This window comes from Zingiber officinale, chromosome 1A (genome assembly GCF_018446385.1).
Source record: "Zingiber officinale cultivar Zhangliang chromosome 1A, Zo_v1.1, whole genome shotgun sequence".
In the NCBI taxonomy this organism is placed as follows: Eukaryota; Viridiplantae; Streptophyta; class Magnoliopsida; order Zingiberales; family Zingiberaceae; genus Zingiber; species Zingiber officinale.
The window spans coordinates 160,035,977-160,108,065 of NC_055987.1; positions in this window are offsets into that span (position 1 = coordinate 160,035,977).

The window sequence follows — 72,089 nt, forward strand, 5'->3', positions numbered from 1 at the left end:
ATGGTCGGCCACCTCATTACTCCAAGCAAGGAAAGTTTTAACACAAAATTAAAACTTCCTAATTTGTTTCCAGAAATTTTAAAATAAAAATTTCTCTAATAATTTTTCCTTCATGGTTAGCTATAAAATGAATTTTATAAATTAAAATCTCTCTATTAAAACATGTGGATGATTTCCAAAAAGGAAAGTTATCTTTTAAAATTAAAATCTCCCTCTCAATCTACAAATAAGGAAAGATATCAAATCTTTTCTTAATCTTTTGTAGAAACTTATAAAAGGAAAAATTTATAATTTTAAAACTCTCTTTTAAATCATGAACATGGTTACAAAAAAGGAAAGTTTTCTCAAAATTAAAATCTTCCTTTCAATCTACAAATAAGGAAAGATATCAAATCTTTTCTTAATCTTTTGTAGAAAACTATAAAAGGAAAGATTTATAATTTTAAACTCTCTTTTAAAACCATGGAATCCACATAAGAAAGTTTTTAAAAAATTAAAATTCTTTTAATTTGATGTGGCAAGCCACACCAAGCTTGGGTTTAAGCTAGGGCCGGCCACACAACTTGGCTCATCCTATTTACTTGGCCGGCCCAAGCTTGGGTTCCAAGCTTGCTTGGCCGGCCACCTTAGGATGGGTATAAAGGTGGGTATAGGTGGGTATAATTCTTTATAAATAAGAGGCTACGATAGGGACCGAGAGGAGGAATTAGTTTTGGTCTCCCGATGAAATTAAGCTTCCCGTGTTCGCCCCGAACACTCAACTTAATTTCATCAATAATAATGCATACCACTAAAGAATTATTATTGAACTACCGCACCAATCCCAAATTACATTTTGGGCTCCTTCTTATTATGAGTGTGTTAATCTCCCCGTGTTTAAGATGTCGAATGCCCACTAATTAAATGAGTTACTGACAACTCACTTCAATTAATATCTTAGTACAAGAGTAGTACCACTCAACCTTATCGTCATGTCGGACTAAGTCCACCTGCAAGGTTTAACATGACAATCCTTATGAGCTCTTCTTGGGGACATTATCAACCAAGATTATTAGGACACAATTTTCTTCTATAATCAACAACACACACTATAAGTAATATCATTTCCCAACTTATCGGGTCTGTTGATTTATCGAGCTAAATATCACCCTTTGATAAGTCAAAGAAATTAATACTAAATATATGTTCTTGTAATTATATTAGGATTAAGAGCACATACTTCCATAATAATTAAGGTCTTATTCTTTTATTAAGTTAGTATTAAAAGAACTTACCTTAAATGGTCCTACTCAATACACTTAGAGTGTACTAGTGTAATTTATTAGTCAAGATAAACTAATACCTAATTACACTATGATTATTCCAATGGTTTGTTCCTTTCCATCTTAGTTACGAGCTACTGTTTATAATTTATAAAGAATCGATAACATGATCTTCTGTGTGTGACACCACACACCATGTTATCTATAATAAAAATTAATTGAACAACTACAGTTAACATATAAATGTAGACATTTTTGACCAATGTGATTGTTTATTTCAAAATAAATGTTTACAAAAGCTAGGATTTTAGTATACACTCTAACAATATCCCACTTATAATAAAAGACTAAGCTGCCATATCTGCTTCCATACATCTGATTCCCATCCCCTCCACATGTCGATCAAAAGCTTACGCCGGAAGGACCTTAGTGAAAGAATCTACCAGGTTATCTGCTAATGCAATCTTGGCGACGACAACTTCTCCTCGCTTGACGATGTCTCGTATCAGGTGGTACTTGCACTTTATATGTTTACTCGCCTTATGGGCTCGTGGTTCATTCGAGTTTGCAATTGCACCGCTATTATCACAATAAATTGTGATAATTTTGGGCAAACCAGGAATCACATCTAAGTCCATTAGGAAGTTCCTAAGCCATGCAACTTCTTTGGCTGCCTCAGAGGCTGCTACATACTCAGCTTCCATGGTTGAGTCTAAAACGCGTTTCTGCTTAACACTCCTCTATGCAATGGCTCCACCTCCTAAAGTAAACACATAGTTGTAGGACCGTTGGGCCGACTGGAAGGGGGATTGAATAGCCCTGAAAGAAATAAAATCGACCCTTCCCAACTTTTCAAACCAACACTTGAAAATAATAAAATAAACAGAAAAAAATGAGGCACCGAATTTAACATTGTTACAACCAGGGAGGTTGTTAATCCAAGGAAGATGATCGCACTACTATCTCCTTCAGGCGGAGAAGCTTCTTTTACAGCAGTGTAGGCACAGAAAGAGAGAAGCTAATTTAAACAGTGAAAGCGCACGAGTGTTGTTACAATTTCTGAACTGATTAAAAAGCTTTATAGCCTTGGTCGGGGCGCTTGGAGGGTTCCGAGCGCCCTGGGGGGATAAATTTTATCCCCCAACGTTCAGATTGAGTCAAAGCTCGATCTGGTCAAACTTCACGGTCCGAGCACCCGGAAGGGTTCCGGCGCCTTGGGCTGGTCTGGGCGCCCCAGACTATTCCGGGCGCCCCAGACTATTCCGGGCACCCCGGACTGTTCCGAGCGCCCCGAACCCCCAAGTCAACAGATGTTGACTTTTCTCCGTCGGTACCTTTGCTCTGGTTCGGTCCGCCTCGGTCCGGGTCTTCTACTTCGGATCCGCTCACTTGGGTGATTTCTGCCATCCGGAAAAGGGCTCACCCGAACCCAACTTCCGGTCTTCTCGAGTGGGCTTCCGGTCCTGCTTCTCGTCTCTCGGAATTGCCGTGTGTTTCCTTCTCGTCTGGTACTCATCCGTAGTCTTCGTCCCTCGCACGCACTGCATGCCGTCCTTCTCGCTAGCTGCGTCTCTGTTAACCATGATTTTATTGTATTATTTTGATTCATTTATGCATGGTTTGATGTTATGTTCATAGATAAAACCTAGATTTACATCACATTTCATGCATTGTCTTTATTTTGGGCTTAATTATAAATTATCTTATTTTTGGTGTTATTTGATGTAAATATTTGATTCTTATTTTGTAGGCATCAAAGGATTTTGGATTTGGATCTATTCGAATCAAAATTGGGCTCGAATCAGAGTTTAACCGAGACGATCAAACCTTGGAGTTATTTGGACCATTCATCTACAATCAAGCAGATCTGAGTCATCCATTGAAGATTTGCCCATCCAACCTGATGAGGAGGAGATCTCAACCATAGATAAAGATCCAGAGGTTTTGATTCAGATCTGAGTTCATACAGCCATTGATCAAGCCCGAATTAATCTGGACCATTCATCAAAGATTGGGCAGATCTGAATTATCCCATGAAGATCTGGTCATTCCGACCTAAGGGAGAGTATATCCAGACCCTAGATCAAGATCAGTACCTTCGGATCGGATTTTAGGTGACTTTCCAGTATTGATCAAGCTCCAAATCAATTTCAGCCATCCGTTCAGATCTGGATCAGATTTAAACCTAGAAGCTACAGTGTTTTCCAGTGTCGACTCCTCCACAGCGCAGCTTTGTCCCGCGGTGAGTTCTTTAGGATTCCTGCCCCTTTCTCTTCTCCAATCAATTTCCCGAGCTTCAACCTTGGTGGAGAGCTTCTCGGCGGCGTCATCCCGATCATCTGGAGCCTCCGGAGGGTGTTCCCTCCGGCGAATTCTGCACTTTTGCGATACCTCTATTCACCTCAGATTTGGAGGTGTTCTTCTAAATCTGAGCTCCGATTTCCATCAGCAACATTTGGAGGTGGTCTTCCGGTGTTCCTGAGCTCCATCCGCGTTCCACAGCGTCCAATCAGATCCAGAGTTGCAGATTTCTAGCATTTTCGGCACTTGAGTGGGGTTAGGGTTGTTCTAGCTCACCGGAGGTGGTCCGCCGGTGTTGTTGAGCATACCTCGAGCTGATACGCCACTGAGAGTCTTCATTGAGGTCCAAGTTGGGTGTTCTCGATTTTGGCACTCTTGTGTGACGATAAGAGTGTGAAACTTGTGGAATTGGTTGTGAGAATGGATCGGTTAGGGTTAATTTCATTTTATTCCTGTTTTTTAGCTTGATACAGATTTATTTTTATGTTTGTTATGTTTTTATGCAAGTAATTTAGCATTTCATTACCTTGTTGAAGTTTAATTGTGTTTAATTTGTGCTTGATTAATTGTTTAGTTGGGTAGTTTTAAGTTAGGGTTTTAATTGATGCTGTAGATTAGATTTAATTGCATTTCATTATTTCATAATTCGTTTAAGTGTGTTGATGGTTTAATTATAATGTAGGGTGACAATGCATTATGGTTTGATCATTGGCACATAGTTAGGTTTCATTTATGCATTAGATTAGTTCTTATTGTTTGCTTTTCATTAGAATTAGCTTCAAAGTTTAAACTCCCCATTTTCATGTTAAAAACCCCAAAAATAGAAATAAATGAAAATCCTAGATTACATCCTACCGTTGGTTCCTCGAGGTTCAATCCTGGGCTCGTTATTACAACGTAATTGTATAGTTAAGGGGTTCATGGAATATTAATTGTTAATTTGATTTATGAGTGTGACAGACATCGTTATCAGTCTCTTGCTCCTCGAGCAGTCTTCCACTCAAACTTTCGTCCCTTGGAACCACCACACGCTTCCTTCTTGTCCGCCGGTGTACTCTTACGCAGTGCCTCATCCCTCTGACGCACCGTGTGCCATCCTTCTCACTAGCTACGTCTTCCACTCGACTACCTGTGCTCCTAAGCTCCTGCACACTTAGACACAAGGTTAGAAACACACAAGACCTAACTTAACTTGTTGATCACACCAAAACAACCTTGGGGTTCCAACAATCTCCCCCTTTTTGGTGTGAGCAACCCAAGTTAAGATAGGGTAAAAATAGACAAAAAAAAACTTCACTAAAATTGCAATTAAGTGAAAAAATAAAATAAGTGAAATTTTGGTCTACCTCCCCCTAGACTTATACTTTTCCTTCTCCCCCTTTGATCACATAAAAAAGTGGGGTTCTAAGAATAAATCTAAGGGAAAAAACTTAGAAAATTTTGAGATTCTTAAGAATTTTGCAATAAATTTAAATAAACAGTTTCTGAAAAAAAATTTAAGTAAAATTTTAAGAAAAGTTTCTTAGTGAAATTATAAAAAAAATTCTAACTTAGACAGCTTTGCAAAAACATTTTTAATTTTTTTTTTAAAAAAAATTTAAGTAGAAATTTTCAATTTCAAAACTACTTTTAACTTAGGCAAAAAATATCTTCTGAAAATTTTACTAAGTATAAAACTATTTTGAAAAAAATGTTTGAAAAACATTAAAAGCACTAATTAATTCTAATTTTAATACTTTGACAGAAAGTTAATTAAACATTTATTTCAATATTTTGGCTTCCAAGTCGTGGCGAGGCACTAGACCTTCTTGGTTATTGGAGCAACAACCATTTCCTTAGACAAAGCCTCATAAAGAATTTCAATATTTAATTTTCTCACTGAAAAGCTCTAAGTCTAATCAATAGTTTAATTTAAACATGACTTAGGAATCCAATATAGGTTCCAGCCTACTGGATTAACTAAATATTTCTTAGGTACATATTTTCTTGAAATATTCCTAATTTATCCTTGGTGATATCTATAATACTAATTTAAATTTTTAAATTTTCTAAAATTAGATGTGCATGCATGGTTTTTCAAATTATCTACTTGATTTTTCAGATCTTTATTTTCTGATTTCAATTTCTCATTTTCTAATTTTGATTTGTCTAATTCTTCTAAGAGATAAGATTTAGCCAAAATTACTTTTAAAATTTTATTTTCATTTTCTAATTTGCAACAATCTTTTGTTAAAAGTTTAACGAACTAAACATTTTGTCGGGAGGAAGAGATGGTACCTGACTTACCTTGTCGATCTCGTTGTCTGTTTCTCCCCTTGAACTGCTGCTTTCTTCCGACGTGGCTCCCCCTTCATCGATGCTTTCGATGCTCATTTGGGAAGAGCTTGACTCACAGTCATCGTCTTGATGACTTGCCATTAAAGCAAGTCCGGAGAATGCCTCAACCTCCGACTCCGACGACGTATCGTCCCACGTCGCCTTTAGGGCCTTTCGCTTTTGGATGAGTTTCTTACCCTTCTCCTTATCCTTGTTCTTCAGCTTGGGGCAGTTGTCCTTGACGTTCCCTTCTTCGTCGCTGTGGTAGCAACGGATCATCCTTTTCTTTTTCCCCTGCGGATGGTTAGTAGATCTAGATTTACAAAGTTTCTTAAATCTTCTTACCATCATTACCATTTCCTCGTCATCGAGAGAAGATTCCGACTCGTGTTCGTCTCTCGAAGCTTTGAGGGCGACGTTGTTCTTGGGCTCCTTTGAACCTGCACATCTTGATTCGTGCACTTCAAAAGTCGAGAAAAATTCTTCTAATGAAATTTTTTCTAAATCTTTTGAAATGTAAAAGGCATCTACTAGTAATGCCCATTTTAAATTTCTCAGAAACGAATTAAACGCGTACCTTAGCGAATCTTGGTTACTTACCTTTTCTCTGAGATTCGACAGTCCGGTGATGATCTCTTTGATTCTTGAGTGCAGACGCGTGACTGTCTCGTCTTCCCCAAGTCGCAGGCTGGTGAGCTGATTGCGAAGAAAATCTCGTCTGGCGAGCTTGGCTTCGGAAGTTCCTTCATGCAGCTTGAGGAATTTCTCCCAAAGTTCCTTCTCGGAGTTGTAGTTGCCAATTCGATTGACTTCTTGTGGTGGAAGAACGCTTAATAGATGGTATTATGCTTTGTCGTTCGTTACGTAGTCGGCCTGCTCCTTTTTTGTCCATTGATGTATTTCCTTGTCCTCTGGAGCTACAAATCCAAGTTTCATTGTTAAAACTAATTTAAACTCTGTTGTGAAAAATACCTGCATCAATTTTTTCCAGGTGGTGAAATCCCCTTCGTATTTCGGCAGGTGAATGCTTGGTCCGGCCATTTTGTTGCTTCGTTCGGCGGTTAGACCTCCTGAAGCGTCTCAGCTCTGATACGACTTGTAGGACCATTGGGCCGGCTAGAAGGGGGGGTTGAATAGCCCTGAAAGAAATAAAATCGACCCTTCCCGACTTTTCAAACCAACACTTGAAGAATAATAAAATAAACAGAAAAAAACGAGGCACCGAATTTGACTTGGTTACAACCGAGGAGGTTGTTAATCCAAGGAAGATGATCGCACTACTATCTCCTTCGGGCGGAGAAGCCTCTTTTACAGCAGTGTAGGCACAGAAAGAGAGAAGCTAATCTAAATTGTGAAAGCGCACAAGTGTTGTTACAATTTCTGAACTGATTAAAAAACTTCTGGACCAAGGCTATATTTATAGCCTTGGTCGGGGCGCCTGGAGGGTTCCGGGCGCCCTGGGGGGGATAAATTTTATCCCCCAACGTTCAGATCGAGTCAAACATTGATCTGGTCAAACTTCACGGTCCGGGCTGTTCCGTGCGCCCCGGACCCCCAAGTCAACAGATGTTGACTTTTCTTCGTTGTGACCTTTGCTCCTATTCGGTCCGCCTCGGTCTGGGTCTTCTACTCCAGATCCGCTCACTTGGATGATTTCTGCCATCCGAGAAAGGGCTCACCCGAACCAAATTTCCGGTCTTCTCGAGTGGGCTTCCGCTCCGGCTTTTATAATCTTTTGTAGAAACTTATAAAAGGAAAAATTTATAATTTTAAAACTCTCTTTTAAATCATGAACATGGTTACAAAAAAGGAAAGTTTTCTCAAAATTAAAATCTTCCTTTCAATCTACAAATAAGGAAAGATATCAAATCTTTTCTTAATCTTTTGTAGAAAGCTATAAAAGGAATGATTTATAATTTTAAACTCTCTTTTAAAACCATGGAATCCACATAAGAAAACTTTTAAAAAAATAAAATCCTTTTAATTTGATCTGGTCGGCCACAACAAGCTTGGGTTCAAGCTAGGGCCGACCACACAACTTGGCTCATCCTATTTGCTTGGCTGGCCCAAGCTTGGGTTCTAAGCATTCTTGGCCGACCACCTTAGGATGGGTGTAAAGGTGGGTATAGGTGGGCATAATTCTTTATAAATAAGAGGCTATGATAGGGACCGAGAGGAGGAATTAGTTTGGTCTCCCGATGAAATTAAGCTTCCCGTGTTCGCCCCGAACACTCAACTTAATTTCATCAATAATAATTCATACCACTAAAGAATTATTATTGAACTACCGCACCAATCCCAAATTACATTTTGGGCTCCTTCTTATTATGAGTGTGTTAATTTCCCTGTGTTTAAGATGTCGAATGTCCACTAATTAAATGAGTTAATGACAACTTACTTCAATTAATATCTTAGTCCAAGAGTAGTACTACTCAACCTTATCGTCATGTCGGACTATGTCCACCTGCAAGGTTTAACATGACAATTCTTATGAACTCCTCTCGGGGACATTATCTACCTAGATTATTAGGACACAGTTTCCTTCTATAATCAACAACGCACACTATAAGTAATATCATTTCCCAACTTATCGGGCATGTTGATTTATCGAGCTAAATCTCATCCTTTGATAAGTTAAAGAAATAAATACTAAATATATGTGTTTGTTATTATATTATGATTAAGAGCACATACTTCAATAATAATTAAGGTCTTGTTCTTTTATTAAGTCAGTATAAAAGGAACTTACCTTAAATGGTCCTGCTCAATACACTTAGAGTGTACTAGTGTAATTTATTAGTCAAGATAAACTAATACCTAATTACACTACGACTATTCCAATGGTTTGTTCCTTTCCATCTTAGTTGCGAGTTATTGTTTATAATTTATAAAGAACCGATAACATGATCTTCTGTATGTGACACCACACACCATGTTATCTACAATATAAATTAATTAAACAACTACACTTATCACATAAATGTAGACATTTTTGACCAATGTGATTCTTTATTTCAAAATAAATATTTACAAGAGCTAGGATTTTAGTATACACTCTAACAAAGGGCGCCCTCTATAGGAATGGAGGGCGCTTCCCTTACTTATGGAGGGCGCCATCCACCTGAACATGGCCGAGGCACATGGGATGCCTCGGAGACGCCTTCAACATCTGTTGAGGGTGCCTCCAGCAGGTTTACTCAGCTCCTTTCACTCTCTTGCTGTTCCGATTGTCTGGGTGATTGCGACCACCGGAATAGAGCTCACCAGAATCCAATTTCTAATCTTGTCCTCGAGCAGGCTTCCGCTCTGACTTTTCATCCCTTGAAACTTGCATACGTTCTTCTTGTCCACAGGTGAATTCTTCCGCAACATCTAATCCCTCGTTCACCGGGTGGAATCGTCATCGCCCTCGCTCTGGCATCTACCCAAGTCTGGGCCAAAGGACCTTGTATCCTTATCTTGTGCTCAGGTGTGCATGGATGGTCGGGATCCGGGTACCTCCACTCGTCAGTAGGTAGTCTGAGAACCACTGTTACAGACCTTTGAGAGTTGGCACCTATCGGCTCTAAGCTAGCCTTCCCCTTCAATTTGGATGACGGGGTGGAGCAGATAGTAGAGATTTGAGCTAAAGGATAGGCTGGCGCGGGTCGCAGATAAGCCAAGGGTCGAACAATCATCACGTCAGAGGGAAGTACGGTTAAAGACGACATCTGATTGGGAGATAGAGGAGTTGGCAGGTTGGCTACTCTCTTAGGAATTGCAGAAGAAGAACTTTCTCCCTGCTCTGACGGGGGTCACATCGCCAGCATGGTGGTAGAAGTTTGTGGAACGGAGGTCACCGAGCTGGAAGAAGCCTTCGTCCAGGGCCTTTTTCAGTGTTAGCGTTGAATCAGTGGCTCGCTAGAAGTAGCAGATTCCGAGGGAATTGCTATGGGTGCCTTGGAGGAATGCTCTGATGGTAGTTCAATAGTATTAGCCACGGTGTCACTGCCTGCCACTTGCTCACTTCTGCCTCACCAGTCTGCTCTTCTAAAGGCTCGACTGGCAAAGCACCTGTGGCTCTCTAGCTTAGTAGTCCCCCGGGAGTTGATCTCTGCATCAGTTAATTTGCTGGTGCCACTCAGCAATTATTTAAGCATGATTTGAGCTATAAAAGAGAAAAAAATCAATTATATTAAAAAATAACAGAAGGAGGAATGACTTATAGAGGGAGTCGAGCAGTTGTGTTTGGAGAGGACTCAACCCAAACTTATATAGGACACCCTCTTGCAGTAAATTGTGGATTGATATTTCTGACCGACCAGATGCAAGGTTGCTTGGAGGTAGGTCCGCTCCCATCGGTATTTTCTCAGAGTGGGAGCTTTTGGCAGTTCCATTTATCACCCGGTCGGGAAAGCAGGCCAACTGGAAAGACTGACGAAGAAATAGTGATCCTTCTAGCCCTTATTAGACATGGACATCTTTTTGAAGTAGACAGTGCCCACTCGGGCTTGAAAAAGGAAGATTCCTGGTTTCGACAGTTTCAGGTAGTAAAAATAATGGAAAATACGGAGCAAAAGAGGAATTCTGTACACACAGAATAAGATCACAACTCCACACATTAAGCTAAATGAATTAGGCACCAACTGTCGCAAAGGAATGTAAAAATACCTATAGATAGGATTGTAAATAAGCCAAGCTGAGCTGAGCTTTGGGGTGTTCAAGCTTATTTGATAAGGTAACCAAATCGAGCTTAAAATGAACCAAGCATTTGAAATGATTGTTCAAGCTTGGCTAGTTTATTTTTTATGAGCTTGAGTTTGGTTGAAGCTTGACTTGAGCTTGGTTCATTTTAGATGTTATCGAAGTCTCAATTTAAACTTGGCTTTAGTTTGGTTCAAGTTTAGCTTGAGCTTGGTTCGTTTAGATATTATCAAGCTCTCAATTCAAGGTTGTTTGATTCTTTGAAACTTTTAGTTGTTTGATTCTTTGAAAATTTTAGTTGTTTGATTGGTTATTGATCGTGATAATTTAAATTTATTTATTTATTTTATTTTATTATTTATTTAACATATTGAAAAAAGTTTTATTAATGAATATGATTTGTGAACATTATTCATGAATGTTGTTCATGAACATTGTTCATGAATGTTGTTCATGAATGTTAATGAGCTAAACGGTATGTATTCAAGCTTGATTGTTTAATTAATCCTGTGTATATTGAATGAACATAAATAAACTCTTAGAAGTTGAACACCAAGCTTGTTCAATGCTTGGTTTATTTACAACCCTACCTACATACTTCAGAAAAGAAGGGATGAATGGAAAATCACAGACCGACAAAAAATTGGTCTTTGAAGAAGGGAAGGAAGTCGTCTGGAGGCATATGGGGGCGAGCGTAGGTGGAAGGGATGGTGATTTAATAGTTGTTGGGAATGTGTTAGGTTATCTCCATTTGATCTACTTCATCACCATTAAAATCAGACTCAGTGGTGGTGTACCATAGTACGGGGACGACCGGGGGTGCGGAAGGAGAGTGCACCATGAAAAGGGGGAAGGTGAAAAGCCAGGATTAAAAGGAAAAGGAGCGAGGAACTTACTGAGGAAAAAGGATCACCAGAGATGAATAGAGAGGAGAAAGTAAGAAAGTGAACGCGAAGAAGCGAAGACGCAGATACAAAGAAGAAAGAAATGAAGGGTTTAAAAATCCTATGGATAATCACCCCTAGCTGTCTGATCGAGAGTTTTAGAAAACGAGGCTTAATCTTGGCTATTGAGTTCGAAAAGGTAGCCGTCACATTAGATCCTAATAGTCGTCTGTCACATCACACATGTGGTTGTTGAGGATTGTAACACGTGGCGATCAACCATCGGTGGCATTAATGAGGAAGGAGAGTGCATGATTAAAAGGCATGGCTAAGCATGCTTTGCATTAATGGTTAGGGATTTGAATAATTTTCAAGAAATTATTGTGATGTCAGCGACAATTAAAAGACACTAAGTGAGGGTGGTCGCTCGAAGAAGAGATCAAGAGAGAGTTAAAAAAATAGCTAAGTGTTGTCCATGTTAGATCTGAGTAGCATCAACCTCGGAATATGAATGGCCGATCGGAGAAAAGATCAGAAGGGAGTTAAAAACGGCCAAATGTTGTCCATGTTAGATTCGAGCGACATCAACCTTAGAATATAAATAGCTGAGTGGTGGCTCTAAACCCTAACACGGCCGTTCGGGGAAAATGTAGCTCCTTGACAAATGGCAGGAGTAGTGAATGTCATAGCCGAGCGGTAGCAATAAACCTTGGAACACTCGATCGGGAAGAAGAGTTGCAGAACATACTAATCATCCAGTCAGTTGGACTTGCAACTTCTCTCGACTAGACTTGAAGGGAAGGCTTATGATACGGTGACGAAGAGGGGCCTCACCGAAGATAAGTCAAAGCAAGGAAGAATGGCTGGCGTGGAGGACAAAGTCAAGACAGCCAAAGCCTAGGTCCATCCACCGGGCATAGTGGTTCGAACGGGTATGGCTGTCCGGATGGCCGTCCGGGGAGAACATGTGACTGTGGTTAAGAGACAAGCCATAAATCCCCCAGACCACTGTCCCGGCCAGACGCCATGGCCGGTCGGATGAAAGGCAACCTGCGACAATGAAAAAGCTGGGTGAAGGAAGATCGCTCTGTTTAGTATGACTGAGCGAGGACATCCTTGTCGAGCGACTTTTGGTCGACCTATAGTGGGGCCCACCTACATATCCCATCATATCCTTTTGGATGTTTGTAGCACTGACACTAGAGTATGTCCAGTAGGTAAATCGTACTTTAGAAACTTTCAGTCTGTCACATTAGAGATTTATATGCTCGCTTAAGGAAGGGTGTCAAAGATACTTTTTGACTTATCTTTTCCTAGGATACTTTAGAAAATGTGCATATACTTTGAGATACATGCACAGACATTACAGTGATATTATAAAAGGGGGGGGGGTTCCATCCACATACGGAGGTATGCAATATTTTATTATTCTACATGCTCTAACTACAATTTTACTATTGTTCGCCACTAAATCAAAGATTGACTTGAGCATCGGAGGGCCAATGCTAGGAACCCCTTCATGGCCCAGCACTAACGCCCATTGTTTTGCAAGATAGGGAGGAGTCTACTTCCAATCCACCGTAGAGCCACATTCCCAGCTCACCATCTTCTTCGCTTTCGGACAAGATCAAATAGGATTATCATATTAAGAGATAAATATTTGGTTGGACCATATATAAGACAAATATGGAAATATTTGTAGGAACAAAAGCATGGATAAACCACATCTCTAATGAAAGAGTTGGACCCTATTTGGTTTAGTCATGAACCAACTTGATTTAGTTGTGAACCAAACCAAGAGGTTAATGGACTAATTTTTGTTAAGATATAATGGGTTGTGATACTGTTTGAAATTTGCGAGAAGGTGTGCTGGCTCCGATGAATGGTGGCTCCCACGAAGATGAACTTTTGGAGATCCGGAGAAGCTTCTCAACAATCCGTAATGAAAGTATGAAGCAGTAGAGTTTTAGATGCCAGAGTTTGTGAGCATCATCATACCTTGCCAGTAGACAGGACTCCCTTTTTATACTACCTCATATAACCTCCATAATCATAAGGCCGTCCTCGGTTTGTTAGAGTTTGTTAGAAGATGGAGAAAGTACAACCTAGACCTTTCTCAATAATTCTTCAAGGAATCTTTTTCATACCCCAGATGTACCTCTTTTGTCATTTATGACATCTCATTTTGATGAAATATGCCGAAGAATGTACCCCTACAACTGAAGAAGCTTCGAGAGAATATTTTCCGCCAAACTTGCCAGGCTATCATAAAATAATCTACTACATGTATTTTGACCGATCATTTAATCCGGTGACATATTAAGAATACCTTTTGTGAATCATATCTCGACTAGTCATTTACATACTAAAAGCTTTATAGGGCCGAGCGTCTTTAACCTCGGTCAGACTTTGCTTGTTCGAGGGCATACAAGCACTGTAAGATATGTGAATTTATTTGTAGGGTTATCGTGGAATAACCTTATGAAAATTTTAGGAAATTTTAGAAATATTTCTGGATTTTTTCAGAGGTCGTATGACTAGTTTTGCGGGGATAGGAGTGGAGGTCTGTTTAGAAATACACATGTGAGAGTTTAATTGAGGAGTTATTTAGGGTTTAATTTCCTTAACCCTAGGTGGACCATGTTAACAAGGGTTCCCTCACTCACTCGAACCCGATAACCCGTTTTCATTCTTCTTATATCCCTTCTCCCTCGCACACAGTAGCTAGACCCGAACAGGTTCTTTTCTCTCTTGCGCGAACTACCCGACGTCGACACCTGCCTCGACGATCGGCTACCTTCGTCTTCCCTTCTCTCGGAGGTGTTAGAGTGTATACTAAAAGCCTAGCTTTTGGTATAAACATTTATCTAGAAATAAGAATCACATTGGTCAAATGTCTACATTTATGATAAATGTAGTTGTTCAATTAATTTATATTGTAGATAACATGGTGTGTGGTGTCACACACAGAGGATCATGTTATCAGTATCTTATAAATTATAAACAGTAGCTCACGACCATAATGGAAAGGAACAAACCATTGGAAGGTCGTAGTGTAATTAAGTATCAGTTTATCTTGACTGTATAATTACACTAGTACACTCAGAGTGTATTGAGTAGGACCATTTGAGGTCGTTTCTTTTATACTGACTTTATAAAGAAACAAAGACCTCGGTTATTATGGAAGTGTGTGCTCTTAATCCTAATATAATAACAAGCACATATATTTGATATTTATTTCTTTAATTTATCAATGGGTGAGATTTAGTTCGATAAATCAATAAGCCCGATAAGTTGGGAAATGGTATCACTTATAGTGTGTGTTGTTGATTATAAAAGGAAACTGTGTCCTAGAGATACTAGGTTGATAATGTCCTCAAGAGGAGCTCATAAGGATTATCATGTTAAACCCTGCAGGTGGACTTAGTCCGACATGATAATAAGGTTGAGTGGTACTACTCTTGGACTAAGATATTAATTAAATGAGTTGTCAGTAACTCACTTAATTAGTGGACATTCGATATCTTAAACACAGGGAGACTAACACACTCATAATAAGAAGGAGCCCAAAAATGTAATTTGGGATTGGTGCGGTAGTTCAATAATAGTTCTCTAGTGGAATGAATTATTATTGATAAAATTAAGTTGTGTGTTCGGGGCGAACACGGGATGCTTAATTTTATCGGGAGACCAAAATCAATTCCTCCTCTCGGTCCCTATCGTAGACTCTTATTTATAGAGTACTATACCCACCTATACCCACCTTCATACCCATGAGAAAGGGCCGGCCAAGCTAGCTTGTGGTTCAAGCTAGGGCCGGTCAAGCCTTGGTTCATGGGTGGCCGACCCTAGCTTGAACCCAAGCTTAGGTGGCCGGCCCCCATTAAATTAAAAAGAATTTTAATTTTAATTTTTATTATGTGGAAGATATAATTTATTACAGAGAATTAAAATTAAAATATCTCTCTTTAAAAAGATCTACAAAAGGATTAAAAGAAAGAGATTAGATCTCTTTCCTTATTTGTAGATTGGAAAGATATTTTATTTTTTCTCTCTGAAAAATTATTCACATGTTGAAAATTAAAATTATAGAAATTTCTTTTTATCAACCATGAAGGGATTTTAAAAGGAAATTTTATTTTTTAAAATTTCCAAAGACAAAAAAGGAAGTTTTAATTGTTGATTAAAATTATCCTATTTGCTCTACATGAGGTGGCCGGCCACATACAATTAATTAGGAAAATTTATTTAATTTTTTCTTAATTAATTGTTGTCAAGGAAAGTTAAGGAAATTTTATTATAAATAAATTTCTTTATTTGCCAAAGCCAAGGAATATAAAAGAAGGGGTAGGGGTGCCTTCATGGTGTACAACCTCTATTATTTTTTCTCCCTCTTTTCCTTGGTGTGGTGGCTGGCCCTTCCCTTTCTCTCTTCTCCTCTTGTTGGCCGAAACCTATCTTCTTGGTGGAGCTTTTGTTTGTGGCCGGATCAAGGAAGGAGAGAAAGCAAGTCTCATCTCTAGCATCCCTTGGAGTATTGGTGGTGGCCGAAATTATTCATCCTTGAAGAAAATTATTGTGGCCGGCCATCCTCTTTCTTTCTTCCTCTTTTGTGGTGGCCGAAACTTATCTCTTGCTTGGAGTTCTTGTGGTGGCCGGATACTACTTGGAGAAGAAGAAGAAGAAGGAGAGAAAGCTTGTATCCCTTGGAGCTTGGTTGGTGTTTTGTTCTTCGTCCTTGGTGAAGCTTCTTTGTGATTGGCCGAACCTAGCTAGGAGAAGAAGAAGGTGCTTGGTGGTTTCTCATCTCGGAAGATCGTTGCCCACACAACGTTCGAGGTTAGAAGAGGAATACGGTAGAAGATCAAGAGGTTTTTCTACAAGGTATAACTAGTAATTTTTCTTTCCGCATTATACTAGTTATTTATGGAAATAATACCAAATACAAGAGGCTTACGATTCTAGAATTTCGAATATGTTTTTCGATGTTGTGTTCTTTTGTTTTTCTTTTCCTTGTGATTTGATTGTTCTTTTCGGTTAACCTAAAGTTATTTTAGGAAATTAAATATTAGCTTTCTATAAAAGGTTTTGTCTAGTCGGTGGTGGTTGCTCCCATATCCAAGAAGGCCGTGTGCCTCGCCACGTCAGTACTGGGAACCGATTATGGAAATTAATATTTAATGGAATTAATAACTTAAGGTGATTTGGGTCGAACGTGTTAAGTTCCGTAGGAGATCCAAGTCAAAACCTAAAAGAACAAATAGATTAAGTTTAGGATCAAACGTGTTAAGTTCCGCAGGCGATCCAAAATTTAATTTAAAAGAACACATGGTAGCTAGGAAAAGGTTCAGACCTTTGTACAAAATTTTTGTACAGTGGAACCTCTAGGTTTTCTGAGTAGCAACCAACAGGAGGCGCCGGCGAGGAGGGATCTTAGAGCGTTGGGAGGGAGGTGATCCTATTCTTTCCCCTAACCTTTCCTTCTTCTCTGGTCTCGGCGAACCGCGGCGACGGAGCTTCAATTTGGGGATTTCGCCTGCTGTCGGAAGGGGATCGAGGGCATCGACGTTGGATCTGGGCAGCGTCGATCGATTGGGTGAGGTAAGAACCACTACCTTCTTCTCGATCTCTTTCTATGTTCGTCGACAAGAACAGATCATGCCCTAGCCGCGATCTTGAGGTAAGAGTTTGGTTTTCCTTTTTGATCGTGAATTCGAAACCCTAATCTGTCTTTCTGGAATTGATTCGGGTGATCTTTCTGGGAAGCAGGAGTTTGTGTTTTGATCTGCGGCCATCACAATTCTGTTAGGGATTTTCTTTCCTCCATCGGATATTGCAATCGTTTCCGGTGATTGAAGGGTGCAGAGGTAAGGGAGAAACTTTTATTACTAGATTATAGTGGTGAATAGATCTTTTAGTCCTTATTGTCTTGCTGTTCTTGATCTGACTAGTAAAGTTACAGTGGATAGGTTTCTGTTGGTAGAGATTAGATGTGATGTTTAATTCTTGTTCTTTTCTCATGATCAAACATTAGATGCATTAAGTCCTGTGTAATGTTTGAAGCTGGGATCAAAGGCAGAAGCAACAAGAACTAGTTGTTTAGGTGTTAGAAGTTTTAATGTGTTGTCTCATTAGAATCTCTGTGGACTGTGTTGATCAAGATTAGCTATCAGTGAGATAAGATTTGCTAAGTTGAATAATCGAAGATTGCAAATGTAGATTAACCTGAATCTGAGATGGAGTTCCATGATGTTTAGGTTTACATTCTTGTTAGGTGATAATGGAAGGATTAGGGATAACTAAGAGTCTAATGAGAATTTAATTTTTGGAGAAATTAAGCTAGGGTGAAAGTTAATCTAGCTTAATCAGTGGAGGGGGGTGGTAATCACAATAGCTATGGTTGCAAAGTTGGTTATTTGTTTATAGGTAATTCACCTATTTGTAGTGTATACATATAATTACATTAAATTGTATGCGTGATATAGGGCCTTGATTGGCGACGTGTAGCATGACGTGGGGTGGTTCTGTTGATACGGGACATATCGAGGCGGGTATTTCTTCCCTATCTCCTATTTAGTTCTTTGAACTATAAAGCATGGTTATATTCGGATGCTTAGGTTGCATTACCTTAAATCTGTATATTTGTTTTATTCCTGCTTGTCTCTTTCTATTTGAGCTTTGATATGATCTTGTTTACCTCGATATAGTCTCACCCTTGATATCGAAACTCTGTGCATGTGCATCTGTAGAGTTTGTATCATAGAGTTGTCTGGTTTGTACAATTAGCGTGTTTATCATGCATATTGATGTTGAGTGCACACGTGACAGGTATGTGGTATTGGGGTTGTATAGTTGGTTGACCATGTTGAGGTGTTGGAGTATGTATATACGTTTGTGGTGGTTATTGGGGGTGTTGGGGTACACGATGGATGATGGTATTTATATTGTGACTATTCACATCATGTCATCATTCATTGCATACTGATGACTAATGTCTCCCTTGTGGTGAGAGGGTCGTCAGTTGTTTATAACTGCCCATTCAGCCACTTTTGGAGAGTGGTAGATAGGAGTGGAGCTAGTTCTGTCGCGCTTGCTCAATCGTTCGGTGATTATACTCTGTCAGTCTCGACCACTTTGGAGTAGTGGGTCTTGAGGGTACAGTAGTCAGAGGGCTTGAGTTGTGAGTGGTCAGGGACCCTTAGCTATGTAGTTATATAACTACTTAGCTGACCGTCCGCTTCGGCCGCCTATAGCGGTGCTTGTACTGGAAGCTAGTACGGTTTGTCACGGACCCAAACCTCTCGGCCATACAGGGGTCGTGGTGTCTAGAGAGGTGGCGGGGGTGACCATGGAGCATACATGCACTTTTGCATATGATGCGCGGTGCATCTGGGGAGATATTTTCGCATACATGCTTAGTAGATATTAGTTGTGTTGGAGTGTATACTGAAAGCCTAAGCTTTGTAAACATTCATTATGAATAAAGAATCACATTTGGTCAAATTGTCTACATTTAGTTGTAGTTGTTCAATTAATTTATATTGTAGATAATATAATATGTGGTGCCACATACAGAAGATGATATTATCAGTACCTTATAAATTATAAACAGTAGCTCGCGACCAAAATGGAAAGGAACAAATCATTAGAAGGTCGTAGTGTAATTAGGTATCAGTTTATCTTGACTGTATAATTACACTAATACACTCAGAGTGTATTGAGTAGGACCATTTGAGGTCGTTTCTTTTATACAGACTTTATAAAGAAACAAAGACCTCGGTTATTATGGAAGTGTGTGCTCTTAATCCTAATATAATAATAAGCACATATATTTGATATTTATTTCTTTAATTTATCAATGGGTGAGATTTAGTTCGATGAATCAATAAGCCCGATAAGTTGGGAAATGGTATCACTTATAGTGTGTGTTGTTGATTATAGAAGGAAACTATATCCTAGAGATACTAGGTTGATAATGTCCTCAAGAGGAGCTCATAAGAATTGTCATGTTAAACCCTGCAGGTGGACTTAGTCCGACATGACGATAAGGTTGAGTGGTACTACTCTTGGACTAAGATATTAATTAAATGAGTTGTCAGTAACTCACTTAATTAGTGGACATTCGATATCTTAAACACAGGGAGACTAACACACTCATAATAAGAAGGAGCCCAAAAATGTAATTTGGGATTGGTGCGGTAGTTCAATAATAGTTCTCTAGTGGAATGAATTATTATTGATAAAATTAAGTTGTGTGTTCGGGGCGAACACGGGATGCTTAATTTTATCGGGAGAGCAAAACCAATTCCTCCTCTCGGTCCCTATCGTAGCCTCTTATTTATAGAGTACTATACCCACCTATACCCACTTTCTATACCCACCTAAAAGGGGTCGGCCAAGCTAGCTTGGGAACCAAGCTAGGGCCGGCCTAAGCATAAGTTGGGGTGGCCGACCCTAGCTTGAACCCAAGCTAGAGGAGCCGACCATATTAAATTAAAAAGGATTTTAATTTTAATTTTTATTATGTGGAAGATATAATTTATTAAAGAGAATTAAAATTAAAATATCTCTCTTGTAAAAGATCTACAAAAGATTAAAGAAAGAGATTAGATCTCTTTCCTTATTTGTAGATTGGTGAGATATTTTATTTTCTCTTTAAAAATTATTCACATGTTGTAAAATTAAAATTATAGAAATTTCCTTTTATCAACCATGAAGAGATTTTTGAAGAGAAATTTTATTTTTAAAATTTCTGGAAACAAATTAGGAAGTTTTAATTTGTTGATTAAAACTTGTCTAATTTGTTTCCCCTTGATGTGGCCGGCCATTATAGTTTAATTGGGGAAATTTTATTTTATTTTTCTCAATTAAATCATGTCAAGGAAATTAAGGAAATTTTATTGTAATTAAATTTCCTAATTTGCCTAGGCCAAGGAATATAAAAGAAGGGGTGAGGGTGCCTTCAAGAGATACAACCTCTATTATTTCTCTCCCTCTTTTGTTCCTTGGTGTGGCCGGCCATCATCATCCTCTCCCTCTCTTTCTCTTGTGGTCGCCGAAACTCTCTATTGCTTGGAGCTCTTGTGGAGGCCGGATACTACTTGGAGAAGAAGAAGAAGAAGAAGGAGAGAAAGCTAGCATCTCTTGGAGCTTGGTTGGTGTTTTAATCTTCTTCTTTGGTGAAGCTTCCTTGTTGTGGCCGAACCTAGCTAGGAGGAGAAGGTGGTTGGTGGTTTCTCATCTTGGAAGATCGTTGCCCACACAACGTCCGAGGTTAGAAGAGGAATACGGTAGAAGATCAAGAGGTCTTTCTAGAAGGTATAACTAGTAGTTTTCCCTTTCCGCATCATACTAGTTATTTATGGAAATAATACCAAATACAAGAGGCTTACGTTCTAGTATTTCGAATATGCTTTCCGAAGTTGTGTTCTTTTGTTTTATTTTTCCTTGTGATTTGATTGTTCTTTTCGGTTAACCTAAAGTTATTTTAGGAAATTAAATATTAGATTTCTATAAAAGGTTTTGTCTAGTCGGTGGTGGTTGCTCCCATATCCAAGAAGGCCATGTGCCTCGCCACGTCAGTACTGGGAACCAATTATGGAAATTAATATTTAATGGAATTAATAACTTAAGGTGATTTGGGTCGAACGTGTTAAGTTCCTAAGGAGACCCAAGTTAAAACCTAAAAGAACGAATAGATTAAGTTTTGGATCAAACGTGTTAAGTTCCGCAGGCGATCCAAAAATTTAATTTAAAAGAACACATGGTAGCTAGGAAAAGGTTCAGACCTTTGTACAAAATTTTTGTACAGTGGAACCTCTAGGTTTTTCGAGTAGCAACCAACAATTGGTATCAGAGCTAGGGTTTTGCCTCTGTGTATTTAGTATTAGTTTAATTATGCACATATCATACATAATTTAGGCAGGTTAATAGTAGGATGTGCTAACTTTGTGGATGCAGGATCCAACTATTATGGCTTTTAGTTATTATGTGTGTGATTGGACCCTTGGACATGTCAAGGGCATTTATATGTGTGTGCATGATTGTATTAAAATACAGGAGGGTATTTAGTTTTATTAGGATTTTATTTTTGATCTAGATACATGTACATTCCTTTTATGGAATATAGGATCAAAAATGTAAAATTCTATTTATGTCGAGGATCAAATCTTGCAAAGCGTGGAACCTTCTAAGGACCAGAGGCGCAGTGGAACTAGGAGCAAGATGGATGCGACAGCTAGACCCGGTGGCGGTGGCCAAATATGGCAGCAGCTTGGGATGACAACACACGGAGGACAACTAGAGATAAAAGCCATAATAGTTGAAAATTAGATTTTCTATTTATTGCTTTTATATTGTGCTGTGTGTGCATGTTAGTTTACAAGTTTAGTAGGCTAGCATAGTTAAAATTCCTCATTTATAAATAACTAAGTGGGAGAGGGATTTTTAAGTAAATCCCATGGTCTCCATTACTGGTTTATAAGTGATGCAAACAAGCTTGCGCGTTGGCTCTGAGTGCCTTCCTCCATAACGGATGAGCTTGTTTGTGGATCACTAGAACAGACTTCCATTTTTGGATGACTATAGGAAGTTAATTAAGAGCATGTGATCTTCCCCAACGGAAGGGGCATAATCTTATTAATTGACTTAGTGTCAAGTAATGGTATACACTTAGACACATCTAATAGTATCCTCCCCATCGGAGTCACTGCTATTATTTGTGTGACCAAAAGACACCAACTATTAATTTTATTTGTCAAAAAGTTAGGTTGACAAGATAATAAAATTAATGGGTTAAAACCCTCCTTTTACAAATGTTAAATTTGTATACGTCCACACTAACGTGGCATACACAATTCACGGTGCTTTGAGGTGTTGGTTAATTTAAAATAGTATTGTTTGAGGAATCAATATTATTCTAAATTTAGAGTTCTGACCAAAAATTATTTGTGATTCTTAGGATGACTTTCAACCCACTGTCCATCATACTTCAACAGAATAGACTTACTGGACCAAATTACATAGATTGGAAAAGAAACCTGGACATTGTTCTTACTGCTGAAGGCTATAAATTTGTACTGACTGAGGCTTGCCCTGAAGCACTTACTGGTGAATCTACTCAAGAGGAGATTGAATATCATTGGAAATGGGTAAAAGCTGATGAGATGGCGCGGTGTTACATTTTGGCTTCAATGTCAAATGTATTGCAACATCAGCATCAAGATTTACCAACGACTTATGATATTATGAACAATCTCAAGTAACTCTTTGGACATCAGGATAGGGCTTCTAGGCAAGAAGCCATGAGAAAGATAATGACAGCCACCATACAAGAGGGTACTCCTGTGAGGGATCATATCCTAAAGATGATGGCTTATCTGAACGAGATACAGATCCTTGGAGGAGAAATTGATGGGGAAACACAGATCGATATGATCCTCCAAACGCTACCTAGAAGTTTTGAGCAGTTCCGCCTGAACTATAATATGAATAAGAGGATTTATTCATTAGCGGAACTACTGATAGAACTTCAAGCAGCAGAAGGATTATTTCGTCACAATTCTTAAATTCACTATGCTGAAAATGGTTCTACTTCTAAACCGAGAGGAAAGAAGAAGAAGAAACAAGCTGGTTCAGCAAAGAAAGTGAATAAATCTCAGAGTACGGGATTTAAAGCTGGAGTGAAGAAGCCGAAGGGCAAGTGCTTCATCTGCAAGCAGGCAGGACATTGGAAGGCGGACTGTCCTCGTAGGAACCAAAACAAAGGTATATCTCATGCTCTAGTTGTTGAAACATGTTTAGCGGTGTTATCTACCAGCAACTGGTGTGTAGATACGGGAGCCATTGATCATGTCTGCAATTCCTTGCAGGGGTTCCAGGAAACCCGACGACTATCTGAAGGAGAGATTACCGTCTACATGGGCAATGCTACTAAGGTGGCAGCTGTTGCAGTGGGAGATGTCTATTTATCTTTTAGTAGAAATAGAAATTTGATTTTAAGAAATTCTCTTTATGTACCCAATTTTAGAAAGAATTTAATTTCAATTTCTAAACTGTTTTTAGATGGATATTCAGTTTCTTTCAGTAACGATGTAGTTATTAAAAGAAATAAAGTGATTATCTGTTCTGGTGCATTGGTTGACAATTTGTATACTTTAAATCCAATTTCTTCCACAAAGCAAAACATGGAAATTTATAACTCATCTTCTAACTCTAATAAGAGAAAAGAACCTTCGGAAATGAACCAAGCATATCTTTGGCATCTAAGGCTTGGTCATATTAACTTAAGTAGGATTCAGAGGCTTATAGCTGATGGACTTTTGAGTTCGGTAGAGTTGGAAAATTTTCCAACTTGTGAATCTTGCTTGGAAGGTAAAATGACCAAGAGGCCGTTCAAGGCCAAGGGGTATAGAGCCAAAGAAGTGTTGGAATTGGTTCATTCTGATTTGTGTGGTCCTATGTCTGTCCAGTCAAGAGGTGGTTTTGAATATTTTGTCTCTTTTATAGATGATTATTCAAGATACAGATATATTTACCTAATACGCCGCAAGTCCGAGTGCTTTGATAAGTTCAAAGAATACAAGGCTGATGTGGAGAAACGATTAGGTAAAAGTATCAAGACACTACGATCTGATCGTGGTGGCGAATACCTCTTAGGAGAGTTTAGGAATTACTTATCAGAGGCCGGGATTCAATCCCAATTGTCTGCACCTGGAACACCCCAACAGAATGGTGTAGCAGAACGAAGGAATAGGACTCTTATGGAGATGGTTAGATCGATGATGAGTTATTCAGAATTACCAAATTCATTTTGGGGATATGCTCGAAACGACTGTATGTTCCGAACTTAGTACCTTCTAAATCGTTTCTTCTACTCCCATAGAATTGTGGAATGGGCGAAAACCCGTCTAAGACATATTCGGATTTGGGGTAGACCAACACATGTCTAAACGGATCTTGATAAGTTAGAATCCCGTACAGAAGTTCGCGTGTTTGTAGGATATCCCAAAGGAACGAAAGGTGGTTTATTTTATAGTCCTAAAGACCAGAAGGTCATTGTTAGCACCAATGCCCAGTTTTTAGAAGAAGACTATATAATGGATCACAAGCCCAGTAGTAAAGTTGTTTTAGAAGAACTAAGAGAGGACACGTCTACTTTAGTACCAACAGTACAAGATGAAATACCACAAGAGACTGCAACACGTGTTACACATGATACACAACCACAGACAGTGCCTCGTCGTAGTGGGAGGGTTGTGAGGCAACCTGAGAGATTCATGTTTTGGGAGAGTCTTCGGACTTGATCCCGGGTAAACATGAACCTGATCCCCGGACATATGACGAAGCACTCCAAGATATAGATGCAGCATCTTGGCAAAAGGCGATGAATTTTGAAATAGAGTCTATGTACTCTAATAAGGTCTGGGAGCTTGTAGAACCACCTGATGGTGTAAAAGCCGTTGGATGTAAGTGGATCTACAAAAGGAAAAGAGGGACAGACGGGAAGGTAGAAACCTTCAAAGCTAGGCTTGTTGCGAAAGGGTACACTCAGAAAGAGGGAATCGATTATGAGGAAACCTTTTCACCGGTAGCCATGCTTAAGTCTATCCGGATACTTTTATCCATTGCTGCTCATATGGATTATGAGATTTGGCAAATGGATGTCAAGACAGCTTTCCTTAATGGAAGTCTTGAGGAAAACATCCATATGAGGCAACCAGAAGGGTTCATTGAAAAAGGCAAAGAGCATCTAGTGTGCAAGCTCAATCGGTCCATTTATGGACTGAAGCAAGCTTCAAGATCTTGGAACATCCAGTTTAATGAAGTAATCCAGTCATATGGATTTATTCAAAGTCCGGATGAGTCTTATGTATATAAGAAGTGTAATGGAAACGTGGTGGTATTTCTTGTACTATACGTAGATGATATTTTGTTAATTGGCAACAATGTCAAGGTATTATCAGACGTAAGGGTATGGTTGTCCAAACAATTTGATATGAAGGATTTAGGAGAGTGTGCACACATTCTTGGGATCAAAGTAATAAGGGATCGCAAGAAAAGAATGTTGTGTCTGTCCCAAGCTTCATACATAGATACAATCCTTGCTCGTTTTAGTATGCAGGATTCCAAGAAAAGTTTCTTACCTTTTAGGCATGGAATAGCTCTATCTAAAGAGATGTCTCCAAAGACATCAAAGGAGATAGAAGACATGAAAGCGGTTCCTTATGCTTCGGCTGTAGGAAGCCTTATGTATGCAATGCTATGTACGAGACCTGATATCTGCTTTGCCGTGGGCATGGTCAGTAGATATCAGAGTAACCCTGGACAAGGACATTAGACTACGGTAAAGCATATATTAAAGTACCTGAGAAGGACTAGAGATTATATGCTAGTTTACCAAGCAGACAATTTGCTCCCTGTGGGTTACACGGATTCAGATTTCCAATCAGATAGGGATAGTAGTAAGTCTACATCAGGCTATGTGTTTACTTTAGGAGGTGGAGCCATTTCATGGAGGAGTGTTAAGCAGAAATGCGTTTCGGACTCAACCATGGAAGCTGAGTTTGTAGCAGCCTCTGAGGCAGCTAAAGAAGCAGTATGGCTCAGGAACTTTCTAATGGACTTAGATGTGATTCCTGGTTTGCCCAAAATCATCACAATTTATTGTGATAATAGCGGTGAAGTCGCAAACTCGAAGGAACCATGAGCTCATAAGGCAAGTAAACATATAGAGCGCAAGTACCACCTGATACGAGATATCGTGAAGCGAGGAGAAGTTGTCATCGCCAAGATTGCATCAGCAGATAACCTGGCAGATCCTTTAAATAAGGCCCTTCTGGCGAAAGCTTTTGATCGGCATGTGGAGGGAATGAGAATCAGATGTATGGTAGAAGATATGACAGCTTAGTCATTAGTATAAGTGGGAGATTGTTGGAGTGTATACTGAAAGCCTAAGCTTTGTAAACATTCATTATGAATAAAGAATCACATTTGGTCAAATTGTCTACATTTAGTTGTAGTTGTTCAATTAATTTATATTGTAGATAATATAGTATGTGGTGCCACATACAGAAGATGATATTATCAGTACCTTATAAATTATAAACAATAGCTCGCGACCAAAATGGAAAGGAACAAATCATTAGAAGGTCGTAGTGTAATTAGGTATCAGTTTATCTTGACTGTATAATTACACTAATACACTCAGAGTGTATTGAGTAGGACCATTTGAGGTCGTTTCTTTTATACTGACTTTATAAAGAAACAAAGACCTCGGTTATTATGGAAGTGTGTGCTCTTAATCCTAATATAATAACAAGCACATATATTTGATATTTATTTCTTTAATTTATCGATGAGTGAGATTTAGTTCGATGAATCAATAAGCCCGATAAGTTGGGAAATGATATCACTTATAGTGTGTGTTGTTGATTATAGAAGGAAACTATATCCTAGAGATACTAGGTTGATAATGTCCTCAAGAGGAGCTCATAAGGATTGTCATGTTAAACCCTGCAGGTGGACTTAGTTCGACATGACGATAAGGTTGAGTGGTACTACTCTTGGACTAAGATATTAATTAAATGAGTGTCAGTAACTCACTTAATTAGTGGACATTCGATATCTTAAACACAGGGAGACTAACACACTCATAATAAGAAGGAGCCCAAAAATGTAATTTGGGATTGGTGCGGTAGTTCAATAATAGTTCTCTAGTGGAATGAATTATTATTGATAAAATTAAGTTGTGTGTTCGGGGCGAACACGGGATGCTTAATTTTATCCGGAGATCAAAATCAATTCCTCCTCTCGGTCCCTATCGTAGCCTCTTATTTATAAAGTACTATACCCACCTATACCCACTTTCTATACCCACCTAAAAGGGGTCGGCCAAGCTAGCTTGGGAACCAAGCTAGGGCCGGCCTAAGCATAAGTTGGGGTGGCCGACCCTAGCTTGAACCCAAGCTAGAGGAGCCGGCCATATTAAATTAAAAAGGATTTTAATTTTAATTTTTATTATGTGGAAGATATAATTTATTAAAGAGAATTAAAATTAAAATATCTCTCTTGTAAAAGATCTACAAAAGATTAAAGAAAGAGATTAGATCTCTTTCCTTATTTGTAGATTGGTGAGATATTTTATTTTCTCTTTAAAAATTATTCACATGTTGTAAAATTAAAATTATAGAAATTTCCTTTTATCAACCATGAAGAGATTTTTGAAGAGAAATTTTATTTTTAAAATTTCTGGAAACAAATTAGGAAGTTTTAATTTGTTGATTAAAACTTGTCTAATTTGTTTCCCCTTGATGTGGCCGGCCATTATAGTTTAATTGGGGAAATTTTATTTTATTTTTCTCAATTAAATCATGTCAAGGAAATTAAGGAAATTTTATTGTAATTAAATTTCCTAATTTGCCTAGGCCAAGGAATATAAAAGAAGGGGTGAGGGTGCCTTCAAGAGATACAACCTCTATTATTTCTCTCCCTCTTTTGTTCCTTGGTGTGGCCGGCCATCATCATCCTCTCCCTCTCTTTCTCTTGTGGTGGCCGAAACTCTCTATTGCTTGGAGCTCTTATGGAGGCCGGATACTACTTGGAGAAGAAGAAGAAGAAGGAGAGAAAGCTAGCATCTCTTGGAGCTTGGTTGGTGTTTTAATCTTCTTCTTTGGTGAAGCTTCCTTGTTGTGGCCGAACCTAGCTAGGAGGAGAAGAAGGTGGTTGGTGGTTTCTCATCTTGGAAGATCGTTGCCCACACAACGTCCGATGTTAGAAGAGGAATACGGTAGAAGATCAAGAGGTCTTTCCAGAAGGTATAACTAGTAGTTTTTCCTTTTCCGCATCATACTAGTTATTTATGGAAATAATACCAAATACAAGAGGCTTACGTTCTAGTATTTCGAATATGCTTTTCGAAGTTGTGTTCTTTTGTTTTATTTTTCCTTGTGATTTGATTGTTCTTTTCGGTTAACCTAAAGTTATTTTAGGAAATTAAATATTAGATTTCTATAAAAGGTTTTGTCTAGTCGGTGGTGGTTGCTCCCATATCCAAGAAGGCCATGTGCCTCGCCACGTCAGTACTGGGAACAAATTATGGAAATTAATCTTTAATGGAATTAATAACTTAAGGTGATTTGGGTCGAACGTGTTAAGTTCCGCAGGAGACCCAAGTCAAAACCTAAAAGAACGAATAGATTAAGTTTTGGATCAAATGTGTTAAGTTCCGCAGGCGATCCAAAAATTTAATTTAAAAGAACACATGGTAGCTAGGAAAAGGTTCAGACCTTTGTACAAAATTTTTGTACAGTGGAACCTCTAGGTTTTCCGAGTAGAAACCAACAAGTTGCATGTGATTGTGTGCTGTTGCATTTGTTTGCACCTTGTATGTTGCATTTAGGTGTCATACTGCATACATGTCATCTATTTTACATGTATATGTGGTTGTATCTATATTTGCACAGGTGTCTTGAGTAGATCTGTTGCTAGTCCGGTGAGTTCTCTGAATTTGGTATCATGGTATTGATTCTAGTCGAGTATGTGCATCTACTGTGTCAGGTATGTTTATGTATAGTCATTCTGTCAGATATGGCTAGATGTGTTACGTTTCGATAGCATGATTCTATTCTTATTATGGAGACTATATCCCTTGGTTCTTATGTTGTTGTATCTACCATGCTTTATTCTGTTCTTACCCGCTAAGTTTCTTGTACTCACCACCCCGTCTATACTGTTATGTTTTCAGGTAGTAGGTAGATGACATGGAGTTACATGGAGTATGCTGCCAGCTGGTCCCACTTCCAGCATTACATCCGAGGATTCTTATCGGTTTTTAGTCTCTTACTATTAGCTTTTCATGTTTCGTGGATTTGGTGTTGTTATATCATACTATGTCTTGATACGTGTATTGTGGACTTATACCTGTGGTGTGTTTTGTGGACTTTCGCATTTGTGGGGTTCATATTCGTTTTTCCGCTGTGCTTTTGATATAGCCGTGTGGGCTACATATTCAACTGCGTGGTTGTGGTTATTTTTATGTATATCTATCCCAGCCGCATGTGGCTGACGTATTTTGCATGTATGTAAGGTTCATATTGTCACCGGTACAGGGGAGGTGCTGCCGAAATTTTTCGGGAGGGACTTCCCCGGGGCGTGACAATTTAGTGGTATCAGAGCAGGTCTACGAGGCCTAAATCGTTCGTGTTTTGGATTTTTGGAGGTTTACGTTATTTTGTGTTTTGGATTTTGAAGTTACGATGGTTATTTCTCGGGTCTTGGATTTTCGAGGATTGCGAGATTTACGAGTTTTACGAGTACTATGAAGTTTACGAGGTTTTACACTCGGGATTCGTATTTTTCCGATGTGACTGTTCGGATATTAGGACCAGGTAGCGGCAGGATATCTCCAAGCTATAGGATATAAGTTAAATTACTGTTGTATTATATTGTTGTAGTCTTACCTTGTGGTTCATATCAGGAATGAAGCGTGGAGATACGACCCCTCGTCCGCGTCGTGGTCCGGGGCGACCACGGAAGCAGCCTATCGAGTCAGTAGAGGCTGAGCCAGAGGAGCACGAGGCGGATTCTGTTAGGGATCATACAGAGGTTGAGATTGACAGTAGTAGACAGACTCCTCAGGTTTCTATGAGAGATCCGGGTTTTCAGCCTCAGTGGGTCCCTCCTACATTACCACTCGTAGCCCCCACTCCTGTTGCCACTTCTTGGACGAAGGACAGAGCTCGGATTCCGTTACTGGCCCAATCGGTAAAGGATCGTTTTACCTTATTCTATGGAGTTCCCGACCCTAGTGTTGCTCGTTCCTGGTTGGGAAATGTGGAGGATACGTTCGAGTATTTGTCGCGTACCAAGGAAGAAAAAGTCGAACTAGCTGCATATCACCTCCGAGATCAGGGTGTTACTTGGTGGAAGATGCAGAAGTCACTCTTTGGGGATCAGAGTATTACCTGGACTTTATTCCGAGACGCCTTCGAGAGACAGTATTTTCCAGCTCCTTACCGTATGGCCCGTCGACAGGAATTCTTAAGTCTTAAGCAGGGGGATAGATCGGTGATGGAGTATGAGGCAGAGTTTAACCGATTAGCTGAGTACTGCCCGCAGCTTGTTACTCAGGACAACGATCGGTTAGACTAGTTTACCCAGGGCCTTGCGGCGTATATTCGTATCAGGATGTCGGGTCTTACTCCCAGCACTTACCGAGAGGCATTGGATAGAGCATTGATGATTGAGATGACACAGCAGCAAGTTTCTCAGGAGCGGGGAAAGGATAAACAGAAGGCTCAGGGTACAACTCCAAATCAGAAACAACAGAACAAGGGTCAGAAAAAGCGGAAGAAATGGCAGGGATCCTAGACTGCTTCGAGGGAGTTTTATCGATCAGCGAAGACAGGACGATCATCAGCTATTCATCTAAATCTTCTCAAAAGGATTCTTCCAGTGATTATAGATGTTACAGGTGTGGTACTGAGGGGCATATTAAACCTAATTGTCCAATGGGCCAGGACGTATGCTACTACTGTAACCTTTCAGGTCATGTGAGTCGAGACTGCACATTAAAGGCACAGATGGAGGCGGCTAAGAGTACTCCACAGGGGAGCCGTACTACTCAGACGCGACAGTCGAAGGGTTCACAGAGGACATAGAGTACTCCATATCAGCAGCGTATGCCACCTTCTCAGGCACAAGTATATCACATCTAGGGCCATGATCACTCAGCGGTACCAGTTGCTATACAGTATGCCTCTACGGTTTCTTCGCATCAGACATATCCGGCACCGCAGAACCTTATGATGCCACCTAGCTCCTGTCCAGTGATACAGCCTCAGCAGTATGCTATCACTCATCAGCCTCAGCAGTTCACTACTACTCCACCAACACCGTTTCATACCACTACTAGAGTATCGCCATCGTGCCCGGAAGTAGGACGAGTGTATGCTGTTACTCGCGAGGAGGCATAGCGGGCCGAGGGATCGGTCTTTCGGGGTATGATTTCTATTTATTCATTTCTGGCTGAATTGTTGATTGATACTGGTAGTTCCCACTCTTTTATTTCCCGGGCATTTTTGAGTAAGATTTGTAGACTACCTGTTCGTCGGACTCACTCATTGGCGGTATCTTTACCTTCTGGAGAGATACTAGATATTAGTCAAGAGATTAAAGAATGTCTGTTGGATTTCGAGAGTCAGACCCTTATGGTGGATTTGCAGGTTCTGGATATGCTAGAATTTGACATCATTTTGGGTATAGACTGGTTGGCGAGATATTATGCTACCGTGGATTGCAGCGCTAGAGTGGTTACATTTAGACCTCCGGGTCTACCATCTTGGGTATTCGTGGGTACCAAGGATGAGGGGATTTCTGTCATCTCAGCAATGCAAGCTCAGAGATTATTGTCTCAAGGATGTCGGGGGTATTTGTTATCTATGATTAAGATTGATCAGGATACTACCACACAGCTTTCTGACATTCCTATAGTTCAGGAGTACCCCGACGTATTTCCAGAAGAATTACCCTGCTTGCCTCCGAAAAGGAAGGTGGAGTTCACGATTGAGTTGATTTCGGGGACAGCACCGGTGTCCAAGGCCCCATATCGCATGACACCTAAAGAATTGGAGGAGCTAAAAGTACAGTTACAGGAGCTGTTGGATAGAGGGTTTATCCATCCTAGTGTGTCTCCATGGGGAGCTCCGGTACTCTTTGTGAAGAAAAAGGACGGATCGATGAGATTATGCATCACCTATCGGCAGCTGAATGCAGTGACTATTAAGAACAAATATCCACTGCCACGTATAGAGGATCAATTTGATCAGCTCAAGAATACTTGTGTGTATTCTAAGATTGATCTGCGCTCTGGCTATCATCAGCTCAGTGTGAGAGATTCATATATACAGAAGACAACCTTTCGTACTCGATATGGACACTATGAGTTCTTGGTAATGCCATTTGGGCTTACCAATGCTCCAGCAGTTTTCATGGATCTGATGAATAGGGTATTTCTTGAGTTCTTGAATCAATTCGTGATTATGTTCATCGATGACATTTTGATATATTCTCGATCCGAAGAAGAGCATGGACGACATCTTCGTATAGTATTGGAGACGCTCCGGCGAGAACGTCTCTATGCAAAATTCAACAAATGTGTATTCTGGTTATCTTCTGTGGGTTTTCTGGGACATATTGTTTCTAGCAGTTGTATATCCGTGGACCCACAAAAGATAGAGGCCGTTACCAGTTGGGAGCAGCCAAAGTCTGTACAGGAGATTCGTAGCTTTCTTGGTCTGGTCGGGTATTACCGCAGATTTGTTGAGGGCTTCTCTAGCATAGCTCTGCCGTTGACTCAGTTGATCAGGCAAGGGGTGAAGTTTTGCTGGACAGAGTCTTGTGAGACGAGTTTTCAGGAACTTAAGCGAAGACTCATTTCTGCACCTATACTAGTACTTCCTTCTGGAGATGATGGCTTCGTACTTTATACAGATGCATCATTATAGGGGTTAGGCGCAGTACTCATGCAGCATGGACGGGTGGTTTCTTATGCCTCACGTTAGTTGAAAGAGCATGAGAAGAATTATCTAGTGCATGACCTGGAATTAGCAGCTATTATATATGCGCTGAAAATCTGGAGACATCATCTATATGGGGTTACCTTCGAGATATTCACAGATCATAAGAGTCTTAAGTATCTATCTACTCAGAAAGAATTGAACTTAAGACAGAGAAGATGGATGGAATTCTTGAAAGACTATGACTGTACGATCAACTACCACCCAGGGAAAGCCAACGTGGTAGCTGATGCGTTCAGTAGAAAATCCCGAGGAGTTCTAGCTTGTCATCGTATGATGGTTACAAAATTGGTACAGAAATTTTCGGGGTTGGGATTAGTAGAGCAGGGTCAGACTGAGCGGGGTATTCTGTTATCTATGGTTGCCCAGTCACCCATTGCAGAGAGGATTAAAGAAGCTCAGGCTACAGATCAACACCTGCAGTTTTTGTGTAGTAAAATCATCCCAGTAGACAGGGTTTTCTTGCGATGAAGGGGGAATTCTATACTTCCAGGGGAGGTTGTGTGTTCCTGAATCACCTCCTGTGAAAGAAGACCTACTTCAGGAGGCACATCGGTCCAGATTTACGATTCATCCTGGTGGTACCCGCATGTACAGGGATCTGAGACGTTCTTATTGGTGGGCTGGCATGAAGAAGGACATTGCAGATTTCGTTGCTCGATGCCTTGTATGTCAGCAGGTGAAGGCTGAACATCAGAGACCCGCTGGTTTTCTTCAGAAGATTTAGATACCGGAATGGAAATGGGAGCACATCACGATGGATTTCGTCGTGGGACTGCCCAGAACCCGATAAGCACATGATATGATTTGGGTAATCGTTGATTGGTTAACCAAATTTGCTCATTTTCTACCGATACGTAGGACGGAGTCATTGGATCGACTAGCGGAGTTGTATTGTAGAGAGATTATCAGGCTTCACGGTGTACCTCTCAGTATTATTTTAGATAGAGATCTGCGGTTTACTTCGCGATTCTGGCAGAGTTTACAGCAGGCTATGGGTACAGAGTTACGATTCAGTACCACTTTCCATCCCTAGACAGATGGTCAGTCGGAGCGTACCATACAGACGCGGGAAGACCTACTAAGATCATGTGTCATAGACTTCGGAGGTAGTTGGGAGGATCATTTACATTTAGCAGAATTTGCCTACAACAACAGTTATCATTCAGCGATACAGATGACACCTTATGAGGCGTTGTATGGCAGAGCCTGTAGATCTCCCACCCTATGGGTAGAAGTTGGGGAATCCCAGATTTTTGGGCCACAGAGCCTTTAGCGTGATGCAGAGATGGTTCGTACTATCAGGCGCAGGTTGTCAGAGGCTCAGGATCGGCAGAAGAGTTATGCGGATCGTAGACGGAGACCGTTAGAGTTTGCTGTTGGTGATCATGTATTCTTACGGGTATCCCCTATGAAAGGAGTAAAAGGGTTTGGATTGAAGGGTAAGTTGGCACCTCGCTATATCGGACCCTTCCAGATTCTCGAGAGGATAGGTGCGGTAGCGTATCGGCTAGCGCTACCACCATCACTGTCCGGGGTGCATGATGTTTTCCATGTATCTATGTTGAGGAGATATGTACCGCACCCTTCGCATATTCTCACTGATGTATCAGTTGTACTTCAGCCGGATATATCTTATGAGGAGATTCCAGTTCAGATTTTGGACCGTAAAGAGCGCCAGTTGCGGAACAAGACAATTCAACTGGTCAAGGTCGGATGGCGACACCATTCAGATGAAGAAGCCACTTGGGAAGTGGAAGATAAAATGCGAGCTAGTTACCCACACCTGTTTACTGAAGGTGAGTAAAGTTTATTTCAGTAACTAGAATGAGTTTAGCTACTACTTCTTACTTTTAGTTGGTAGTGGTAAATTTGGGGACCAAATTTTTATTAGTGGGGGAGAATGTAAGATATGCGAATTTATTTGTAGGGTTATCGTGGAATAACCTTATGAAAATTTTAGGAAATTTTAGAAATTTTTCTGGATTTTTTCGGAGGTCGTATGACTAGTTTTGCGGGGATAGGAGTGGAGGTCTGTTTAGAAATACGCGTGTGAGAGTTTAATTGAGGAGTTATTTAGGGTTTAATTTCCTTAACCCTAGGTGGACCATGTTAATAAGGGTTCCATCACTCACTCGAACCCGATAACCCGTTTTCTTTCTTCTTATATCCCTTCTCCCTCGCACACAGTAGCCCGACCCGAACAGGTTCTTTTCTCTCTCGCGCGAACTCCCCGACGCTGACGCCTGCCTCGACGATCGGCTACCTTCGTCTCCCCTTCTCTCGGAGGCGCCGGGGAGGAGGGATCTTGGAGCGTTGGGAGTGAGGGGATCCTATTCTTCCCCCTGACCTTTCCTTCTTCTCTGGTCTCGGGGAACCGCGGCGATGGAGCTTCGATTTGGGGATTTCGCCTGCTGTCGGAAGGGGATCGAGGGCATCGGCGTTGGATATGGGCAGCGTCGAACGATTGGGTGAGGTAAGAACCACTACCTTCTTCCCGATCTCTTTCTCTGTTCATCGACAAGAACAGATCGTTCCCTAACCGCGATCTTGAGGTTAGGGTTTGGTTTTCCTTTTTGATCGTGAATTCGAAACCCTAATCTGTCTTTCTGGAATTGATTCGGGTGATCTTTCTAGGAAGCAGAGTTTGTGTTTTGATCTGCGGCCAACACAATTCTGTTAGGGATTTTCTTTCCTCCATCGGATATTGCGATTGTTTCCGGTGATTGAAGGGTGCAGAGGTAAGGGAGAAACTTTTATTACTAGATTATAGTGGTGAACAGATCTTTTAGTCCTTACTGTCTTGTTGTTCTTGATCCGACTAGTAAAGTTACAATGGGTAAGTTTCTGTTGGTAGAGATTAGATGTGATGTTTAATTCTTGTTCTTTTCTCATGATCGAACATTAGATGCATTAAGTCCTGTGTAATGTTTGAAGCTGGGATCAAAGGCAGAAGCAACAAGAACCGGTTGTTTAGGTGTTAGAAGTTTTAATGCGTTGTCTCATTAGAATCTCTGTGGACTGTGTTGATTAAGATTAGCTATCAGTGAGATAAGATTTGCTAAGTTGAATAATCGTAGATTGTAAATGCAGATTAACCTGAATCTGAGATGGATTTCCATGATGTTTAGGTTTACATTCTTGTTAGGTGATAATGGAAGGATTAGGGATAACTAAGAGTCTAATGAGAATTTAATTTTTGGAGAAATTAAGCTAGGGTGAAAGTTAATCTAGCTTAATCAGTGGAGGGGGGTGGTAATCACAATAGCTATGGTTGCAAAGTTGGTTATTTGTTTATAGGTAATTCACCTATTTGTAGTGTATACATATAATTACATTAAATTGTATGCGTGATATAGGGCCTTGATTGGCGACGTGCAACGTGACGTGGGGTGGTTCTGTTGATACAGGATATATCAAGGCGGGTATTTCTTTCCTATCTCCTATTTCGTTCTTTGAACTATAAAGCATGGTTATATTCGGATGCTTATGTTGCATTACCTTAAATCTGTATATTTGTTTTATTCCTGCTTGTCTCTTTCTATTTGAGCTTTGATATGATCTTGTTTACCTCGATACAGTCTCACCCTTGATATCGAAACTCTGTACATGTGCATCTGTAGAGTTTGTATCATAGAGTTGTCTGGTTTGTAGGATTAGCGTGTTTATCATGCATATTGATGTTGAGTGTACACGTGACGGGTATGTGGTATTGGGGTTGTATAGTTGGTTGACCATGTTGAGTGTTGGAGTATGTATATATGTTTATGGTGGTTATTGGGGGTGTTGGGGTACACGATGGATGATGGTATTTATATTGTGACTATTCACATCATGTCATCATTCATTGCATACTGACGACTAATGTCTCCCTTGTGGTGAGAGGGACGTCAGTTGTTTATAGCTGCCCATTCAACCACTTTTGGAGAGTGGTAAATAGGAGTGGAGCTAGTCCTGTCGCGCGTGCTCAGCCGTTCGGTGATTATACTCTGTCAGCCTCGACCACTCTGGAGTAGTGGGTCTTGAGGGTACAGTAGTCAGAGAGCTTGAGTTGTGAGTGGTCAGGGACCCTTAGCTATGTAGTTATATAACTACTTAGCTGACCGTCCGCTTCGGCCGCCTATAGCGGTGCTTGTACTGGAGGCTAGTACGGTTTGTCACGGACCTAAACCTCTCGGCCATACAAGGGTCGTGGTGTCTAGAGAGGTGGCGAGGTGACCATGGAGCATGCATGCACTTTTGCATATGATGCGCGGTGCATCTGGGGAGATATTTTCGCATACATGCTTAGTAGATATTAGTTGCATGTGATTGTGTGCTGTTGGATTTGTTTGCGCCTTGTATGTTGCATTTGGGTGTCATACTGCATACATGTCATATATTTTACATGTATATGCGGTTGTATCTATATTGCACAGGTGTCTTGAGTAGATATGTTGCAAGTTCGGTGAGTTCCCTGATTTTGGTATCATGGTATTGATTATAGTCGAGCATGTGCATCTACTGTGTCAGGTATGTTTATGTATAGTCATTCTATCAGATATGGCTAGATGTGTTACGTTTCGATAGCATGATTCTATTCTTATTATGGAGATTGTATCCCTTGGTTCTTATGTTGTTGTACCTACCATGCTTTATTCTATTCTTACCCGCTAAGTTTCTTGTACTCACCACCCCATCTATACTGTTATGTTTTCAGGTAGTAGGTAGATGACATGGAGTTACTTGGAGTATGCTGCCAGCCGGTCCCCCTTCCCGCGTTACATCCGAGGATTCTTATCGGTGTTTAGTCTCTTACTATTAACATTTCATGTTTCGTGGATTTGGTGTTGTTATATCATACTATGTTTTGATACGTGTATTGTGGACTTATACCTGTGGTGTGTTTTGTGGACTTTCGCATTTGTGGGTTTCATATTCGTTTTTCCGCTGTGCTTTTGATATAGCCGTGTGGGCTACATATTCAACTGCGTGGTTGTGGTTATTTTTTATGTATATATATGTTGGAACCCCAAGGTTGTTTTGGTGTGATCAACAAGTTAAGTTAGGTTCTGCGTTGTTTCTAACCTTGTGTTTAAGTGTGCAGGAACTTTGGAGCACAGGTAGTCGAGCGGAAGATGCAGCTAGCGAGAAGGACGGCACGCTGTGCGTCCGAGGGACGAGGCGCTGCGGAAGAGTACACCGGCAGACGAGAAGGAAGCGCACGGTGGTTCCGAGAGACGAAAGCCGGAGCGGAAGATTGCTCGGGGAGCAAGAGACGCAGCTAGCGAGAAGGTTGATGACCGAGGTACGAAGTCTACGGATGAGTACGCTGGCGGACGAGAAGGAAACACGCGGCAATTCCGAGGGACGAGAAGCCGGAAGGAAGCATGCTCGAGAAGACCGGAAGTTGGGTTCGAGTGAGCCCTTTTCCGGATTGCCGAGATCACCCAAGCGAGCGGATCCAGAGCGGAAGAACCGGACCGAGCCGGGACTGAACCAGAGAAGAGCTCCCGCACGAAAAAGTCAACGTCTGTTGACTTTGTCTCCAGGGCGCCCGGAGCAGTCTGGGGCGCCCGAACCCTGAATATTGACTAGATCGAGCTTTGACTCGATCTGAACATTGGGGGATAAAATTTATCCCCCCAGGGCGCCCGAAATCATCCAGGCGCCCCGACCAAGGCTATAAATATAGCCTTGGTCCAGAAGCTTAAAATTCAACTAAGAACTCAAGCATTCTTTCTACACTTGTACGCTTTTCTGTTTTAAGCTTCTGTTGTGCGCGTCATTGCTGTAAAAGGCTTCTCCGCCTGAAGGAGATACTAGTGCTACGCTTTCTTGGATTAACAACCTTACCGGTTATAACCAAGTAAATCTCGGTGTACCTTTTACTTTTCTACTTTTATTTATTTCTCTTATTTTATGCAAGTGTCAGTCTAAGAGTTCGAGAAGGGTTGGTTTGTTTTTGAGTTTTACAGGCTATCCAACCCCCCCTTCTAGCCGGCCGCAACGGTCCTACAAGTGATATCAGAGCCAAGATGCTTCAGGAGGACTAACCGCCAATCGAAGCAAAGATAATGGTCGGACCATTCATCCACCCGCCGAAATATGGAGGGGATTTCGCAACGTGGAAGAATCTGATGCAGGTATTTTTTACCACAGACTTTGAATTAACTCTAACAATGGAATCCGGTTTTATAGCTCCAGAAGGTAAGGAAAAATGTCAATGGACAAAAAAGGAGCAGGCTGAATTCGTGGCGAACGGCAAAGCAGAATACCATCTGCTAAGCTTTCTTCCACCTCAAGAAGTCAACAGAATCAGACACTACCACTCGGCAAAGGAACTTTGAGAAAAGTTCCTCGAGCTGCACGAAGGGACGTCCGAAGCCAAGCTCGCTAGAAGAGATCTGCTTCGGAATCAGCTCAACAACCTGCAACTTGGGGAAGACGAGACAGTCGCACACCTGCACTCGAGAATCAAAGAGATCATCACCGGACTGTCGAGTCTCGAAGAAACGGTAAGTAACTGAGATTCACTAAGGTACGCACTAAATTCATTTCCTAGAAATTCAAAATGGGCATCACTAGTAGATGCCTTTTATATTTCTAAACATTTAGAAAAGATCCCGTTAGAAGAATTTTTTTCTACTTTTGAAGTGCATGAGTCAAGATGTGCAGGAATGAAGGAGCCCAAGAACAACGTCGCCCTCAAAGCTTCGAGAGACGAACCAGAGTCGGAATCTTCTCTCGATGACGAGGAAATGGTAATGATGGTAAGTGTTGGTGCAATATCCCTCAGGTCAAGGTTGACCTGGGTAACCAAGCTGAGTCTTGGTTTAGGTTTAGATGTTTGACAATAAGATATTGATTGAAGAAGAGTCAAGTAGGTCAAGGTTGACTGGATACTTGACTGGGAAGTCCTAACTGGGATGTTAGGCAAAATGAAAGTCCTGGTGAGTGAAGCCAGGCAGAAGAAAAGTCCTGGTGAGTGAAGCCAGGCAGAAGGAAGTCCTAGTGAGTGAAGCTAGGCAGATGGAAAACCCTAGTGAGTGAAGCTAGGTGAAAGCCCTGGTGAGTGAAGCCAGGCAAGGGAAAATCCAGATGGATCAAGGATGATCGGACATCTGGTGCTGGGAAGTCCAAGTAGGTCAAAGGATTGACTGGATACTTGGCAAGGAAGGAAGTCCAGATGGGTCAAGGTTGACCAGACATCTGGTGGAAGTCCAAGTAGGTCAATGGAGTGACCGGATACTTGGCACGACGAGTAAAAGTCCAAGTGGGTCAAAGGGATTGACCGGACACTTGGTGGGGAGTCCTGGCAGGTCAAGGGAGTGACCAGATGCGAGGCATGATGTACCAACAGGTCAAGGTTGACCGGATGTTGGTTAGGGAGGTTTGGAACTTGGTTTTGGGCAAAAACCAAGTGCTGGATCGATCCGTGGATCGATCCAGTGGATCGATCTGGATCGATCTAGATTCTTCCCCGGTCAGAAGCTTCGGATCGATCCGTGATCGATTCGAGGTCCCGATCGATCACCGATCGATCGGGACGCTTCGCGCGATAAGCGCCGGATCGATCCGTGGATCGATCCAGCGCATTTCGAGCAAAGGCGCTCTGGATCGATCCGTGGATCGATCCAAAGCCTCCCGATCGATTGGGAACATTCGAATCGATCGGGATCCGACCGCTGGCGTCGTTAAAGCCGCAGGCGCGCGATTCTTCGGCATCTCTTACGACTCTCTCAGATTCTCGCCAGCTCCTCCACAGCTCTCTACAAGCACGTGATCGCCAGTTCTTGAAGGTTCTTGGAGGCTTTCCAAGTCAAGAGGCGGATCTATTGCAAGAGGAAGAAGTTAGGGTTAGGGTTTTTACGGCATATCTTGTAAGCGTTTGCTTAACTTGTATTTCCCTTTCTTCTTCTTGTATTGAGAGTATTGTAGGGCTTCTCCGCCTTTGGTAGTTACCATAAAGGAGTGTTATTCATAGTGGAGGGTGTGTGCGTTGGTGTGGATCCTTGGATTAGTCACCTCTTGTGAGGTGGATACCAAGTAAAATCCTAGTGTTAGCGTGTTTGTGTTTGTTTCTGTATTTTCCGCTGCACATCCAACAAGAAACAAGCAACGAAGAGCACCGAGCGAACGCGACGAGCTATTCACCCCCCCCCCCCTCTAGCTACTTTTGGTCCTAACAAGTGGTATCAGAGCGAGGCCGCTCTTCACCGGAATCATCGCCGGAAGGGTCAAGCATATCAAGAAAAGCTAGAGGGTGAAGAAGTTCGAGCAAATTCTTCAAGTTCAAGACTTTATCAAGCTCAACTTCAAGATGCAATTCCAAGATGGACTTGGATTTGACACAAGGGTGGCTCCACCATACACATCCACAAGCTTCGATTCTTGGAAATCAAGAATTGAAAATTTTCTTATGATGGAGATAGAGCAATGGTTTGCTCTAATGGAAGGCTTCAAAGCTCCAACAAACTCCAAGGGCAAGCCTCTCAAGAAAAGCAAATGGAGCTTGGAGCAAATTCAAAGGAGCAAGGCAAATGATAAAGTGACCAAGCTTTTGGTCAACCTATTGCCTAGCCACATTTTGGCTCAAATCGGAGAATTCAACGATGCCAAGGAGCTTTGGAGCAAATTGGCAACAATCCATGAAGAACCCTCCACTGTACCGAATCAAGAGGAATCCAAAGAGGACGACTCATTGGAGCAAGATCAAGAGGAGGACTCCGAAGTTGAGAGATGCTCAACTTTCGAAGAAGAGGAAGTCCAAGAAGCTTCATCCTCAAAGGAGTGCAATCAAAAGAGCAAGGAAGGAGCATATTCCTTGTTTCATCTTCAAGAGGATGAGGAAGAACGTGAAGCCTCCACCTCTAGGATTGAGGGGGAGCAATCTTCATTGACACCGGAGCAAGAGCAAGAAGAATCCTCCATATCCGGGTCAAGAGAAGATGAGGATGAAGAAGCTTCCACCTTCGCAAGTCAAGCAAAATCGAATGGAGAAATATCTTCGGATCAAGAGGAAGCTTCTACCTCTGGATCAAAAGGAGAAGATGCCACCCCTACAAGCAAAGGTATAAACATTTCAATTAATAATAAAAATCATATCATATGCTTTGAATGTAGGGAACATGGGCATTACAAAAGTAAATGCCCTAAATTGGCCAAGAAGAAGGGCCAAGTGGCACAAAAGGGCAAGGTGAAGCCCAAGGAGACCATCCCCAATACAAAGAAGAGCAAGGAGCATATTATATGCTTCTCTTGCAATCAAAAGGGGCATTACCGAAGTCAATGTCCCAAGGGGAAGAAGATGGTCAAGGCTCAAGGAGGCATTAGTCAAGGGGGAGCCTCCAAGGTAAAGAAGAAGGTAACATTTATTGAGCCTACTCCTTTACATTATGGTAAAAAGCATGATAGTTCTAATTTTTATCATTTTAATGCGATTTACCATGAAAATAGAAAGCATGATAGTGTTAAAGAAAAACATATAGCTTTTCATGCTAAAACTACTACACCTAAGGCTAGGATTGTAGGTAAAAATCTAGGCGTAAACTCTAAGGATTTTAGATACAAGCCTAGAAACAAAAATGCTCATGGGTCAAATACTAAGGACTTAGTGAGAGAAAATCAAGTCTTGAGGTCAAGACTTGATAAAATGGAAAAGACCCTAAAAAGGATGGAAAATATCCTATTAGGGCAAAATGAGCATAACCTAGGTCTAGGAGCACAAAGGTCATCTAATGGCCATAGAGGTTTGGGATACAAACCAAAGGCTAAGAAGGATGTGCCCTCTTACCATAGAGTTCCATATAGTTATGGAACAAACCCTAGGTCTAGTGGTCAAGCCAAAAATACTAGGGAAGTCATCCCTAAGAGTATTTTTGCAATAAATGTGACTAAGACTTCTAAGAAGTCTAAGAAAGTCACAAACAAGGTCACAAGGGAGGTTATCCCTAGAGTTGACCTAGAAAATGTGACCAAGGCTTCTAAGAAGCCCAACAAGGTCACTAGGAAGGTATCTAGGGAAGTTATCCCTAGTGAGTACCTAGAGCATCCAAGGAGCACCAATAGGTGTTGGGTTCCTAGGAGCATCTTCTCTACCCCATAGATGGGTTAGAGAGTGTCAACTCCGATTATAAGGGTAGTTAACCCAACTTTGAGGAAATTGACACTCAAGGAGCATTTTCAGGGTTTTTGTTAACCTTTGAAAATGAAATGGAATTATTGATTACTCCTTGAAAGAGTAAAATGTGCCTAATGGTGGAAGAATTGATTTTAATCTTAAATGGCACATATTGGAAAATTAATAAGAACTATCAAGTTGGGTTTTTGGTATGTTCTTAGGCAATTTAAGGCAATCCGGGCCTTAAATTTAAAAGTGCTACTCTTGAGGAAAAATGGAATATGCCAACATTTGAGGACATGTTTATTTTAATTGGCATAAATTAATCAAGGGAATAAGAAATGCAAACTTAGGCTTTGGCATTTTCTTGAAGCACTTTAGGGCAATCTAGGTTTAAGGTGTAAGTTTAGCTAAGACTTTAAGGATACTTAGATAGTTAATCTAGGTATATTTTATTTATGCTAAATCTTGCCATGATTGTTTTGCCCATCATATGCCATGACATCATGTCTATTTTTGCATTCATGTTTTATTATGAAAAATCCAAAAATACCATGTCATGACATTTATACATCATGTGGCAATAGGATATTTTCTTTTGAAAATTATTTTCTTTTGATGTATGCCATAACATAATCATGCATTAAGTTTAATTCCTTGTAATTAAGGACAAATGGCATCTAACGACACTTATTGACAAGTAACATCCTTTGTGGATGTCTACCTCTCAAAATGCCTAGATAGATATGCATGATCCCTAGAATAGGGCAAAACCAAATTTTACATCTCACAAAGAACTATAAGGTGACTTGTATGTGTTTTAGTGCATATTATATACAAGTGAGATGTTAGGATGATGAACAAAACTCAAGATGTTGATTTAGTGCATTCTTTTGAGTTTTAGGTTCATCAAAACACATAGTTATGTGTTTTCCCATCATTGGGAAAGCTAATGTACAAGTCATGTGCATTATGCCCAAGGAACATGATGGGATATTGGTTTTGAAAATGTTTTTAAAATGTTTTTGGAAAACCTTGGTGAAGGCTATCTTTTGATAGTAATCATCATTGAATAGTTAGACACAAACTTGAAGAAAAACACTAAAGTTTTTGCAAGTTTTCAAGTTTGTGTCAATCTTTGAAAATATGATGTATTTTCATAGAAAGCTATTTTTCCATGATTAAGTATGCTCTAAATAATGTCTACACGAAATTTCATAATTTTTGGATTTTTGTAGAATTTTCTAGGGGTTTCTGAAGTTGACTGAAATGGAATTTCAGCAACTATCAGAGCTCCGATCGATCCATGGATCGATTGGAGTTCCATGAATCGATCCATGGATCGATTCAAACGGTAATTCCCGCGAGCAGAAGCTCGCTGGATCGATCAGCCGATCGATCCAGGGAGTCTGAATCGATCCGTGGATCGATTCAGAAAGGTTCAATCGATTGGAACCCAACTCCAATCGATCCAAGTTGCTGATTTTGGCTGGGAAGGCCTGATTTCAGCATCTTTGAACCTCTTTGAGTCTAGGTAACCATTCCAAACCCCTTAAATACATTTGTATACATACAAAGGGTGTTTTCATGTTGAAAACAAGGATGGATTGGTTAACGAAGACTAAGTAGAAGTTTAGGTTGAGGTTGTTTCAAATTTTGAATATTTGAACCTCAAAACTTCCACATTTGGGTTTCCTAATGGTTTAGGGATTCCAAGTCATTGTTGGTGCAATGACAGAAGTTTCCACCATGTCTTTAGGGGGAGGGACTCTTTAAAGACATGAAAATTATTTTTCATGAACCTTGGAAGGTGGTTAACCTTCTGTTGTAAACTTGCTCAATGTTGAGCATTTAAACTTGAAATGGGAAAAATGGGGAGTGGATATCCTCATTATTTCAAGTGGACACTCAAGTGGTTGAAAATGCTCAAGGTTGGGTATTTGTCAACATTGAGGGAGAGGTTAAGGATAAATGAAGGGTATGGGACCTTCATTATCGTGTTGATCACAACGAGTGATGTTGTGAACAACGATGAGTAACTCTTCAGGGGGAGAGTCTTCAACAAATGGATTTGTTGACGTGTGCCCAGAATTGGAGCATAGGTTGATGTGTGTCCAACGATGGGTTGATGTGTGCCAATAGGGGGAGAATGTATGGGTCCTTCATTACCTATGGGAAGCTCATAGGGGGAGAATGAAAGGACTCATGAAAGGGAGTAAGTTAGGCTTTCATTACCTAGAGGGAGTTTGCCCTCTTAGGGGGAGAATGAAGAGCTTAATTTATGCTTTCATTACCTAGTGGCATGAAGAAGGAGGCTATGGGATTAGCCTAACTTACATATGGGATTGTAAGTGTTATTGTGGTATTGTCAAACATCAAAAAGGGGGAGATTGTTGGTGCAATATCCCTCAGGTCAAGGTTGACTGGGTAACCAAGCTGAGTCTTGGTTTGGGTTTAGATGTTTGACAATAAGATATTGATTGAAGAAGAGTCAAGTAGGTCAAGGTTGATGGATACTTGATCGGAAACTGGGATGTTAGGCAAAATGAAAGTCCCGGTGAGTGAAGCAGGTAAGAAAAGTCCCGTGAGTGAAGCCAAGGAAGTCCTAGTGAGTGAAGCTAGCGGATGGAAAACCCTAGTGAGTGAAGCTAGGTGAAAGCCCCGTGAGTGAAGCCAGCAGGAAAATCCAGATGGATCAAGGATGATCGGACATCCAGTGTTCGGAAGTCCAAGTAGGTCAAAGGATTGACCGGATACTTGGCAGGAAGGAAGTCCGGATGGGTCAAGGTTGACCAGACATCTGGTGGAAGTCCAAGTAGGTCAATGGAGTGACCGGATACTTGGCACGATGAGTAAAAGTCCAAGTGGGTCAAAGGATTGACCGACACTTGGTGGGGAGTCGGCAGGTCAAGGGAGTGACCGGATACGAGGCATGATGTACCAACAGTCAAGGTTGACCGGATGTTGGTTAGAGGTTTGGAACTTGGTTTTGGGCAAAACCGAGTCGGATCGATCCGTGGATCGATCCAGCCGTGGATCGATCGCTGGATCGATCTAGATTCTTCCCAACGGAAAGCTTGATCGATTCGTGGATCGATCCAGGGTCCCGATCGATCAGTCGATCGACGATTTCGCGCGATAAGCGCCGGATCGATCCGTGGATCGATCCAGCGCCTTAGAGGCGCTCTGGATCGATCCGTGATCGATCCAAAGCCTCCCGATCGATTGGGAACATTCGAATCGATCGGGATCCGACCGTTGCATCGTTAAAGCCCGCAGGCGCGCATCTCTTTTACGAGCTCTTCTCAGATTCATTCCAGCTCCTCCACAGCTCTCTACAAGCACGTGATCGCCAGTTCTTGAAGGTTCTTGGAGGCTTTCCAAGTCAAGAGGCGGATCTATTGCAAGAGGAAGAAGTTAGGGTTAGGGTTTTTACGGCATATCTTGTAAGCGTTTGCTTAACTTGTATTTCCCTTTCTTCTTCTTGTATTGAGAGTATTGTAGGGCTTCTCCGCCTTTGGTAGTTACCATAAAGGAGTGTTATTCATAGTGGAGGGTGTGTGCGTTGGTGTGGATCCTTGGATTAGTCACCTCTTGTGAGGTGGATACCAAGTAAAATCCTAGTGTTAGCGTGTTTGTGTTTGTTTCTGTATTTTCCGCTGCACATCCAACAAGAAACAAGCAACGAAGAGCACCGAGCGAACGCGACGAGCTATTCACCCCCCCCCCCCTCTAGCTACTTTTGGTCCTAACAGTAAGAAGATTCAAGAAGCTTTGTAAATCCAGATCTACTAACCATCCGCAGGGAAAGAAGAAAAGGACGATCCACTGCTACCACTACGACGAAGAAGGGCACGTCAAGGACAATTGCCCCAAGCTGAAGAACAAGAACAAGGAAAAGGGTAAGAAGCCTATCCAAAAGTGAAAAGCCCTAAAAGCGATGTGGGACGATACGTCGTCGGAGTCGGAAGTCGAGGCATTCTCCGGACTTGTTCTAATGGCAAGTCATCAAGACGACGACTTCGAGTCAAGCTCTTCTGAAATGAGCATCGAGAGCATCGATGAAGGGGGAGCTTCGTTAGAAGAAAACAGCAGTTCAGGGGGAGACACGGAAAATGAACTCGACAAGGTAAGTAGGTACGTTCTCTTCCTCCCGATAAACTTTGTAAATTTGTTAAGTTATTAACTAAAGACTGCTGTAAATTAGAAAAAGAAATAAAAGATTTAAAAATAATTTTAGCTAAATCCTGCCCTCTAGAAGAATTAGATAAATCAAAATTGGAAAATGAAAAATTGAAACTTGAAAATAATGATTTGAAAATTCAAGTAGATAATTTGAAAAATCATGCATGCTCATCTAATTCTAGAAAATTTAAAAATTTAAATTGGTATTATAGATATCACCCGGGACAAATTAAGAATATCTCTATAAAATATGTCCCTAAGAAATTTTTAATCAATACAGTAGGCTGGAACCTTTATTGGGTTCCTAAATCTTGCTTAGTCTAAGTTTTAAAATTAAAATTAGCTCTTTTCAGTGAGAAAGTTAAACAATGAATTTCTCTATGAGGCTTTGTCTAAGGAAGTAGTTGTTGCTCCAATAACCAAGAAGGCCTAGTGCCTCGCCACGACCTGGAAGCCAAAATATTGAAATAAATGTTTAATTAACTTTCTGTCAAAGCATTAAAATTAGAATTAATTAATGCTTTCAAAGTTTTTTTAAAAACATTTTTCAAAATATTTTTATACTTAAAAAAATACTTCTTGCCGAAGTGAAATTTTTACTTAGGATTTTTCTTCAAAGTTTTAAATATTTTTACTTAGGATTTTTTTTAACTTAGAAAAATTCTTTTAAAAATATTAATATTTTCTAAGTCTTTAACCCTTAGATTTTTTTTTTCTTGAAACCCCATTTTTTGTGATCAAAGGGGGAGAAGAATTAGTATAATCCTAGGGGGAATTTTCGAAATTTAATTTTGTTGCACATTATTGCAATAACTTGTTTTAATTTTATGTCTAGTTTTGACCCTAGCTTAACTTGGGTTGATCACACCAAAAAGGGGGAGATTGTTGGAACCCCAAGGTTGTTTTGGTGTGATAAACAAGTTAAGTTAGGTCCTGCGTTGTTTCTAACCTTGTGTCTAAGTGTGCAGTAACTTAGGAGCACAGGTAGTCGAGCGGAAGACGCAGCTAGCGAGAAGGACGACACGCTGTGCGTCCGAGGGACGAGGCGCTGCGGAAGAGTACACCGACGGACGAGAAGGAAGCGAGCGATGGTTCCGAGAGACGAAAGTCGGAGCGGAAGATTGCTCGGGGAGCAAGAGAGGTAGCTAGCGAGAAGGTTGACGACCGAGGGACGAAGACTGTGGATGAGTACGCTGGCGGACGAGAAGGAAACACGCGGCAATTCCGAGGGACGAGAAGCCGGAAGGAAGCACGCTCGAGAAGATCGGAAGTTGGGTTCGGGTTAGACCTTTTCCGGATTGTCGAGATCACCCAAGCGAGCGGATCCGGAGCGGAAGAACCGGACCGAGGCGGGACTGAACCAGAGAAGAGGTCCCGCACGAAAAAGTCAACATTTGTTGACTTTGGGCTCCGGGGCGCCCGGAGCAGTCCGGGGCGCCCGGACCCTGAATATTGACCAGATCAAGCTTTGACTCGATCTGAACGTTGGAGGATAAAATGTATCCCCCCCAGGGCACCCGGAACCCTTCCAGGCGCCCCGACCAAGGCTATAAATATAGCCTTGGTCCAGAAGCTTAAAATTCAACTGAGAACTCAAGCATTCTTTCTACACTTGTACGCTTTTCTGTTTTAAACTTCTGTTGTGCGCGTCATTGCTGTAAAATGCTTCTCCGCCTGAAGGAGATAGTAGTGCTACGCTTTCTTGGATTAACAACCTTCCCGGTTGTAACCAAGTAAATCTTGGTGTACCTTTTACTTTTCTACTTTTATTTATTTCTCTTATTGTATGCAAGTGTCAGTCTAAGAGTTCGAGAAGGGTTGGTTTGTTTTTGAGTTTTACAGGCTATCCAACCCCCCTTCTAGCCGGCCGCAACGATCCTACAATATAACCCAGCCGCATGTGGCTGACGTATTTTGCATGTATGTGAGGTTCAGATTGTCACCGGTAGAGGGGAGGTGCTGCTGAAATTTTTCGGGAGGGACTTCCCCGGAGCGTGACAAGCACATTTGTGCTTGTTCGACCTTTGCTCGGTCATTCATATACTAGAAGCTTTATAAGGCTAAGTGCCTCTAAACTTTATCGGGCTTTGCCTGTCTGAGCGCATACAAGCGCGTTTGTGCTTGTTCAACCTTCGCTTAATCATTCATATACTAGAAGCTTTATAAGGCCGAGTGCCTCTAAGCTCGGTCGGGCTTTGCCCATTCGAGCGCATACAAGCACATTTGTGCTTATTCGACCTTCACTCGAAAATTCATATACTAGAAGCTTTATAAGGCCGAGTGCCTCTAAGCTCGGTTAGGCTTTGCCCATTCGAGCGCATACAAGCACGTTTGTGCTTGTTCGGCCTTCACTCGAAAATTCATATACTAGAAGCTTTATAAGGCCGAGCGCCTCTAAGCTCGGTCGGGCTTTGCCCATCCAAGTGCATACAAGCACATTTGTGCTTCTTTGGCCTTCGCTCGGTCATTCATATACTAGAAGCTCTATAAGGCTGAGTGCCTCTAAACTCGGTCGGGCTTTGCCCATTTGAGCGCATACAAGCACGATTGTGCTTATTTGACCTTCGCTCAGTCATTTATATACTAGAAGCTTTATAAGGACGAGCATCTCTAAGCTTAGCCGGGCTTATCCAGTTTTCGATTTCCCATTCACCTCTTTTTTGCTGATGTTAGTAGATATTCTATTATGGTTGACTTTGTTGTTGTTTCTCGCTTACTTGACTTCCTTCTATCTCCTTGCCTATTTAACCATTTCTTCCTTCCCCATCAAATAGAGGATAGTTTATTTAAATTTTAATCATGCCCTAAAGCTATTCTATACACTAGAACCCCCCCCCCCCCCCCCAAAGAGAGTGGAGGGACAGATTCTTCTTCATACGCCTTCCCTTTCCTTTGCCATATCCAGTAACTTGACAGTGGAACCTTCATCCTCTTCCCCATTTAGGCGATATTTTTACAAACCTTATTCTTCACTCTTCTATGGGAAAATTAAAGGGTACGAAGTTTAACCTACTTGCATTGATCATAGAAGATTTATTATTTGCTTTTGGTCTTAGTCCAACCGACACAAAATTAGACGTCTCCTTTCGTAAGTTTGCTTATAAATATTTATTTGCCACTTTCAGATCATTCCTAACATGAGTTTTTGACTCTTGTTTTTCTAGCTGATGTGCGTAGATCATATGATCATTTATACATGTTTTGATGCGCATTCACTTATTTTATTCACGTATATTCTATGCATGTTCACCTCTCTTAACATATATTCAGCATAAATATGTTAGAGTGTATACTAAAAGTCTAGCTTTTTGTATAAACATTTAAGAATCACATTGGTCAAATTATCTACATTTACTGCTAAGTGTAGTTGTTCAATTAATTTATATTGTAGATAACATGGTGTGTGGTGTCACACATAGAAGATCGTGTTATCGGTTCTTTGTAAATTATAAACAGTAGCTCGCGACTAAGATGGAAAGGAACAAACCATTGGAATAGTCGTAGTGTAATTAGGTATTAGTTTATCTTGACTAATAAATTACACTAAGTACACTCCAAGTGTATTGAGTAGGACCATTTAAGGTAAGTTCTTTTTATATTGATTTAATAAAAGAACAAGATCTTAGTTATTATGGAAGTGAGTGCTCTTAATCCTAATATAATAACAAGCACATATATTTAGTATTTATTTCTTTGACTTATCAATGGGTGAGATTTAGCTCGATAAATTAATAAGCCCGATAAGTTGGAAAATGATATTACTTATAGTGTGTGTTGTTGATTATAGAAGGAAACTGTGTCCTAGTAATCTAGGTTGAGAATGTCCCCAAGAGGAGCTCATAAGGATTATCATGTTAAACCCTGCAGGTGGACTTAGTCTGACATGATGATGAGGTTGAGTGGTACTACTCTTGGACTAAGATATTAATTAAGTGAGTTGTCAATAACTTATTTAATTAATGGGCATTCGACATCTTAAACATAGGGAGACTAATACACTCATAATAAGAAGGAGCCCAAAACATAATTTGGGATTGGTACGGTAGTTCAATAATAATTCTTTAGTGGTATGAATTATTATTGATGAAATTTAGTTGAGTGTTCGGGGCGAACACAGGAAGCTTAATTTCATCGGGAGACCAAAACCAATTTCTCCTCTCGGTCTCTATCGTAGTCTCTTGTATATAGAGATTTATACTCACCCATAACCACCTTCTTACCCACCTTAAAGTGGCCGGCCAAGCCTAGCTTAGAGCCCAAGCTAGGGTCGGCCAAACCAAGGTGTGAGGTGGACGACCGTAGCTTGAGTCCAAGCTTGGTGTGGCCGGCCAAAATTAATTAAAAGGATTTTATTTTTTAAAATTTTTCTTATGTGGATTCCATGGTTTTAAAAGAGAGTTTAAAATTTAAATCTTTCCTTTTATAGCTTTCTACAAAGGATTAAGAAAAGATTTGATATCTTTCCTTATTTATAGATTGATAGGAAGATTTTAATTTTGATAAAACTTTCCTTTTTTGTAACCATGTTCATGGTTTTAAAAGAGAGTTTCAAATTTAAATCTTTCCTTTTATAGCTTTCTACAAAGGATTAATAAAAGATTTGATATCTTTCCTTATTTGTAGATTAATAGGAAGATTTTAATTTTGATAAAATTTTCCTTTTTTGTAACCATGTTCATGATTTTAAAAGAGAGTTTTAAAATTAAATATTTCTTTTTATAAGTTTCTACAAAAGATTAAGAAAAGCTTTGATATCTTTCCTTATTTGTAGATTGAAAGGAGATTTTAATTTTAGAGAAAACTTTCCTTTTTGAAAATCATCCACATGTTTAAAAGAAAGATTTTAATTTATAAAATTTTCTTTTATAAACCACCATGAAGGGAAAAAGTATTAGAGAAATTTTTTATAAATTTACGGAAACAAATTAGTAAGTTTTAATTCTTGTGTGAATTAAACTTTCCTTGTTGGAGCTTATAGGTGGCCGACCATGTTAATAATGAAAAGGAAATTGTTTTTAATTAAATAAATTTTATTTTTCATGGCAAAGGAATTAAGGAAGTTTTTATTTAAATTTCCTTATTTGCTAAGACAAAGGATTATAAAAGAGAGGGTAGAGGTGCCTTCAAAAAAGACGACTCTATTATATTTCTTCCTCTCTTTTCCTCCTTGGTGGTGGCCAACCCTATTATTTTTCCCTCTTCCTTTTCTTTCTTCTTCATTGGCCGAACCTCATCATCTCTTGGAGCTTGAAGGTGTCTGGGTTCTAGCTTGGAGAAGAAGGAGAGAAAGGAAGCTTCCCTTTGGAGCTTGGTGGTGGTGGCCGAACCTCATCTATTCTTGGAGTACTTGTGGTGGCCGAACCTTGCAAGGAGAAGAAGGCTTTGGGTGGTTCTCATCTCGATAGATCGTTGCCCACACAACGTCCGGGATAAGAAGAGGAATACAGTAGAAGATCAAGAGGTCGTTGCATACAAAGGAAGGTATAACTAGTAATTATTTCCCGCATCATACTAGTTTTCCTTTTGTATGAATTCCAAACACAAGAGGCATTAGATTCTAGTTTTTCGAATTGTAATTCGAGTTTGTGTTTTTCTTTGTTTGTCGAATTTGTGATTCGATTGTTCTTTTTTGTTAAACGTAGAGTTATATAAGGAAATTAAATATTAGCTTTCCTTAAAAGGCTTTGTCTAGGAGGTGGTGGATGCTCTCATACCCAAGAAGGCCATGTGCCTCGCCATGCAGTCCTGGAAGCCAATTTTAGAAATTAATATTTAATTGAATTTATAACATAGGTTGATTTGGATCAATAGTGTTAAGTTCCACTTGCGATCCAAGTCTAAACCATTAAGAACAGATAAGTTAAATTTGGAATCAATAATGTTAAGTTCCATTTGAAATTCCTAATTTAACTTCTAAAGAACACAATAGGTTGTTTAGGAAAATGTTCGACACTTGTACAAAATTTTTGTACAGTGGAACCGGTATGATCCTCCTAGGACCAACCAACAATTGGTATCAGAGCTAGGGTTTGCCTCTGTGTGTTTGGTTTTCAATTTAATTATGCACATGTCATATATAATTTAGGCAGGATAATAGTAGGATATGCTAACTCTTTGGTTGCAGGCTCCAACTATTATTGTTTATATTTATTGTGTGTGATTGAACCTTTGGACATGTCAAGGGCATTATTTTTGTGTGTGCATGATTGTATGCAACTAATACAGCAGGAGCTATATTAGCCCTAGGATTTTAGAATTTTATTTTCAATCTAGAATACATGTACATTCCTTCGTGGAATATAGGATTGATATATATAAACTTTTATTTTATTTTTTTCGCAGATCGAATCCTTGCGAGACGTGGTGCTAGTGGAGGACCAGAGGCGCAGCAGAAAAGGAAGCTCGATTGACCCGACGGCATGATCCCTAGGGCTGGTAGCACGTGAAGGACAGTAATGGAAGAAGCTATAATAGTTGAAAAATTAATTTCCATATTTATTGCTTTTATTTACTGTGATGTGTGTGTGTGCATGTGATGTATGCTAGTGTAGTCAAAAATCCTCACCTTAAATAACTAAGTGGGAGAGATGTTTTTAACAAATTCCACGGTCTCCATTACTGGTTTGTAAGTGATGCAACAAGCTTGCGTGTTGGCTCTGAGTGCGTCCCTCCATAATGGATGGGTTTGTTGTGGATCACTAGATCAAACTTCCTTTATGAATGGTTATAGGAAATTATTTAGGAGCGTGTGATCTTCTCCAACTGAAGGGGCATAATCCTATTTAATGGACTTAGTATCAAGTAATGGTATACACTTAGACGCATTCAAAAGTATCCTCCCCAACGGAGTCACTGCTATTCTTTTGCATGACCAAAGAAAAACCAACTATTAATTTTATTTGTCATAAAGATAGAATAACAAGATAATAAAATTAATGGGTAATACCCTCCTCTTATAAATGTTGAATTTGTATACGTCCACACTAACGTGACATGCATAATTCCTGGTGTTTGAGGTGTTGGTGAATTTAAATAATATTGTTTGAGGAATCAATGTTATTTTAAATTCAAAGTTTTGACCAAATATTTGACCAAAGACAAGACCAACTATTAATTTTATTCGTCATAAAGTAAGGTTGACGAGATAATAAAATTAATGGATAAAATCTCCTCTTTGAATTTGTATACGTCCACACTAACGTGGCATACAAAAATCATGGGGATTTTTAAGGAGTTGGACTTGACCAAATATTTTTATGATTCTTAGGATTTAAAATGTTGGTCAATCCCCTAGCTGTTATATTATAGGATAGACTTAGTGATCCCAATTATAATGATTGGAAATAAGACTTGGACATTAAGGTGGACTGTCTTCTTAGAACTAAGAACAATAAACGTGTATTTTATTCATTAGTTGTTACATGTTTAGTGGAGTTATCTACCGGTACTTGGTGTGTAGATACGGGAACCACTGATCATGTCTGTAATTTATTGCAGGGGTTACATGAAACCTGACAACTATATGAAAGGAAAATCACCGTCTACATGGGTACTGCTGCAAAAGTAGTAGCTGTTGCAGTGGGAGGTGTTTATCCTCCGAGAGGAATAAAACTTGGATTTTGAGAAATTGTCTTTACGTACTAAGTTTAGAAAGAACTAGATTTCAGTTTCTAAACTTGATATTTTGTCTCTTTTGATAACAAAGTTGTTATCAAGGAAAAGAGGGAAAATATCTGTTCTGGTACATTGGTGGGCAATTTATAAATCCAACAAATTCCACGATGCAACAAATGGAAATTAATAACACATCTTCTAACTTTTAAAAGAGAAAGTAACCTTCGGAGATGAACCAATCTTATCTTTGGCATCTAAAACTAAGTTATATTAACTTGAGTAGGATTCAAAGGATAATAACCAATGCACTCTTGGGTTCATTGGTAGTGTAAATCTTTCCAACCTGCGAGTCTTACTTGGAAGGAAAAATAACCAAGTAGCTTTTAAGTCTAAGGGGTATGGAGCCAAAGATATGTTGGAATTGGTTCATTCTGATTTGTGTGGACCTTTGACTATCTAGGAAAGAAGTTGTCTCGAATATTTCGTCTCTTTTATAGACAACTATTCGAGGCACGGGTACATTTACTTGATGCGCCACAAGTCTAAGTATTTTGATAAGTTCACAGAGTACAAGGCTGATGTGGAGGAACGTCAACGTAAAAGTATCAAGATATTACAGTGAGATTGTAACGCCCCGCCCCTTCCTGCTTAAGCTGACGGGGGTTACTTATCTTTTCTTCTTAAAACAGCGGAAGTCTTATCTATAGTATAATTTTTTTTTCTTTAAAACTTTTTCTTTACTTTTCAAATCATCATCACTAACTACCTATCATATGAGTCACATAACATGCTTAACATAAATTTAAACCATAATACCAAAGAGCATGATGAAATGTCATGGAGTCATAAAGGAACGACATAAATATAATTCTTATTAACTAGAAGCAGGTCTTTCTCTTTAGCCGAGTCACTACTACACACGTCCTTCTTGCCCCCTCCTGCTGCTCCCCTAGTACATCCATTCTTTGCCCTTATCTGTGGTACAAGGAAAGTAAGCTGTGAGCACACAAGGCTTAGTAAGATCCTTTCCTACTCACAAAAACCGTATAGCATAACTAAATCTCCAAGGCATAAAGCATAAAGACAACTCATCATATCATGTATAAAAGCATCATATCATAACATAATCGTAAGGTATCATGGCATATCTTAACATGCATCCTAGCATAACATAATCATAATCATAGCGTATCGTAACATGATCATAAAGTTCATCCTAGCATAACATAACATAATCATAAGCATTATAGCATATCATGATAAAATCATAAAGGGCATCCTAGCATATCATAATCATGATCATAGCATATCATAACATAATCATAAAGTTCATCATAACATAACATCACATAATCATAAGCATTATAGCATATCATGATAAAATCATAAAGGGCATCCTAGCATATCATAATCATGATCATAGCATATCATAACATAATCATAAAGTTCATCCTAACATAACATGTCATAATCATAAGCATCATGGTATATCGTAACATAATCATAAAGTGTTATGCGTGATGACTTTCAAAAACATGATTCATGCCATAATATATGCAACATGTCCTTTGAAAACTTGTTACATACATACTTAAACATAATAATAACATGATTAGGGCCCCGGCTTGTACCACATACATAAATGTGCGCGTCCTATGTAGGTCCAAGGTAGCAAGTCTTGAACCCTACAAGGCATACATACTAGGCCCGTTTCTTAGTCCATCGACCTAGGGGCGCTTAGGAGCCCATCCCTAACGAGGCCCGTTTCTTAGTCCATCGACCCCGGGGCGCTTATGGAGCCCACCCTTGGTACAAGACATATAAAGTAAAATAGCGTGTCATACATATCATGGTTCTTAATATTTCATGCACATCATATTTCTTATCATATCATACCATACAGAATTTGGGCACACAACTCATCATAATGGTATGTAAAATTTGGGCACACAACACATCATAATTACATGCATAATTTGGGCACACAGCTCATCATAAATAGCATGCATAATCTGGGCACACAGCTCATCCTCATAACACACAACATAGCATAAGGGTTACCATCATACATAGATCATAAGTGTACATAATTAAACATAAAAGCATAACAAGCTCTTACCACATTATAAACATTTCATGTGAGATACATGGGAAATCATATTTAGATTTCTAACCCTAATGTCATGTAATGGCCGAAACATATAGATGTAACTTAGGTTAGAAATCAACATACAAGCATGTGAACCCTAAACCAATATCATATCATATACCATAAGGAAACATCATGAGCATGCTTTAGGTTAGGTTCTAGGTTTCCTAAGCTTATAAATCTTATCATGGCCGAATCTTATCAATCATTACATTGGGTTAAAAACAACATTCAAGAATGTGAAACCTAAGCAAATGTTACAAGGAACATCATGAGCATAGTTAGGTTAGGTTCCAAGTTTCCTAGGCCCTTAAACTTGTTGTGGCCGAAACCCTTAAGGCTTGGAACTAGGTTTCAAGTGTCCTAAAAGCATGGAAACCCTAAACCAATTTCATAGCAATTATTACAAGGAACATCATGAGCATAATTAGGTTAGGTTCCAAGTTTCCTAGGCCCTTAAACTTGTTGTGGCCGAAACCCTTAAGGCTTGGAACTAGGTTTCAAGTGTCCTAAAAGCATGGAAACCCTAAACCAATTTCATAGCAATTATTACAAGGAACATCATGAGCATAATTAGGTTAGGTTCTAAATTTCCTAGGCCCTTAAATATTTTGTGGCCGAAACTTGTAAGGCTTGAATCTGTAGGACCGTTAGATTCGATAGAGGGGGGGGGGGGTGAATATCGATTCGCAAAACAAGAGTATAAGCGCAGCGGAAAAGTAAAATAGACACAGTTGTTTTACTTTGTTCGGAGCCTGTGACGACTCCTACTCGAAGGCCCGTGGTCCTTGACCACTTTCGTTGGGCAATCACTAGCAATTCGAAATAATGATTACAAAAGAATCGTACAGTGAATGCTAATGAAAACTAAAAACAAATACCGACAAAAGGGAAAAGAACGGAGCGTAGTGTCGGAGCTTTGTTGGCGTCGCACTGAACGTCGAGCAGCAAGACCAGCAGTAGAAGAGTTCTCAGCTTAATTGATTGATCCTAAAGCTCCTGTCTAGGGCTTCTTTTATATGCTGTTCCAGGCGCCTGGAATGTGACGCATGATGCTCCACGTGGCGACGACTCGGCTGGATAGAATTCGCCTTCCGGGCGCCCGGATCTCCGGGCGCCCGGATCCCCTCTGGGCGCCCGGACCACCTTGTTCCAGAAAACTTCTTTTTCCTGCAAAACAAAGTTAGTCCGAGGCAAATGTATATCCTGCAACACAGATTGTCAGCACAGTTAAAGTTCAACAAATAAATAAAAAGAGTATGACTTAGATTCCGTCTTTCCGAGACCGGAATCTAGTCACGATCTCGACTTAGACATCCGAAATGGATCTAAGCCGGATCGACGCCTAATGTTCCCTTCCCGGGAACGCGTCCTCGCAGTCACTCACCTCCAGTGACTTACCTGCCAGACGTCCGGTCAGCCCGTCGACCCGTCTGGACTTCTCGCCAAGCGTCCGGTCAGCCCGTCGACCCGCTTGGACTTCTTGCCAACTATCCGGTCAGCCCGTCGACCTAGCTGGACTTCTCGCCAAGCGTCCGGTCAGCCCGTCGACCCGCTTGGACTTCTCGCCAGCTATCCGGTCAGCCCGTCGACCTAGCTGGACTTCGTGCCAGACATCCGGTCAGCCCGTCGACCTGTCTGGACTTTTCCTGCACACTTGATCAAAGTGTCAGACAACAACAAAACTAACTTAACCTATTTGTCATTCATCAAAACCTGGGTTAGACCGTTAGTGCTACCCGCACCAACAATCTCCCCCTTTTTGATGGAATGACAACTTGGTTTAAGTTAGTGAAAACATATGCAAGAAGCAACATGCATTTGTGTGGTTTTAAAGTTAGTTTGTGTTTTCAAATTGGTTTAGCTAACTTAACCACCTAACCCTTCTCCTCCTTTGGCATTCATCAAAAAAATGAACAGAGGTAAATAATCATAGTGAAGAGTTACTGTAACAGGTAAAAAAATATCTAAGTTTGGTCAAAATTTGAAAGATAAAAGTGTAATTTTTAATACCAAGTAAAAAATAGTCAAGTTGACTGGGGGGAGACAAGTTGAGTTTTGAAAAGTTGATCAAGTTTAACTCTTAAGCTTGTGGAAATTTTCAAAAATAGGTTTTTCAAATTTACTTTTTATGTGTAAGTAACATCTACTTTTCAAACAAAGGAAAATTTTCAACTTCGATTTTTCAAAACAAAGCAAAAATTAAATAATTTTTCAAGAAATAAATTTTTTGCCAACATTAATTTTTAAGGCTAATTTGATAGAGGCTAAATTTGAAAATTGGGTGGGATTAAACTTTCACATTTTTCAAATACTTAGTTAAATTTTAATTTTGTAAATCAATGTTCAAACATAGGTTAGGTTTTAAAAAGCATTTTTCAAACACACAAAATTTGAGTTAATTCTCCCCCTGAACTTGATATTTAACTTTAACCAGCTGTCTAACCAATTAGGTACTAACTAGCTATCAGAAGATAGTAGCTTTCACATGGTTAGTCAGATTAAGTTGATTACAAGCAGTCAGTTTTTTTGATTTGACTGATTAACTTTAATCTGATTAATATCTGAGTTGTATTTAACGTCCAGACTTATGTTGATGCACTGAAATAAGCATCTTAAGTCCAGACAGTTGGCCTATGCATCTCACCCCTTTCTATGTTTGTCAAACACAATCAAGGTAAACCTAGGGTGTTGGTGAGATGCTCAATAACTAGTCCTATGGGTACATGCTTTCTAAGGATTCAAAACTAGTCTAAGGCCAAAACTGTTTTTGAAAGTCTAAAAATGGAAAGTTTGAAAACAAACAAGTTTAGCCTATAAGTTGGTAAAATCATTTTTGAAAGATCCTAACCTATTAAGATAGAACATATTCAATGTAAGTTTGAAATTCCACTAGATAAATCCAAAATATTTTACAAGTAGTGTAGCTACAGAAGTAGGTCATGACTAAGGCTACTGAGATGATGAAGGGGGTGGTCCAGATCCCAAGGATCGAAGAAGTGCCATCAGCTCAGTGTGTCGGGTGTCTCCGGCAGCTCGTAACTCGACAACCTCTCGCCGTATGTCCCGATGAAAATCAGAGTTCTCCTGCTGGAGACTCGCCATAGCTCTCTCTAGTCCGGTCATACGGTCGGCTAGAGTGCGGGGAGCGTGTCGTGGTGCTCGAGCTGGGGGTGGTGGTGGAGCCGGTGCGGCTTCCTCTGGAAATAGTGCGAGCATGAACTCGTCCACCTGTGCGTCTGGATCGGGCTGGTGCTGTGCCCCCCTCCACCAAGACATAGTCCCGTCATCTCTATCTATATGGATGCCGGCTAGGGAAAAGTTCCGAGCGGCTATAACATCGAACTCGGTCATATGGGCAACGTCTCCCCTAGTGATATCAATGTGCAACGAGGACATATAGGCTGTCAGAATGTGACCAAATGGTATATGGACTCGACTGTCAGTCACAAATCCAGCTGAATAGATGATGGTGGAGAAGATATGTAGGCTGATGTCAATGTCTAACCTATGAATCAGGGCATAAAGTAAGAACGAATGGAATGGGTGCAACACAGCGATGTCCCGAGTAGTCAGTGGTAAAAGGCAAAGGACTACAACCCTATAAAGAGCGTAGTCCTGGACTCGAAGTTCTACTGACCTAAACTGTGTCACCGTGGGATCTCTCTCTCCCCCGAAAAAATACGAATAAATCGTATCGAGAGTAATATGTGAGTAGGGATCTTCGAACGGTAGATCCCTCGGAGGATAGCACAAAAAGGAGCAAGTAGATGGACGCAACTCTAAAAACTCTCGGATAGTCGTAGGGGAAAATACGATATCAGTGCCTGCTGCCCTAGTGGTATAGGTGAGATCGTCTATTTTTACTAGGTTATTGCAAAATTCGGTACACAGACTTATGTTTATTGGACTGGTACATTCAACAAGGTTCCTTAAGTTATAGTGGCCTATAACCTCTAAAGCAGAGGGACATGACCTTAGAAAGAACGATCTATCTATGCAGGTAGTCCTAATGGTCTTATAAATGGTGGACTCAAACTTAATCCTAAGTTCGTCTGTGGGAAACCTAGGGTCTGTACTAGCATTGGAGGGTCCAGCACCAGTATTTGTTCGTTTCCTACTGTATATAAAAGAATATTCTAAAAAATTGAGAAGACAAATTCTAATAAGATTTTAGAGAGGGGAAGTATTTTATTTATCGAGGAGCCATCGAAAAATATAGATTTGACGACCTCGGTTGAATCGCAACAACGTCTTCACGGCAGGAAAATTTTGATTTAGAGTACTTTCGCACTGAGGTTCAAAGTGAACCTTGGCAAAAGTGAGAATTGGTGGGGCAAAGGTTGGGGGCGCCTGCTGCCCCTTATTTATAGGGGACTCCGGGCGCCCGGATCCCTTCCGGGCGCCCGGATCCCTTCCGGGCGCCCGGGGTTGCTAGGGCGGGGCGCCCGGAACCCCTTCCGGGCGTCCCGGAGGGGAATACCAGGGGCGCCCGCCCCTGGTTTTTGACTTTTTTTTTTTTATTTTTTTTTTTAAATTAGGTTTGAAGTTAAGTTTTAAGTTTGAATAAAATTTTGAAATTAAGTTTAAAGTTAAATTTTGAAATTAATTTTTAAGTTTTGAAATTTTGAAAAAAATTTTAAGTTTAAAATTAAAATTTTGAAATTAATTTTTAAGTTTAAAATTAAAATTTTAAAATTATTCTTAAGTTTAAAATTAAAATTTTGAAATTAATTTTTAAGTTTAAAATTAATTTAAGTTTTAAAATTAAAATTTTGAAAATTTTGAATTTAATTTTTAAGTTTAAAATTAAAATTTTAAAATTAATTTTTAAGTTTGAAATTAAAATTTTAAAATTAATTTTTAAGTTTGAAGTTAAAATTTTAAAATTAATTCTTAAATATAAAATAAAAATTTTGAAATTAATTTTTAAGTTTAAAGTTAAAATTTTGAAATTAATTTTTAAGTTTAAAATTAAAATTTTGAAATTAATTTTTAAGTTTAAAATTAAATTTTGAAATTAATTTTTAAGTTTAAAATTAAAATTTTGAAATTAATTTTTAAGTTTAAAATTAAAATTTTGAAATTAATTTTTAAGTTTAAAATTAAAATTTTGAAATTAATTTTTAAGTTTAAAATTAGAATTTTGAAATTAATTTTTAAGTTTAAAATTAAAATTTTGAAATTAATTTTTAAGTTTAAAATTAAAATTTTGAAATTAATTTTGAAATTAAAAAAAACTTTTAAAATTAAAATTTAAGCCTTATTCATCTCACCCGATCTATATTATCAATCAGGGAATCCTATGATTTTGTGAGATGAAATTAGTTTGATTACAGAGTTTTGTTTTAACTTGTGTTAAATTCAGATTTAGCTTTGGTTTCCACAAATAGACATTCTTCGGATAAACTTCTAAGCTTGGTGAGTCACAAGGACATCATTAGAAGTAACCAACCTTTCGAGGTTTTCCGAATAGTCCTGTCCACGGAACTTAGTACTAAACCTTGGTCTAACTGGTTAGGATTCGTTTAAGGGTAGCTTCGGTCAGTTCCACTTGGCCAAATGCACCAGATCGAAACCATATCTTTCTAGACATGCGATGCCCAAGTTTCCCTAACGTACTATCATCCAAAAAATTTCACCAGTACCATGATTCAAGTTAAACTTGGTCTCTTTTTAACTAATCCTAATTACCCTGCCGGGTTAGTTAGTTTTGGAGGTGCCAGCTATTCTGGAGCCTCCCCCTGAATTGTTGGCCATTAATTTAGATTTTGGTTTTAGGCTTGTGTCGATTCTTTTTATAGTTATAGTTAACTTGGTGATAATTTTGTTGTTTTTTAAACTGTTTAGATTTTGAATTTGATTTATGTTTGTATTTTGGATTTTGATTTGGTTTATTTAATTTTATATAATGTATTTTTTCTTTAGGTATATAATATTGATTAAGTCCTACTTGCGTGGTCAAACATGCTTTCGGAACCCAAGCTAGATTGGTTGACTTGTATTGGGTTATTAATGATTTGAAGGTTTTATTTGAATTCGACTTATATCCTAGTCCGGTTTTATTATAACATGCTTTTTGATTATTTAGGATTAAGTCTAAATTTTTTGATCTTGTTGTGAATTTTTCTAACATCTCTTTTAAATTGTTTATTTCATTTTTTAATGATAAATTCTCTTCCTCAAGTGTTAGATCTTGAGTTGGATTCGAATTCTTTGATTGTTCCTTGAGGTTTTGATTGTCCTCAAGAAGTGATTTGTTTTCATTTTCTAATTTAGTTAATTTGCTATTTAAACAGGAAATAATTCTAAAAAATTTTTTGTTTAAATTAAAGTATACCTCATTCGGGCCTTCGTAAACGAGTACGGACTCGTGGCTTGTTTCGGGTTCAGACCCGTCTTCATCTTTCGACTCGTTATCTGTTTCGGCTTCGCGGGCTATCAGTGCGAGGTGGCTCTGATGTTTCTGCTCTTCTTCCTCCGATTCGTCCGAGGAGTCGTCCCACGTTGCTTTGAGTGCCTTCTTTTTGGTTGGTTTTGGTTTGTCGAACTTTAGTTTTGGACATTCGTTCTTGTAATGTCCCTTTTTGTTGCAGCCGTAGCAAGTCACGTTCTTTTGTTCTGAGGGAGAGCTGATCTTTTGAAGATCCTTTTTGCTGAAGCTCCTCTTTCTCCTGGTGAACATTTTTCTTACCAAGTTCACCAGGTGTTCTTCGTCTTCAGAATCTTGATCGGAGTCTTCTTCAAGTTCAGGCTTGCTTTTCTTTTCTTTGGAGGAACCTGCAAATAGTGCTATACCTTTCTCGGCTCCAGCATTAGTTTGTTCGTGTAATTCTAATTCACAAAACAGCTCGTCTAATTTTAAGTTAGAAAGATTCTTAGAAATTTTGTAGGCATCCACTATTGATGCCCACAAACTATTACGTGGAAAAGCGTTTAAAGCGTACCTTATTAAATCTCTGTTCTCCATTTGGTGGCCTATTGCATGAAGTCCGTTGAGGATGTCCTTGATCCTCGCGTGTAGTTGATTCGCTGTTTCTCCTTCCTGCATTTTTATATTAAAATTTTTATTTAGAAGCAGGTCTCGTTTTGTTACCTTAGCGTCGCTCGTTCCCTCGTGCAGTTCAATTAGCTTGTCCCATAGCTCTTTAGCGTTTTTGTGTGGACCGACTCTTTTCAGTTCTTCTCTTGTCAATCCGCACTGTAGAGTGTTGATTGCTTTATTTTCTGTTGACGCTTTTTTCTTGAGATCTGCTGTCCAGTCTTCAGGATCCACTAGATTCCCGGCGTTGTCCACTGGAATTTTGTAAGGTTTCGTAATGCTCATCCACTGATCGAAGTCTGTTTTGAGGTAGACCTCCATGCGCTTCTTCCAGTAAGGGAAGTCGTCCCCGTTGAAGAGTGGAGGTCGCACTGTGCTGAATCCTTCTTGTTGGGACATTCTGTGCACAGGTAAATAACCAAAAAAAAATATCCCAAGACTTGGTCTTGGATTAGTAGTGCGGGAAGAGAAAAATAGAAAAAAAATCTAGATTCGTGTTGCACTAATTTAAATTGATTAGTGAAATATTAAGTTAACGAAACACCAGTTTTAAAATTAATTAAAAAAAAAACAATTCACCTCCTGTCTGATTGGTGGTTGCACCAAATCAGAGCGGTACCTGCTCTGATACCACTTGTAGGACCGTTAGATTCGATAGAGGGGGGGTGAATATCGATTCGCAAAACAAGAGTATAAGCGCAGCGGAAAAGTAAAATAGACACAGTTGTTTTACTTCGTTCGGAGCCTGTGATGACTCCTACTCGAAGGCCCGTGGTCCTTGACCACTTTCGTTGGGCAATCACTAGCAATTCGAAATAATGATTATAAAAGAATCGTACAGTGAATGCTAATGAAAACTAAAAACAAATACCAACAAAAGGGAAAAGAATGGAGCGTAGTGTCGGAGCTTTGTTGGCGTCGCACTGAACGTCGAGCAACAAGACCAGCAGTAGAAGAGTTCTCCTGAAGCTCCTGTCTGGGGCTTCTTTTATATGCTGTTCCAGGCGCCTGGATCCCTTCCGGGCGCCTGGAATGTGACGCAGCTGCACAAACCATGATGCTCCACGTGGCGACGACTCTGCTAGATAGAATTCGCCTTCCGGACGCCCGGATCCCTTCCGGGTGCCCGGATCTCCGGGCGCCCGGACCACCTTGTTCCAGAAAACTCCTTTTTCCTGCAAAACAAAGTTAGTCCGAGGCAAATGTATATCCTGCAACACAGATTGTCAGCACAGTTAAAGTTCAACAAATAAATAAAAAGAGTATGACTTAGATTCCGTCTTTCCGAGACCGGAATCTAGTCACGATCTCGACTTAGACATCCGAAATGGATCTAAGCCGGATCGACGCCTAATGTCCCCTTCCCGGGAACGCGTCCTCACAGTCACTCCCCTCCAGTGACTTACCTTACTTACCTGCCAGACGTCCGGTCAGCCCGTCGACCCGTCTGGACTTCTCGCCAAGCGTCCGGTCAGCCCGTCGACCCGCTTGGACTTCTCGCCAGCTATCCGGTCAGCCCGTCGACCTAGCTGGACTTCTCGCCAAGCGTCCGGTCAGCCCGTCGACCCGCTTGGACTTCTCGCCAGCTATCCGGTCAGCCCGTCGACCTAGCTGGACTTCGTGCCAGACATCCGGTCAGCCCGTCGACCTGTCTGGACTTTTCCTGCACACTTGATCAAAGTGTCAGACAACAACAAAACTAACTTAACCTATTTGTCATTCATCAAAACCTGGGTTAGACCGTTAGTGCTACCCGCACCAACAGAATCTAGGGTTCAAGTATCATAAAAGCATGAGAACCTTAAACAACTTTCATAGCAATTATTGCAAGGAACAACATGAGCATAATTAGGTTAGGTGCTAAGTTTCCTAGGCCTTTAAACATGTTGTGGCCAAAACTTGTAAGACTTAAAACTAGGGTTCAAGTGTCATAAAAAGCATGAGAACCTTAAACAACTTTCATAGCAATTATTTCAAGGAACAACATGAGCATGTCATATTAATTCCATAACTTGTCTTAAGGAGGATCATGGCATAATTAGTTTAGGTTTAACAATTTTTCTAGGCCCCTAGTCATATCATGGCTGAATACATATGAGCATGGAATGAAGTTTAATCATCATATAGGCATGAGCATATTATGTTAACAACTTCCTCATCATGAGGCACATATCATAAACAAAAATAAGAAACATGCTTGGGTTGAGTCTTAACTTACCTATTTCCTTTGTTCATGTTTGGCTGAGAGTCTAGGGGTATGACTCTAAGTTCTAACCAACATTCTAGCATATGAACATTAGATAAATCTCTACCATAAAATACATGTTACAAGAAGCATATTGAGCGTGTCAAAATTTAGGTCTTTACATTTCCTAGATCTTTCTTTTTGGTCTTGTCTTGGCCGAAATTTTCATGAAGGTATCCTAGGTTTTTAGGCAACCAAATCTCATAGAAAAATACACAAGCTATTGTACCACAGGTGAGGGAAACTTACATCCTTTCGCATGTGGTTTTTCTTAAGGAAAAAGATATCCTAAGTGCCAAGGAAGGAGAAAGCTTCTTCTTCTTGTACCTCCTTTTGCTTCTTTTGCTTGGAAGGGATAGAACTTGAAGGCTTCTTATCAAAATTTAGTTTTCTTGGAGAGGAACTTAGCTTAGCTTTTGGAATAAGGAGAGGGAAAGGCACTTGGTTTCGGTGAAGAATGAGGAAGGAGAAAGAAGGAGGAAGAAAAAGAAATTTAATCTCTTGTTTTTCTTCTCCCAATCTATTTATTCCTTTGCCAATGAAACATGTCTTCATTCATTCCCTCAACTCCTCTTTTCCCCCACTCCTTTAATTCCCACAAAAAATAGAGAGAGGGAGGGAAGTAGGCAATATACCTTTTGCTTGCTTCTTCTCTTAACCAAGAGGAAGAGGAGGTAAGCCACTTGGTTTTCTCTTGCTCTTTTGCTTAGTTTTCTTTTATTTTCTTCTCACCTTTAACTAAATTTTCATTCCTTTCTATCCAAATATTATTCATTATCCTAGTGGTTATCATACCTCAATTTATCTCCATTATTTGTGGGAGGTTCAAGGTTCAATCCTTGACCTCACCTATTCTTATTCTATTTTTGGTTTCTATTTTCCCTTTTCTCTTATCCTTTTTATTTCTATGCTCTAAAGAAAATAATATCCATATACCTATCTTATAATCGTGGGTGTTACAGTACCCCATACCTCATAGAAAGTTTGTCCTCGAACTTAGAATATCGATGTCAGGTGGTACCGGACTTCCGGCTGAGCGCATCGGCCACCTTGTTCGCTTTCCCGGGATGATAAAAGATTTCGCAATCTTAATCCTTGACTAGCTCGAGCCATCTACGTTGTCTCATATTTAGGTCTTTCTGCGTGAAGAAATATTTCAGACTCTGGTGATCTGTATAAATCCTGCACTAGGCTCCATATAAGTAATGCCTCCATGTTTTTAGAGCGAAAACCACCGCTGCTAGTTCTAAATCATGAATGGGGTAATTTCTTTCATGCTCTTTGAGTTGTCTAGAGGCATAGGCGATGACTTTGCCGTCTTGCATCAGTACAGCTCCAAGTCCTAGTAAGGAAGCATCGCTATACATATAAAAGCCTTTGTTACTTTCCGGAAGAGTAAGGATCGGAGCACTGGTCAATCTCCATTTCAGTTCCGTAAAACTCTTCTCGCAGTCGTCCGTCCATTCATACTTTTTGTTTTTCTTGGTAAGATTTGTCATAGGGGCCGCAATTTTGGAGAAGTCCTCTACGAACTTCCTGTAGTAGCCCGCTAATCCTAGAAAACTTCTGATTTCGCTGGCGTTCTTTGGCCTGTTCCAGTTACTTACGGCTTCAATCTTGCTTGGATCTACCATGACTCCATCCTTGGAGATGACATGACCCAAGAATATTACTCAGTCTAGCCAGAACTCGCATTTGGAGAACTTTGCATATAGTTGTTTTTCTCGGAGGATCTGCAGTACAATATTCAGATGTTCGGCATGTTCTTCCTGGGTTCTTGAGTAGATGAGAATATCGTCAATGAAGACAATCACACATTTATCGAGATATGCCACAAATACCCGATTCATCAAATCCATGAACACAACAGGGGCATTTGTCACCCTGAAGGGCATAACTACGAACTCATAGTGTTCGTATCTTGTTCGAAAGGCTGTCTTTGGTATATCATCTTGTTTCACTTTCACTTGATGATAGCCGGACCTTAGGTCAATCTTCGAGAAGATAGTTGCTCCCTTCAATTGGTCGAACAGATCGTCGATCCGTGGAAGAGGGTATCTGTTCTTGATCGTCGCGTTGTTCAGTGCCCGATAGTCTATACACATTCTCATAGACCCATCCTTCTTTTTTACAAACAGTACCGGAGCTCCCCATGGAGAGTGACTAGGGCGAATAAGTCCCTTGTCGAGTAACTCCCGTAGTTGTTCTTGAAGTTCCTTCAACTCAGTCGGCGCCATCCGGTAAGGTGCTTTAGAGATTGGTTTAGTACCAGGAACTAATTCAATCGTAAATTCTATTTCTCTATCAGGGGCTAATCCCGGTAGTTCATTAGGAAATACTTCTGGATAGTTGCATACCACCTTGACCTCTTCTAGCTTCTGGCCCCCGGTTTGACTTGTATCAACCACGTGCGCTAGAAATCCAGTACATCCTTTGTCTAACATCCTCTGGGCCTTTACAGCTGATAAGAATCCTTCAGTTTCTTTCCCAGATTCCCCAATAAATTCAAACATCGGTTCAGCTTCAGGTCGGAAGACTACCTTTCTCTTACGACACTTGATTGAGGCGCCGTACTTGCTCAGGAAGTCCATGCCCAGTATAATGTCATAATCCCATATGTCGAGTACTATCAGGTTACAGTAGAGTTCCCTGTCTGCGATTCGGATAGGTACAGCCCGCAGTATATGATCCGATGGCATAACTTCCCCGGATGGTAGGGTTATCAAGAACGTGCCATTTAGTGTTTGAGGTGGCATGTCTAATTTCTTCATAAATGGTGCTGAGACGAACGAGTGTGTCACCCCAGTATCAAATAATATTAAAGCATACTGACTAAAAATAGGCAGCTGACCTGTAACGACAGTAGAGGCGCTCGCCACATCTTCTTTAGTAAGCGAGAAAACCCTGACGTTCGTTGTAGTTGGTGGGGCTTCCAATCTCCCTTGGCTAATCGGTGTTCCTTCAATAGTAGCTTGCATCTGATGTAGTTGTGAGGGGGTACTCTTGTAACGACCACCCTTCTTACTACTACTACTCTCTAAGGATGACCGTTACTTAACTACTAACTCTACTTAACCGGTATGATTAAAAATCACATGGAAACCCTACCGAAAAATTTCGGCAGAGTCTCCCCTGTACCGGTGACCATAATCATTAATACATAACATAATATACACAGCTACAGGCGGCTGGAACACATATCAAACACACAAAAGGAATAAATCACCACGCAGTTTAATGAAATCAAATCATGCAAGTAATGAATAGCGGAAACAAAATAGAAACATACAATTAACTAACAGCGGAAGACTAAATGACTCATCTAATACATTCTTAATAAATGGCAATCTTAATAAATTCTTAAACTAAGTCCCAAGGCTTCCATAGTCCTGGCATCACACACCATCCGCGCCACCTTGTCGCCTTCCTTGCTAAATCTTTTCTTTTCCTTTATCTGCAGTAAGAGGAAGTGTAGTCTATAAGCAAAATTTGCTTAGTAAGCGCTATCTAACTCACAAAATCACGAATGTGCATGTATACGAAAAGAACTAGAAACTATATGCTCTAAAAAGAAATAAAGCATAAACATAACTGCTCATGTCAAACTAATAGCAAAGAAAAGCTAAGGAACTACTCATGTAATTCTAATAGTTAATCATGCTGCTCATCTAATAGGTAAACATGAAAACTACTCATCTACTAGATAAACATGGTAGAATAAAGAACTAAACTTTCTGATTTTTAGAACTATATGAAACTTATTTCATTTGTTCTAAACTTAATTTTTAATACTTTATGTTTATATAAAACTCGTTTTACTTGTTCAAAAACTTATACTTATAATACTTCAAAATAATAATCAACTTCTTCTTGGGCCCAGGCGTAGTACCATCTTATGCGCGTTCCCTAATAGGTTGGGGTAGCGAGCCACCAATCCTAAAAGAGCAGACCTCGGTCTACCAGGGCCAAGACCTCAGAATTGGACACCTGGATTTGTTTAACGACAACCTCGGAAGTCGGGTACTAGCCTCTTCTTAAAAGTAAAATACTTATAATCTTAATTACTTCTTATTTAAATGCCTTGGCATTTTAATAGGCACCTTGTGTGCCAAAAATCCCTAAAGTCTTGACTTTGGGATCTACTTAAGGCCTTGGCCTTTTCTTTCTTTTCTTTATCTTTCTTATACTTTTCTTAAACCCAAAATACTGTTAGGGTATCTTTCGTATGAATCTATGAATGAAACTAACTATGTATCACATAATCATGCATAGAATACAAAAGAAATCTACACATACAATACTTATCAAAAATCTACACTAATGCTTAACAGAAATCTACATACTAGCTTAATAAAAATCTGCATACTAAGCTTAACAAAATCTACATACTATGCTACTAAAATTCTGCTTATTAATACTTTATAGAATCTACATTGATCAACATGTAAATCTCTTTTCTCATCTTCTAAACTAAACTTCTATTCTGAACTTATTACTTGCATAACTAAATCACCCACATACTTCTCACCTTTAGACTAAACTAACCTCAATAATCGGTACAGGAATTATCTTCCTAAATATATAACCCAAACTTAATTTGAAACTGAATGCCACGGCAGGAAGTCATAAAGAACAGAATGCTCAACGTGCTCAACCCCTACATGCTCCTTCTTTGAAACTCACGGCAACTAAACACAAGGACAGTGCAACAATTTGATCGAACACAAATGCCCAAATCTAAACATGTCTAAATCTGGTGTACTTGATCATAGAGGCAAAGGAATCCAAACTACATGCTCAAACTTATACAAATCATCCCCTTTCTCTCCTTGGAACACACGGCAGCAAGCACAAAACCTAACTCCCTTAAAAATCAAAACAAGAAGCCAACACGAATCCGAAGCTACTCTACTGCAGGTGAGGAAGCACTTACCTTGATTCTTGGACTCACAACCGAACAAAAAGGGCATCTAGGACCTTGGCCGGCCGCCGGAGATGATACCCTAACTCCCTTTCATTTTCTGCCCGAGCTCCGCCATCGTACGTAGAAGAGAAGGAGAGAATGGTTTAAGTCACGGGAAAACAGAGCATCAACTTATCCCCTTTTATAATCCAATATTCTGTTAATTATCTTAAATAAATTTGCTACTTTTTCTAAACAAACAAATCCAACATCAACTTATCCCTTTTATAATCCAATATTCTGTTAATTATCTTAAATAAATTTGCTACTTTTTCTAAACAAACAAATCCAACATCAACTTATCCCTTTTATAATATTCTGTTAACTATCTTAAATAAATTCGCTACCTTTTCTAAACAAACAAATCCAAGATCAACTTATCCCTTTTATAATCCAATTTTCTGTTAACTATCTTAAATAAATTCGTTACCTTTTCTAAATAGAAAAATCTGTTTGCACACCTGGTCAGCCGGGTTTTGACCGAGTCAAAGGTCATGGGTTCAATTCTCGGCTTGGACATTTTTTTTGTCGAAACTTCCTTCGTTTTGTAAAAATACCAAACGACCTCCAAAAATTACATAAAAATACTCTAAAAATTTCTAAATATCCCTAGAATATTTCTATAGCATTTTTAAATATTTTTAAATTACTTTTAGGACTCTAATTGAGGAAATTTGGGGCGTTACAATTCTCCCTACCTTATAAAAAGTTCGTCCTCGAACTAAAATAATTCTAGATATCTTTGTCTCATAGTGTCCTCACGCTCAT